Source organism: Triticum aestivum, chromosome 5D (assembly GCF_018294505.1).
Source record: "Triticum aestivum cultivar Chinese Spring chromosome 5D, IWGSC CS RefSeq v2.1, whole genome shotgun sequence".
NCBI classification, from domain to species: Eukaryota; Viridiplantae; Streptophyta; class Magnoliopsida; order Poales; family Poaceae; genus Triticum; species Triticum aestivum.
In genome coordinates, this window is record NC_057808.1 from 269,500,962 (window position 1) to 269,573,050 (window position 72,089).

The window sequence follows — 72,089 nt, forward strand, 5'->3', positions numbered from 1 at the left end:
AACTTCATCCCCGGGGAGAAATCCAATCCCAAGGAGAGCGCAGCGTGAACCGCCATGAGGAAGATGACAACCAGAGGCGAGAGGAAGAGACGCCGGGAAAGATGACCCGATCAGATGGCAAAACCCACGGAGAGATGTGGGGATCGCCGGCGATGTGGGGTGGCTAGGGTTAGGGTGGCGGTGGGGAGGTGGGAGTCGCCATTCACTTGACTAGCTCGTTAATCAAAGATACTCACCTTGCTTCTTTGCATCCTGTGATCTTCCAATTCTTGTGAATCAAACACCCAGATTGGCATAAATCCTGTGTTTTAAAATTCTCTATTTTGCACGTGCATTCCTATCCTATTCATGTCTATTTCCTATCCTTGCATTGTTAGAATCCTCAAATTCAAACAAGCCCTTACACAATTACTTCTATTACAGATATGTGTCAAAGAAAACCGTGTGTGGTTTGTCCTGCTCCTGCTGCGCTGTGTTCCACCCCAGCTCAGCTGCTCCAACGACGGAAGGGTTCACCACAGTAGGGATCCGCTCTCCAGACTGTCTTTCGCCGCCTCAGATCTTCTTCCCCGCCGCCGGCAGCCACGACAACTGCATTACCATCATCAACTGAGAAGATGGCCTTGAGGACTACACGGGTCCACAAGAGAGGTCGCACTCTTTCGTGTCTGCTTACGTTATGCATCGCTTAATATGATGACATGCTACTTTATCGTCGTGTTCACCTATTAGACTCCGAGTCAGGTCCAAACTAATGCTAAAACTTGAGTTTTTAAATGGTTGTGGGGTACATATAGGGGCAGCAATCAGTACTATCTGGTTAATCGAGGTGTCTACTATGAGTTTCATGTTGGGTGCAAACAAACATTAAAGGAGACATTATCTGTATTTTTTAACTAAAGCTATTATCTGCCTGCTATCATTGGTTTTGGGTCTATCCACAGTTTTCTACCATCACTCTGGATTTGTGCATGCACTCCTTACATAATCTCACTATGTTTTATTCCTATGCATGTCAGTTATTGTACACAATGGAACTGAACATGTAGAGCAAAAGAGACGAGCCTTGCGTGGAAATAAAATTTCATGCAGACGTCGCTCCATGGTGGGTGCAAAGGCAGCCCCCCCTCCACCCATTTCGGATCGTAATCAAGAGGAAGATAACTGTTCTGAGGGGGATTCAGAAGGAGAAGACCACTCCTATTTACCCCCTGAGGTCTTCGCTCTAACTTGGCATGCTGATGTTGGTAATATCATGCATATGGTGCCTTGCATTGCTTACTGGATACATCAAATATGTCATCTGCTTAGTTTAGACATGATTTGTGTCAATGCCATCAGTTTAGTTTCTTTATCGTATATGTGAATCATGCAGTGCCATCTTGTTTAGCCAGGCATCATATATGTGAATTTTGCAATGCCACCCTGGTTAGCCAGTCATCTTATATGTGAATTATATCATGCCATCATTTTTTTATTACGTGTTAAATTTGTCAACAATTTTAGTACGTTCAATTACTCTTCCTGTGCATCAGCCATTCGGCACGGTCATGAAAAAATCTGAAGTGGAAACAAGGTCTTCAGAGCAGACAATGCTATCTGACGAAGTGCATGTCTTGTTGGTTACGGATAGCTCCTCAGAGGAGGATTCAGAGACAGATGACCAGTCCTATCCCCCCCCCCCCCCCCCCCCCGAGGTGCATGCTCAAACTTGGCAGGGTTATGTTGCTCATATCGTGCGTATGGTATCTTGCATTGCTATGTCATTTGCTTAGTTTAGACATGCCTTGTGTGAATGCCACTTGTTTAGTGTCTAATTACCATATATGTGAATTATGCGATGCCATCTTGTTGCAAGACATTATATATGTGAATTATGCAATGCTATCTTGTTGCAAGGCATTATATATGTGAATTATGCAATGCCATGCTGTTTAGCGAAGCGTCATATATGTGAATTATATCATGTCGTCCTTTTTTTTGTATTTCTCGTTGCATTTGTTGACAATGTTTGTATATTCAACTGCTCTTCCTGTGCATCAGCCATTTGAATTGGTGATGGAGAAATCTGGAGTGAAAACAAGGTCTTTAGAGCAGACAATGCTACCTGCTGAAGCAGATATCTTGCTGGTTACAGATAGCTCTTCAGAGGAGGATTCAGAGGTAGATGACCAGTCCTATTATCCCCCTGAGGTGGATGCTCAAACTTGGCAGGGTTATATTACTCATATCATGCATATGTTGTATTGCAATGCTTAGTTTTTACATCATATGCACAATATTGGATGCCATCTCCTTAGTTGACACATCATATATGCGATTGCCCTCTGCTCACTTCCTTAGTATATAAATCATATATTTGAATTACATCATGCCAAGATGTTTACATAGACAGCATGTATCTGAATTATGGCATGCCAACCCATTTTCTAAAGACATAATATAGTTTATCATCTCATCATGTTTACATAGTCATCATATTTTGAATTATGTCATTCTATCCTGTTTAGTTAGCCATCATACATTTGAAATTGTGTCATGCTATCCTGTTTAATTAGTCATCATATATGTGAAATTATGTCCTGCTATTCTGTTTGGTTAGACAACATAAATGTGAATTATTTCATGCCCTGTTTTCTTCCCTACTATCCATTGCACCTGTCTATCTTACAGTGTCTGTACATTCAATTACTTTTCTTGTTTATCAGCCATTTCAATTGGAGGGGGTGATGGCAGTATCTGTGGGAGTAAAAACACGGTCTTCAGAAAAGATTGTGCTACCTGTCGATGCAGATAGAACCATGGTTGTACTTGCCCTAGAACTAGCCCCACCACACATAACTCAGACTCACGCAGATTGTACCCCTACCCAGTTGGACAGAGAACCAGCTACACCCCTTCTAACCCCAACCCCAACAAATAGTAACCCAGTTCCAGTTGACACAACACCGTCTCCACCACAGAGCACCCAAAAACGAGCAGTTAGTAAGGCAATTGCAGTGCCTAAAGCATGAGGACCACCACTCCGAACCCCAAGTTAACACTTAAAGCAGAAGAAGAATTGTTTTCAGGTCAGGTTCCGTAGCTAGGTTCATACTACTTTGCTCTTGCATCACTGTATTTACTCATACCAACTAATTTCAAATTGAAGGATGCGATTGAAACTCCAATGGCACAACAGGTATGTTTTAAACCTGTTTCTTTAACGTGTTTGCTGTTGTAACTTGCTCTATGTTGATTTTAGTTTCAATTTAAAAAATAGTTATGTTCTCATGCCATGCACATTACAAGGGTTGTTATTGTTGTGTAGTTTCCCACACTTATATTCTGTCTATGCTGCTTTGTCTTAAATAGATATGATTCAAACTGTATCTATCTTGATTTGGCAACCTAAACTAGAATGATATAGACCATACTACATAGATATATGTTTGTTTCATGTTGTTATCCTGTCCACCTTACTACTGAACTGGTTTACCAAAATGAGTTTCATATGCTACATTGTAAACCTGTGATGTGTTTGTTTGTTTCTGTTTTAGAACGCGGATAAAATATTGGAGAAGAGTACCCCGTTATGCAATGGTAAAGGAAGTAATGCAGATAAGTTTCAAGATAGTGAGACATCCCTGTTGATCTCCAAGAAAGCTGATAAAAAACTATGTTGAAGACACTGAGACAACCCCAAAGTCATGTCTTGATGTAGTGTTCGAGTTACTGGCTACTACTGCTGGCACCAGCTCTTCGAACTCGCTGCCTGAATCAGTTCGGCTTCTTGAGTCTCAACTTCAAGTTGAAAGACATCGATCAGATGTTATGCGACAGGAAGCCGAAGGACTGAGGAAGTCCCTGCAGAATTCAGATGCATACTTTCTGGTGCAACAGCAAGTGCTGGAGGATTTAAGAGCCAAACAAGAGAAAGTTAATAAGCTTGCTAAGCATCTTGCCAGCATTATGGGTACCCAGGATATTGTTTCTTGAGCTCTTCTGAAGTTTCATTTCTCGACTTGTTTTGCTGCGGCGTTTATTTGCACTGGTCGCCAACTTTGACAACCAGTGTATATGGTATGCTGCTTTGTTCCCTATATTTGCACTGGTGGCAAACTTTGATGCCCAGTGGATGTAATATGTGTAATAGCTGTGATAGCCTAGCGTAAGTTGCTTGCTTATTTATTTCCTTGTTGTCTAGTTTATTTGTTTGCTTGTAGTCAGTGCGGTTCTTTTTCCGCGGTTTGCTAGTGGCCGCAATAACCTATTTTTTAAAACTAGGCCACAATAACCATGGGCTACATATTTACTGTAGTTACCGTGGGCCCCCTACAGGCCATAAAAACAATGGGCCTTCTTAGGGCCGTAGCAAGAATGCGCCTTCTACGGGCCGTAGCATCAATGGGCCTTCTATAGGCCGTAGCATCAATGGGCCTTCTACGTGTCGTATGATCGATAGGCCAAACATGGGCCAATAACAGACCGCATTATGGGCCGTAAACAGGATAGATTTGGAATCGTCCGTTCATGGGCCGACAATAACAGGCCGTCGTTAATCGGCCATATTTGATGACGTTATGAAAACGGCCCAACGGAGTAACGGGCCGCAAACGGGCCGATTGTAACCGCGGGCTGAATTTGGCCCACAGGCAGAAAAGGCCAATGACGGGTCGTAAGTAACCGAATGCTGGAAATGAGCCCAAGAATAAATGGGCCCTGAGAAGGCCGAAAGATAACACGGGTTGGAAATGGCCCAATGGAATAATGGGTCGTTTATGGGTATAAAGGGGTACACTGTTCATTGCGGGCCAGATTCACCACGGGCGGTTAATGGGCCAAGAGTTACAAATGGTCTTGTATGGGCCGAAAGACATCATGGGCCATACATGTGCCGGAAGTTACAACGGGATGGAATCATATTGGAAGGCCCAGATGAAGCTACTGGGCTTAATTCGGATAGGCCATAACGGGTCGTGAGTTAGCGGGCCGTAAATGGGCTATATACGAATAGGCCGTTAACAGGCTTTCCGTGGGCCGGCCCGTTACCTTTTGACAAAGTCAAACGGGTCGGCCTTTTCACCGGAATGGGCCTCTGTTGGGCCGTGCGACGTGTCGACGTATCATAGGCGCCTCCTGTCCAATGAATGGATGACATCTGTCCCAACGGTGAGCCAGCACGTGTTTCCTCCGGCCAATGAGAATTTTACACGTGGAAAATCCTCATTGGTCTGGGCTGTTAGCGGGTTGTCGGATCCAAAACCGGACCCGATAGCTTAACGGTGTCCCGTTACGGTGGATGCCACGTGTCGGTTACCCTTGACAAAAGCACTTCCATGACGCGCGATTTATCGTCATGGAAGTGAACACTTCCGTGATGATAATTTTGGTAATATCATGGAACACTTCTACGACAGCACAAGTATAACTATCTTGATTCTGTCATAAATTTGTCATGGATGTACATGCATGACAGAAAATGTGACCTACTGTGACAAACACGTATCATCACGGAAGTGTATTTTTTTTGTAGTGCTACCATGTTCATATAATTGAGTTACAGTGATACCGTGTAAACAGCTGCTCTGCGGATATCTGTCAAAAATAAAATAGCTACTCTACAGATAGAGATGGCGGCGACGGCGGCCTAGGCAGTAGCTACCGGATAAGAGGTCAATCCTCGGTCGATGGGCGGTGGTGGCGTCATAAGAGGTCAATCCTCGGTCTGTGGCGGGAGATAGGAGGAGCTCAACCATCAAGGTCGACGGCGGCGTGATTGGAGCACATCCATCGCGGTCGATGGCGGGATAGTGGAGGTCGAACTTCAGGCGGCGGCCCCACTAAGCTTTGCTCCTCGACCCTGCTGTCTCGGCGTCCCGCCGCATCGCGCTTCTCTGCCTACTGGGTGGAGGTCTCCGCGCAGCTAATTAATTAAGGTATTCTTTTTGTGAGTGGCTTAATTAAGGTATTCAATTCCTAAGGGTAGTGTTGTAGTACTCTGCGTGTAAATTGACTGGTCATTAATTTTAGTCATTGCACGTCTGGATAACAATATGGAGCGCCCTCAATAATTATGAAAATAAACCTTGTGATTTATGCACGCATCTTTGGGCATCAGCTAATTTGTGTATTAATGTTGTTGTTTTTGTTTTAAATTACCATTCGTGTGGTGCAGATGGAACGATCTCAATGGATGAAGAATCGGAGAACCACATATTTTATCAGTGGTGTGACAGAGTTCATGAATTTGGCTGAAAGTACAAAGAGGAGAATTGGTGATGCGGATTACATCCTGTGTCCATGTACTCATTGTACCAATACAGAGTCACGTGAAGTTGGAGATGTCCAGTGGCACTTACTCTCTCGGGGATTCATGGATGGATATACACGTTGGACCAGACACGGTGAAGAGTAGGTCATGGATGAATATACCCAGGGCTGCGAGATGCCAAACCCCGATCAGTTTCACATGGATGTTGAATCTAACATCGGGGCAGAGGCGTCAAGCCACCAATGGAACACCGGAAAGCCGAAACGCCCACTAGAAAACCAAGACGTCGACGCAGATGACGACGATCTTGATATGCCAGATTTTGCTACTATGATTGCAGATTTCAAGGGCCCAAAAAAGGATATGATTGGGTCCAAGGATCTGCCAACCATTATGATTGCAGATTTCAAGGGCCCAAAAAAGGATATGATTGGGTACAAGGATCTGCCAACCATTGATGCGGACTCCAAGAAAGAATTGTATCCAGGTTGCAAAAAGAAATATTCCAAGTTGAGTGCCACCCTGGCGCTTCTAAGATTTAAAGCAGCAAACGGTCTATCAAACAAGGGCTTCATAGAGATGTCAGGTCTTTTGAAAGAAATTCTTCCGGAAGATAATGTGCTCCCCAGAAGCACGAACGAAGCGAAGAAAATTGTTTGCCCATTGGAACTTGAAGTACAGAAGATACACGCTTGTGTGAATGATTGTATATTGTACCGTGGTGAGTACAAAGATTTGCGTGCATGTCCCACATGCAAGCATGCATGATACAAGCGCGGGAGAGCAAAGGACAAGTACAAGTTGGACGACGAGATCAAAACAGGAATCCCATTCAAGGTTGTTTGGTACTTGCCTTTAATTACAAGGTTGAGGCATTTTTTTGCAAACCCTAGAGAGGCAAAGAGGTTGTGGTGGCATCATGATGAGCCACCCAAAAGATGGGGCTCAGTGGGAAATAATCGACAACCAGTTTCAAGACTTTGCCAAGGATCCTAGAAGTATAAGGCTCGGGGAGTGTACTGACGGGATGAATCCTTTTGGCAATATGAGCACCAATCACAGCACATGGTCGGTGCTTCTGTGCATATATAACCTAGCTCCTTGGTTGTGTATGAAGAAAAAATACATTATGATGTCAATGACTATCCAAGGCCCAAAGCAACCTGGAAATGACATCGACATTTAGTTTCAGCTACTGGTAGAAGAACTGCTGAAAGTGTGGATAGATGCGCCTGCTGTAAAATGTTATGATGCTTACAAAAAGGAGATTTTCGATCTACATGCAATGCTGGTGCACAACATTCAAGATATGCCGGCATTAGGCAACACATCGGGGAAGAAAACAAAGGGAGATGTAGGGTGTGTCACATGCATGGATAAGACAGCTAGTAGATTTCTTCCCAACTTGTGCAAAACCGTGTATTTCCGTCATCGTAGGTTCTTATGAAGAAATCACCCATACCGAAAGATGAAAGCTGAATTTGATGGTACGGCAGAGGTAGATGTGGGCCCAAGACCCTATGATGGGGAGGTGGTCCACAACATGGCTAAACAAATTAATGTTGTGCTTGGCAAGAAGCATGCTTTAACGGTGAAACAAACACCTAAGGGTCAAGTGTTTAAGAAGAAATAGGTGTTCTGGAAATTACCTTACTGGGAGATTCTACGTGTACGTCACTACATCGATGACATGCACGTAGAGAAGAACGTATGTGAAAGCATCCTTGGTACTCTGCTCAAGATTAAAGGTAAAACAAAGGACGGTGATGGTGTGCGGCTTGATATGCTTGCTGGTCAATCAAAACGCAAGAGTGAAGCAGAAGATGATGACAAATTCATCAAAGCTCGCCAGAGTTACAATTTCAGTACAAAAGAAGCAACACAGTTCTTCACCTATTTGTTGTCAGTTAAGACACCCTCTTCCTACTCCGCAAACATTAGAAGTCTCGTGGATGTGAGCTCAGGTAAAATGAAGTTGGGACACATGAAGTCACATGATTGCCACGTAATGTTGACACAAATCCTCCCGGTGGCCATCAGGAATCTGATGGACAAAGATATAAGAAACACTCATTGAGCTCTGTGATTTCTTCAACCAACTATGGCAGAAAGTTGTAGATCCTGAAGAGTCGGATCATATGCAAGAGGATATTGCAAGAATATTGTCCAACCTAGAGATGTTTTACCCACCGTCATTCTTTGATGTCATGGTCCATCTCACTATGCACCTTGTCGACGAGATAAAGTATTGTGGTCATGTGTTTCTTCGCAACATGTATCCCTTCGAGTGGTTCATGGGAATACTGAAGCGCTATTGTCGGAACCAAAACCATCCAGAGGCAAGCATCCTACAAGGTAATACCACGGAGGAGGTGGTTGAGTTTTGCACCAAATATGTGAAACAAAGACCTATAGGTTTGCCCCTCTCTCGCCACGAGGGAAGGCTGAAAGGTAAGCCGGTCCTTGCTGGCACACAAATGGCTGCACCCAGAGAATTGGCAAAGGAAGCCCATTTGACGGTACTGCTTAACAGCCCAGTTCTGAGGGCTTATGCCGAAGAACACTTGGCGGAGATACGCCGAAGCTTCTTACCAATTGTGCCTTCATCAGATGTGGAGATGAAGAAGCACACTAAGAACTACGCTGAATGGTTGAAGAATCGTTTGGCACAAGGATCCATCGATGACATTGCTACGTGGTTGGCACAAAAGCCATCACCTACGGTGTTGATGTACCAAGCATATGACATAAATGGATACACGTTCTACACTGAGAAACGTGATGAGAAGACCTCATATCAGAATAGCTCTGTTCCAATAGAATGCACGACTGTAGATGAAGCTGATAAAAGGGTATACCATGGAACCATCAAAGAGATTTGGGAGCTTAACTATGTGAAAGTTAAGGTGGCATTATTCAGGTGCGCATGGATCCCTCTTGCTCATGTAAAGGTTGATGATTACAGGAAGACCTGTGTTAATAGGACAACGATGGCATATCGCGCGGACCGTTCATTCTTGCCAGCGATGCTACCCAGATTTTCTATGTGGAAGACCCCTTGCATAAGAACTGCCATGTAGTGATGCATGGGAAGAGGAGGGTACTGGGTGTCGAGGTTGTTGTCGATGAGGACGAGTACGGTGAATTTGCTGAGTTGCCAGCCAAGGGATCACGCACCCATCTAACAGAGAAGCGTAAAATCATCAGAAAACCCAAGTTCATTCGGGGTCAACGTAATGATCCCAGTTCCCCCATGTACATGGGAATTAAGCTGTAAGACTAGTCTTTATGCCTACCCTGCAACTTAATTCCTTCAATTTAGAACTGTCGTGTGTACTGAATTTGTGAGTTATGCCCGGTTTTCTGTTGATGTAAGAACCGTTAATATGTTGACCTTGATATGTTGTCAGCTCAGGCAATGAATATGAACTGTTTATTATTATTATTATTATTATTATTATATCATAGAGGTAGCACACTCAATTTGTCTCACTCCAGTATGTGTGAACAAAAGATATGCAATCTGGTTTGCGAATAGCACACGTTTCGTTCATGAAAGACGTGTGCCGACCAAACCCCGCGCGCGATCTGAGTCGTGCTTTTTGATTGGCCAGAACCCAAACCCCACGGATCGTACGTCTGCACCGTTGGATGCTCCCAGATCAAACGGCAATCCTCATCCCTTTCGATAGCAAATGCAGTTCCGGTTGTAATTTTATTTTTTATGCACAAAATGCATGTTAAACTCAAAAAATGTCTTAAATATAGCTAACGATACCTGAAATGCGCCAGAAAACCAAACCCGTGGTATAATGGTGATTGCGTACCGTGGAAATTTTTATGAGGCCAAACGATGAAGTCACCGGCCACTAGAGTTTGAATTGACATGTCTCCTTTTGGAAACCATGATCCTTCATGTGAGATGCTCCGATTTGGAAGGAGCGATCATCAAAACTTGTGCCAAACTTTACCAATTTTTTCCACGGGGTCGTGAGAGCACGCCACGGGCACACATCGATTTTGATGATGTCCGGACTCCATCTGAATTTCCTGTAATTAAAATACCAACTAGGCCTATGCCGGTGGCCGCACCTCGTGGCCGAAATGTTTGAAACTTCTCCACGCTTCTCGGACAAACAGATGAAAACTCGCAAAGCGACGCACAAATGATTTGTACACCTTCTTTGCTAAGGCCGGCCATAGTGGGGGTATCATAGCCGGTATCATGCACTCGGGAATAGCAAATATGATGATGTGGCAAGGAATTAAAGAAGGGAGAGTGGGTTAGAGTAACATAGGTAGATACTGTAACATAATAAATGCTATACTACTTTGTGTCATGCATGTCCATAAATACGGTCATCTATGGTACTACTCTATGATACTATGCACTATGAAGGTACGTAGTATCATACACTAGTATCATATGCATGATACTAGTATATGATACTCCCCACTATAAGGCTAGCCATAGTGGTGGTATCATAGCCGGTATCATGCACTAGAAAATAGCAAGTATGCTGATGTGGCAAAGATTTAAAGAAGATAGAGAGGGTTAGAGTAACATATAGGTAGATACCGTATCATGTTAAATGTGATGCTAATTTGTGTCATGCATGGCAATAAATATGATCATCTATGATACTGCTCTATTATACTATATATATATGCACTATAATTAAAGGTAGTGTCATACACTAGTATCGTATGCATGATACTAGTATATGATACTCTCCACTATGAGTAGCCTAAGTATAGCCTAACTAAAACACCCACATGTAGTTGTAGTAGGGTTTTGACTTTATATGCACTAAATGCAAGGTAAGTGCAAAAAATGACTTAAAACATAGCAGACGAGGCCTGAAATGGGCCAGAAAATCAAACCAAGGGTATATCTGTGATTGTTTACCATGATTTTTTTCGAGGCGGAACGATGTACTCACTGATGATTTGGAATCTGAAGTGTCGCGTCTCCTTTTGGAAACTATGATCCTTCTTTTGAGATGCTCAGGTATGGAAGGTGCGAGCACCAAAACTTGTGCCAAACTTTACCTAATTTTTTTCCATGCGATCGTGAGAGCACGCCATAGTGACACAATGATTTTCGTTATTTCTGGACTCTATATGCATTTCCTGTAATTAAAATACCAACAAGGCCTACGCCTCTGGCCGCACCCTGCGGCCGAACTGTTTGAAGTTTCCCATTTCTTGGACAATGAATGAAAACTCGCAAAGCGACACACAAATGATCTTGCTAACACCCACGTGTAGTTGCGACTATATATATATATATATATATATATATATATATATATATATTATGTGTGTGTGTGCAAAAAATGGCTCAAATATAGCAAACGAGATCTCAAATGACTAGAAAATCGAACCATAGGGTACAATCATGATTTCTTACCGTGGAAAAAAATTGGAGGCGAAATGATGAACTAATGTTTTCATTCAAACAAAAATATGTTGTTAGTTCATGTAAATGTTTTCAAATAGCACACGGTTCACTCACAAAAGCCATGTGCCTACTAAACCATGGATGATGCCCCCTGCCACATGCGTGGTCTGAGTCGTGCGTTCTGATTGGCCAGAACCCAAACCCCACGGATCATACGTCTACACCGTTGGATTCTCTTTGATTGAACGGCAATCCTCATCCCTTTCGATAGCACATGCAGTTCCGGTTGTGATTTTATTTATATCCACAAATTGCATGTTAAATTTAAAAAATGTCTTAAATATAGCAAATGATACCTGAAATGCGTTAGAAAATCAAACCCGTGGTATAATGGTGATTGCGTACCGTGGAAACTTTTATGAGGCCAAACGATGAAGTCACCGGCCACTGGAGTTTGAATTGACACGTCTCCTTTTGGAAACCATGGTCCTTCATGTGAGATGCTCCGGTTTGGAAGGAGAGATCATCAAAACTTGAGCCAAACTTTACCAAAAAAATTCCCGGGGTCGTGAGATCACGCCACGGGCACACACCGATTTTGATGATCGTTTGGATTCCATCTGAATCCCCTGTAATTAAAATACCAACTAGGCCTACGCCGGTGGTCGCACCTCGTGGCCGAAATGTTTGAAACTTCTCCCAGTTTCTCAGTCAATGGATGAAAACTCGCAAAGCGACACACAAATTATTTGTACACCTTCTTTGCTAACTAACACCTGATACGTCTCCAACGTATCTATAATTTTTGATTGCTCCATGCTATATTATCTTCTATTTTGGACATTATTGGGCTTTATTATTCACTTTTATATTATTTTTTGGGACTAACCTATTAACCGGAGGCCCAGCCCAGAATTGTTGTTTTTTGCCTATTTTAGAGTTTCGCAGAAAAAGAATATCAAACGGAGTCCAAACGGAATGAAACCTTCGGGAACGTGATTTTTGGAACGAACATGATCCAGGAGACTTGGACCCTAAGTCAAGGAAGCTTCCAGGAAGCCACGAGGTAGGGGGGCGTGCCTACCCCCCCCCCCTCCCAAGCACGCCCTCCACCCTCATGGGCCCCACGTTGCTCCACCGACGTACTCCTTCCTCCTATATATACCTATGTACCCCCAAATGATCAGATACGGAGCCAAAAACCTAATTCCACCGCCGCAACCTTCTGTACCCACGAGATCCCATCTTGGGGCCTGCTCCTGAGCTCCGCCGGAGGGGGCATCGATCACGGAGGGCTTCTACATCAACACCATAGCCTCTCCGATGAAGTGTGAGTAGTTTACCTCAGACCTTCGGGTCCATAGTTATTAGCTAGATGGCTTCCTCTCTCTTTTTGGATCTCAATACAATGTTCTCCCCCTCTCTCGTGGAGATCTATTCGATGTAATCTTCTTTTGCGGTGTGTTTGTTGAGACTGATGAATTGTGGGTTTATGATCAAGTTTATCTATGAACAATATTTGAATCTTCTGAATTCTTTTATGTATGATTGGTTATCTTTGCAAGTCTCTTCGAACTATCAGTTTCGTTTGGCCTACTAGATTGATCTTTCTTGCAATGGGAGAAGTGCTTAGCTTTGGGTTCAATCTTGTGGTGTCCTTTCCCAGTGACAGTAGGGGCAGCAAGGCACGTATTATATTGTTGCCATCGAGGATAACAAGATGGGGTTTTTTTATCATATTGCATGAATTTATCCCTCTACATCATTTCATCTTGCTTAAGGCGTTACTCTATTCTTATGAACTTAATACTCTAGATGCATGCTGGATAGCGGTCGATGTGTGGAGTAATAGTAGTAGATGCAGGCAAGAGTCGGTCTACTTGTCTCAGACGTGATGCCTATATACATGATCATACCTAGATATTCTCATAACTATGCTCAATTCTGTCAATTGCTCAACAGTAATTTGTTCACCCATCGTAAAATACTTATGCTCTTGAGAGAAGCCACTAGTGAAACCTATGGCCCCCGGGTCTATCTTCCATCATATTAATCTTCCAACACTTAGTTATTTCCATTGCTTTTTACTTTGCTTTTATTTTACTTTGCATCTTTATCATAAAAATACCAAAAGTATTATCCTATCAGATCTCACTCTCGTAAGTGACCGTGTAGGGATTGACAACCCCTTATCGCGTTGGTTGCGAGGATTTATTTGTTTGTGTAGGTGTGAGGGACTCGCGCGTAGCCTCCTACTGGATTGATACCTTGGTTCTCAAAAATTGAGGGAAATACTTACGCTACTTTGCTGCATCACCCTTTCCTCTTCAAGGGAAAACCAACGCAGTGCTCAAGAGGTAGCAAGAAGGATTTATGGCGCCGTTGCCGGGGAGGTCTACGCAAAAGTCAACATACCAAGTACCCATCACAAACCCTTATCTCCCGCATGACATTATTTTCCATTTGCCTCTCGTTTTCCTCTCCCCCACTTCACCCTTGCCGTTTTATTCGCCCTCTCTTTTTCGTTCGCCTCTTTTTCGCTTGCTTTTTGTTTGCTCGTGTGTTGCATTGCTTGTTTGTCACGATGGCTCAAGACAATACCAAATTGTGTGACTTTACCAATACCAACAATAATGATTTCCTTAGCACTCCAATTGCTCCTCTTACCGATACTGAATCTTGTGAAATCAATGCTGCTTTGTTGAATCTTGTCATGAAAGATCAATTCGCCGGCCTTCCTAGTGAAGATGCCGCTACTCATCTAAATAGCTTCGTTGATTTGTGTGATATGCAAAAGAAGAAATATGTTGATAATGATATTGTTAAATTGAAGCTATTTGCTTTTTCTCTTAGAGATTGTGCTAAAGCTTGGTTTTCGTCTTTGCCTAAAAATAGTATTGATTCTTGGAATAAGTGCAAAGATGCTTTTATCTCTAAGTATTTTCCTCCCGCTAAGATCATCTCTCTTAGAAACGACATCATGAATTTTAAGCAACTTGATCATGAACATGTTGCACAAGCTTGGGAGAGGATGAAATTAATGATACGTAATTGCCCTACTCATGGTTTGAATTTGTGGATGATTATACAAAAAAATTATGTCGGATTGAATTTTGCTTCTAGAAATATTTTTGATTCGGCCGCGGCAGGCACTTTTATGGAAATCACTTTAGGAGAAGCTACTAAACTCCTAGATAATATTATGTTTAATTATTCTCAATGGCACACTGAAAGATCTACTAATAAAAAAGTGCATGCGATAGAAGAAATTAATGTTTTGAGTGAAAAGATGGATGAACTTATGAAATTATTTGCTAGTAAGAGTGTTTCTTCTGATCCTAATGATATGGCTTTGTCTACTTTGATTGAGAATAATAATGAATCTATGGATGTGAATTTTGTTGGTAGGAATAATTTTGGTAACAACGGTATAGAGGAAACTTTAATCCTAGGCCTTATCCTAGCAATTCCTCTAATAATTATGGTAATTCCTACAACAACTCTTATGGAAATTTTAATAAGATGCCATCTGAATTTGAGACTAGTGTTAAAGAGTTTATGAATTCGCAAAAGAATTTCAATGCTTTGCTTGAAGAGAAATTGCTTAAAGTTGATGAATTGGCTAGGAACGTTGATATAATTTCTCTTGATGTTGATTCTTTAAAACTTAGATCTATTCCTCCTAAGCATGATATCAATGAGTCTCTCAAAGCCATGAGAATTTCCATTGATGAGTGCAAAGAAAGAACTGCTAGGATGCGTGCTAAGAAAGATTGCTTTGTGAAAGTGTGTTCTTCAAATTTCTATGAAAATAAAGATGAAGATCTAAAAGTTATTGATGTGTCCCCTATTAAATCATTGTTTTGCAATATGAATCTTGATAATGACGGGACTGAATATGATCCACCTTTACCTAGAAGGCGTTCCAAAAATTCAGAGTTTTTAGATCTTGATGCTAAAATTGATAAAAGTGGGATTGAAGAGAACAAAACCCTAGATATTAATAAACCCACTATTTTGGATTTCAAGGAATTTAATTATGATAATTGCTCTTTGATAGATTGTATTTCCTTGTTGCAATCCGTGCTAAATTCTCCTCATGCCTATAGTCAAAATAAAGCTTTTACCAAACATATCATTGATGCCTTGATGCAATCTTATGAAGAAAAGCTTGAGTTGGAAGTTTATATCCCTAGAAAACTTTATAATGAGTGGGGACCTACTATTAAAATTAAGATTAAAGATCATGAATGCTATGCTTTGTGTGATTTGGGTGCTAGTGTTTCCACGATTCCAAAAACTTTGTGCGATTTGCTAGGTTTCCGTGATTTTGATGATTACTCTTTAAACTTGCACCTTGCGGATTCCACTATTAAGAAACCTATGGGAAGAATTAATGATGTTCTTATTGTTGCAAATAGGAACTATGTGCCCGTAGATTTTATTGTTCTTCATATAGATTGCAATCCTTCATGTCCTATTATTCTTGGTAGACCTTTCCTTAGAACGATTGGTGCAATTATTGATATGAAGGAAGGGAATATTAGATTCCAATTTCCATTAAAGAAAGGCATGGAACACTTCCCTAGGAAGAAATAAAATTACCATATTAATCTATTATGAGAGCCACTTATGGATTGCCTACCAAAGATGGCAATACCTAGATCTATCCTTGCTTTTATGCCTAGCTAGGGGCGTTAAACGATAGCGCTTGTTGGGAGGCACCCCAGTTTTATTTTTAGTTTTTTTGCTTTTTCCTTCTGTTAGGAATAAATATTTTATCTAGCCTCTGGTTAGATGTGTTTTTATGTTTTAATTAGTGTTTGTGCCAAGTTAAACCTATAGGATCTTCTTGGATGATAGTTATTTGATCTTGCTGTAATTTCCAGAAACTTTCTGTTCACAAAAATAATTGTTAAAAATCACCAGAACGTGATAAAATATTGATTCCAATTTCTGCTGATCAATAAACAAATTTTATAGGTCTGCCTATTTTTGCTGATTTTTTGGAGTTCCAGAAATTTGCGTTAGTTACATATTACTACAGACTGTTCTGTTTTTGACAGATTCTGTTTTTCGTGTGTTGTTTGCTTATTTTGATGAATCTATGGCTAGTAAAAGAGTTTATAAACCATAGATAAGTTGGAATACAGTAGGTTTAACACCAATATAAATAAATAATGAGTTCATTACAGTACCTTGAAGTGGTCTTTTGTTTTCTTTCGCTAAAGGAGCTCACGAGATTTTCTGCTGAGTTTTGTGTTGTGAAGTTTTCAAGTTTTGAGTGAAAGATTTGATGGATTATGGAACAAGGAGTGGAAAGAGCCTAAGATTGGGGATTCCCATGGCACCCCCAAGATAATCTAAGGACACCAAAATGCCAAAGCTTGGGGATGCCCCGGAAGGCATCCCCTCTTTCGTCTACTTCCATCGGTAACTTTACTTGGAGCTATATTTTTATTCACCACATGATATGTGTTTTGCTTGGAGCGTCTTGTATGATTTGTTTTTAGTTTACCACAATCATCCTTGCTGTACATACCTTTTGAGAGAGACGCACATGATTCGGAAATTATTAGAATACTCTATGTGCTTCACTTATATCTTTTGACTTATATAGTTTTGCTCTAGTACTTCACTTATATCTTTTAGAGCACGGTGGTGGATTTGTTTTACAGAAACTATTGATCTCTCATGCTTCACTTAAATTATTTTGAGAGTCTTAAATAGCATGGTAATTTGCTTAAATAATCCTAATATGCTAGGTATTCAAGATTAGTAAAAACTTTCTTATGAGTGTGTTGAATACTAAGAGAAGTTTGATGCTTGATGATTGTTTTGAGACATGGAGGTAGTGATATAAAAGTTGTGCTAGTTGAGTAGTTGTGAATTTGAGAAATACTTGTGTTGAAGTTTGCAAGTCCCGTAGCATGCACGTATGGTAAACGTTATGTAACAAATTTGAAACATGAGGTGTTCTTTGATTGTCCTCCTTATGAGTGGCGGTCGGGGACGAGCGATGGTCTTTTCCTACCAATCTATCCCCCTAGGAGCATGCGCGTAGTGGTTGGTTTTTGATGACTTGTAGATTTTTGCAATAAGTATGTGAGTTCTTTATGACTAATGTTGAGTCCATGGATTATACGCACTCTCACCTTTCCATCATTGCTAGCCTCTTCGGTACCGTGCATTGCCCTTTCTCATATTGAGAGTTGGTGCAAACTTCGCCGGTGCATCCAAACCCCGTGATATGATACGCTCTTTCACACATGAACCTCCTTATATCTTCCTCAAAACAGCCACCATACCTACCTATTATGGCATTTCCATAGCCATTCCGAGATATATTGCCATGCAACTTTCCACCATTCCGTTTATCATGACACGTTCATCATTGTCATATTGCTTTGCATGGTCATGTAGTTGACATAGTATTTGTGGCAAAGCCACCATTCATAATTCTTCCATACATGTCACTCTTGATTCATTGCATATCCCCGTACACCGCCGGAGGCATTCATATAGAGTCATACTTTGTTCTAGTATCGAGTTGTAATCATTGAGTTGTAAATAAATAGAAGTGTGATGATCATCATTCTCTAGAGCATTGTCCCAAGTGAGGAATAAAAAAAAGAGAGAAAGGCCATAAAAAAGAGAAGGCCCAAAAAAATGAGAGAAAAATAGAGAAGGGACAATGTTACTATCCTTTACCACACTTGTGCTTCAAAGTAGCACCATAATCTTCATGATAGAGAGTCTCTTGTTTTGTCGCTTTCATATACTAGTGGGAATTTTTCATTATAGAACTTGGCTTGTATATTCCAACAATGGGCCTCCTCAAGTGCCCTAGGTCTTCGTGAGCAAGCAAGTTGGATGCACACCCACTTAGTTTCTTTTTTTGAGCTTTCATAATTTATAGCTCTAGTGCATCCGTTGCATGGCAATCCCTACTCCTTGCATTAACATCAATCGATGGGCATCTCCATAGCTCATTGATTAGCCTCGTTGATGTGAGACTTTCTCCTTTTTGTCTTCTCCACATAACCCCCATCATCATATTCTATTCCACCCATAGTGCTATATCCATGGCTCACGCTCATGTATTGCGTGAAGGTTGAAAAAGTTTGAGATTACTAAAGTATGAAAGAATTGCTTGGCTTGTCATCGGGGTTGTGCATGATGAGAGCATTCTTGTGTAACGAAAATGGAGCATGACTAAACTATATGATTTTGTAGGGATGAACTTTCTTTGGCCATGTTATTTTGAGACGACATAATTGCTTAGTTAGTATGCTTGAAGTATTATTATTTTTATGTCAATATTGAACTTTTATCTTGAATCTTTCGGATCTGAATATTCATACCACAATTAAGAAGAATTACATTGAAATTATGCCAAGTAGCATTCCACATCAAAAATTCTGTTTTTATCATTTACCTACTCGAGGACGAGCAGGAATTAAGCTTGGGGATGCTTGATACGTCTCCAACGTATCTATAACTTTTGGTTGCTCCATGCTATATTATCTTCTGTTTTGGACATTATTGGGCTTTATTATTCACTTTTATATTATTTTTTGGGACTAACCTATTAACCGGAGGCCCAGCCCAGAATTGCTGTTTTTTGCCTATTGCAGAGTTCCGCAGAAAAAGAATATCAAATGGAGTCCAAACGGAATGAAACCTTCGGGAACGTGATTTTTGGAACGAACATGATCCAGGAGACTTGGACCCTAAGTCAAGGAAGCTTCCAGGAAGCCACGAGGTAGGGGGCGCGCCTACCCCCCTCCCCCCCCAGGCGCGCCCTCCACCCTCGTGGGCCCCATGTTGCTCCGCCGACGTACTCCTTCCTCCTATATATACCTACGTACCCCCAAACGATCAGATACGGAGCCAAAAACCTAATTCCACCGCCACAACCTTCTGTACCCACGAGATCCCATCTTGGGGCCTGTTCCGGAGCTCCGCCGGAGGGGGCCTCGATCACGGAGGGCTTCTACATCAACACCATAGCCTCTCCGATGAAGTGTGAGTAGTTTACCTCAGACCTTCAGGTCCATAGTTATTAGCTAGATGGCTTCCTCTCTCTTTTTGGATCTCAATACAATGTTCTCCCCCTCTCTCGTGGAGATCTATTCGATGTAATCTTCTTTTGCGGTGTGTTTGTTGAGACCGATGAATTGTGGGTTTATGATCAAGTTTATCTATGAACAATATTTGAATCTTCTGAATTCTTTTATGTATGATTGGTTATCTTTGCAAGTCTCTTCGAATTATCAGTTTGGTTTGGCCTACTAGATTGATCTTTCTTGCAATGGGAGAAGTGCTTAGCTTTGGGTTCAATCTTCTGGTGTCCTTTCCTAGTGACAGTAGGGGCAGCAAGGCACGTATTGTATTGTTGCCATCGAGGATAACGAGATGGTTTTTTTTATCATATTGCATGAATTTATGCCTCTACATCATGTCATCTTGCTTAAGGCGTTACTCTCTTCTTATGAACTTAATACTCTAGATGCATGCTGGATAGCGGTCGATGTGTGGATTAATAGTAGTAGATGCAGGCAGGAGTCGGTCTACTTGTCTCGGACATGATGCCTATATACATGATCATACCTAGATATTCTCATAACTATGCTCAATTCTGTCAATTGCTCAACAGTAATTTGTTCACCCACCGTAAAATACTTATGCTCTTGAGAGAAGCCACTAGTGAAACCTATGGCCCCCGGGTCTATCTTCCATCATATTAATCTTCCAACACTTAGTTATTTCCGTTGCTTTTTACTTTGCTTTTATTTTACTTTGCATCTTTATCATAAAAATACCAAAAATATTATCCTATGATATCTATCAGATCTCACTCTCATAAGTGACCGTGTAGGGATTGACAACCCCTTATCACATTGGTTGCGAGGATTTATTTGTTTGTGTAGGTGCGAGGGACTCGCGCGTAGCCTCCTACTGGATTGATACCTTGGTTCTCAAAAACTGAGGGAAATACTTACGCTACTTTGCTGCATCACCCTTTCCTCTTCAAGGGAAAACCAACGTAGTGCTCAAGAGGTAACAACACCTAGATGTAGTTGTAGAACGGTTTTGAATTTATATGCACTAAATGCAAGGTAAGTGCAAACAATGACTTAAATATAGTAAACGAGACCTGAAATGGGCCAGAAAATCAAACCTAGGGTATATACGTGATTGTTTACCGTGAAAAAAATTCGAGGCGGAACGATGTAGTCACTGACAATTGGAGTCCGAAGTGCCGCGTCTCCTTTTGGAAACTATGATCCTTCTTGTGAGATGCTCCGATTTGGAAGGTGTGAGCACCAAAACTTGTGCCAAACTTTACCAAAAAAATTCCATGGGATCCTGAGAGCACGCCACGGTGACACACCGATTTTTGTTATTTTCGGACTCTATATGCATTTCCTGTATTTAGAATACCAACAAGGCCTACGCCTCTGGCCGCACCCTGTGACCGAGCTGTTTGAATTTTTTTTCCCGTTTCTCGAACAATGAATGAAAACTCCCAAAGCGACACGCAAATGATCATGCTAGCTAGCACCCACGTGTAGTTGCGACTATAGCAAACGACTCAGATATAGCAAATGATACCTCAAATGCACCAGAAAATCGAACCATAGGGTACAATGGTGATTTCTTACCATGGAAAACAATTTGGAGGCGAAACAATGAACTCTTGTTTTCATTCAAACGAAAATATGTTGTTAGTTCATGTAAATGTTTTCAAATGGCACACGGTTCACTCACGAAAGCCGTGTGCCTACCAAACCGTGGCCGATGCCCCCCCTTGCTGCGCGCGCGATCTGAGTCGTGCGTTCTGATTGGCCAGAACCCAAACCCCACGGATTGTACGTCTGCACCATTGGATGCTCCCAGATCGAACGGCAAACCTCATCCCTTTCGATAGCAAATGCAGTCTGGCTAGGATTTGATTTATATGCCAAAATGCACGGTAAATGCCAAAAAAATGTCTTAAATATAGTATACGAGACCTGAAATGCGCCAGCAAATCAAACCCGTGGTATAATGGTGATTGCTTAACGTGGGAAAAAATTAGAGGAGAAACAATGAACTCACGTCTTCAATTCAAAATTAGTACGTCTTCATTTCAAACGAAATAATTCTCATTGTGCACATGAGCGCTTAGAGGCAACCGTTTGCATAGGCCTTTCCGCGCAGCAACCAGGGATATTTTTTCACCCTTTTCACCTAGGCCGCCAACACCCCCCCCCACCCACCGCCCGCCCGCGTTTCACTCAACTAGTCCACCCAATCTCCATCGCCAGCTCCCCCCTCCCCAGATCCACAGCAGAACCCTCTCTGGCGCCGGCGTGCTCACCCCGGCCGTGTGCCCACTCTTCGGCGTCAACCCTACCTCCACTGTCGTTCCCAACACGCGGCTGCCTGCGCCTCGCCGTCTTCGTTTGCTCGCCAGCCACCCTCGAGCATATCGATCATGTACCCCACGCCTCTCCTGTGGTCCTGTCGGGTTTGCATTAAGAAACCTGTTAGTTACTGCTCTCCATCGCGGTGAGGCATATTTCCTCGCAATCCCTCTTCCTATTTCGTTCCGTATGTTTCCAAATTGGCTATAAAATAATGGAGAGCGTATATATGTTCATTATCTACCTTCCTAACTAGTACATATAAGATGTATTTGTTCCAATAAGTTACTTCCGATTTACAGATCGCGGGCGCCCGAGTCACACTAACTTAACAAATAAGCCGTACATTTTTGATACGTCTCCAATGTATCTATAATTTATGAAGTATTCCTGCTATTATATTATCCATTTTGGATGTTTAATGGGCTTTACTATGCACTTTTATATTATTTTTGGGACTAACTTATTAACCCAGAGCCCAGTGCCAGTTTCTGTTTTTTCCCTTGTTTCAGTGTTTCGCGGAAAAGGAATATCAAACGGAGTCCAAATGGAATGAAACCTTTGGGGTTATTTTTGGAACGGAAGCAATCCAGGGGACTTGGAGTGCACGTAAGGGAAGCAACGAGGAAGGCACGAGGCAGGGGGGGCGCGCCCACCCCCCGGGCACGCCCTCCACCCTCGTGGGCCCCTCGTGGCTCCCCTGACGTATTTCTTCCTCCTATATATACCAATATACCCTAAAACCTTCGGGGAACAGAATAGATCGGGAGTTCCGCCGCCGTAAGCCTCTGTAGCCACCAAAAACCAATCGGGACCCTGTTCTGGCACCCTGCCGGAGGGGGGATCCCTCACCGGTGGCCATCTTCATCATCCCGGCGCTCTCCATGACGAGGAGGGAGTAGTTCACCCTCGGGGCTGAGGGTATGTACCAGTAGCTATGTATTTGATCTCTCTCTCTCTCTCGTGTTCTTGAGGTGATACGATCTTGATCTGCAGGCATTTCTTTTACAACCGAGTCAAGTTCCTTATGTGTGAATGGAGCCGTGAGTTGATCAAGATTATCGTCAGAGTTGATGAGCGAAGGGAGGTCAAACTGCATAGCCGGTGGGTTTGATTTTCCCAGTCTATCTTTGAAAGATTCAAAAATAATGGATTCTTTTCCAACGTGGTCATTAACAATATCGCCCTCATCAGAATGGAGGTTGGCAATGCAATTTTTCCTGTAGCGTTAAGTTGCAGTAGCTTGGAAAAAATTAGAGTTTTCATCTCCAAATTTGATCCAACGAATCGTACATCTTTTTTTCCAGTATTCTTTTTGGTATTTCAACAGACACAGGAGGTGTTTCTTGAGAATTATCCTGAAGTTGGCTTCCTGTAAAGTCAATGTTCTCAATTCCTCAAGTGTGTCCACCTGAAGAATCGCTTTGTTTGTGTTTTCAATTGCAGTTGACAAGCGAGAGATTTTCTTACTCCATTGAGTGAGAGCTTGACGGACTGACTTAAGCTTCTGACATAAACCTGATGCTGCATTGTAGGTTTGCCAAATCTAATTGGTTCGTTCCAGGCTGCAGAGACCACATCCATGAATCCCGGGTGAGCAATCCAATATGTTTCAAACCTAAATAATTTGCTTTTGGGGATTTTGGTCTGAATGGTGATATTACATGGGACATGATCCGAGATAGGTCGTCCTAGTGGTTTTACCATTCTGTTAGGGAACGACAAGGTCCGGTTGAGTGACGTGAAAAAATAGTCTATTTGTTCGAGCAGAGGGTCGTGTTGCATCTTACTCCAAGTGTAGGAGCGCCACTTGATGGGTAATTCAATCAGTTCTTGCTCACAGATGAACTCATTAAACATAAACATGTCATGGACATCACCGCCCGGCTTGTTACAGTTGTCAAGTGCCCTCAGGTAGTTGAAATCGCCTAAGATGAGCCAGTCTTTAGAAGAAGGTATGTCAAGATCAAACAACCATTTGGTGAAAATTCCCTATGATCACCCTGACATGGGCCGTAGACATTGATTAATTTCCAGGTGTTACAGGATTGCTTTGAGGTGAAACTGATGCCCAAAGCAAAGGATTTAGAAATTATAACATCACCAGAAAATAATGCACTATTCCAAATCGTGACTAATCCTTCAGATGCTTCTCTTGATGGAATATATGTGAATTTATCAAAACGCTTAGGACAAAGAGATTTTAAAGTCACAACATCAAAGGTGGTCATTTTGGTTTCTTGAAGGCAAATGATAGCACAGCCGCTGGACGTAATCGCATTAGATAGCGTTGAATGTTTTGCAGGAGAATTAAGGCCACGTACATTCCAACATAGAACATTCCAAGTTTGCAAAAGTGCCATAATAAAAAGCAGGAAAGATAATTAGGCAGAAGAGGAGGGGGGCCTTCCACTTCCTTGTTGAGAGCCTCAACAGTGAGCTCCTCTTTTGGAATTGTGCAGAGCTGAGTTCCAACTGCTTGCATTGTTGGCATGGTGGTCGGTGGAGGAATCTCTGTCTCTAGCCCTGTGCAATATTGAGCCTTTTGGGCCGATGATGCAATCGAAGCAGAAGGGAGGATGCGGGGCTTCACCTTTGATTTATGCGGGCAACTATCTATTGGCTGATGAACACGAAAACCATCATATTTATTTGCCCTTTCGCTACGACGCAGAGTTGAGGAGTCAACTGGTGCTGGTGCTTTCCCTTTGCGCTATCTAGGACCCATCTGAGCAGGCCTGATAATTAGTTGTTCAGTAGTTGCAGAGGGATTCCTAGTTGGTTCGCTCTAGGACTGGAAAGAAGAGTCGGCAGCAAGCACAGGGTGTGATTCAGTCAACATGAAACCAGGAGGCGTGTCAGTTGTATCAGTAGTATCAGATTCAGAAAGTTCTTCAAGAACCACATTGGAGTGATTGGGCATCCTGAGTTCTTCCTGTGGTTGTGAAATCTCAGTGAAGAGAAGCCCAGCTGAGGTCTGGGCAATCTGAACCTCCGCTCTGTAATTGTCATACTACAGCCCATACCTAGCATTCCAGGGCCCATAAGTAGCCAACAGAGGGCGAATAGCAGTTGCTAGGATAGTGTTAAGTTGTCGCGCTGGAACAGTATCAGTCAGTATGAGAGAGGCAACGTGATCACCCTGAGTAGAAAGATTGAATTGTAGGCCAGAGTTGTGAACTGCGACAAAGATGGTGACCATATCATCCTGATGGTTATCTTCCACATATATGGGTTGAATCTGATGAGCGGGAAAAGTAGCAAGAGTAAGATCAGCATTGCCCGAGCATGAGTTGTCAGCAACAGTAATCGAGTCATTCCACGCCTGGGCAGCACTATCTGATGTGTTATCGTCAGGAAGAATCCAATCTTGCACCTGGAGACCCTCTGCTGCTAACCAGGCTTGGAAGTTGATCAAATGAGGAGGTAGAACAGGTGCTCGTGGCTGAGGCCACGGTTCCCAAACTGCAGCAAACTGAATTTCCTCCATCTGGTCATGAGGAGCAGCAAAATTACATGGAGGTGCGGCAAAAACGGGAGCTCCGTTCTACACAAACCAGTTGTGTACCCGTTGCTGATTGAGTTGTTCCGCGATGAGTTCAGGTCCAAACATTGGATTTGGGTTACGATCGGGGGGTGGTGGGTCTTCCCCCGCGCGGCAGGACCTCTGGGAGGAAAGCATTCTAGTTGTTAGGCCTCAAGACAGCAATTTGCATTGTCCAATTCTCTCTAGCTCCTCCCAGTTGACGGACAACCAGACTCTTGGGAATAAGGCGCATGTGAATGTCATGGGCCCTGATCAAAACAAAACGGCGATCTTGACGCAGGTTATACCAGGATATCAAGCTGCCAAAACTCGCAAGCGATTTGTTGATGTAAGCACGACGCGATGCACTACAGAAGATATGGCTTACTAGACATGATCTCCAACGCCTAGTTCAACTCCTTCTAGGCGCTAGCCCAGCGCACCTTGGCCTCATTCAAGTCATGGGCTTGCTTTTGCAAGTCCTCGACCAAGGTGTAACACTTAGACTTGAGTTGACCGTAGTACTCAACGTGCTTGTTGACATCTTGTTGGAGAAGGAGGGAAGCTTCTCGGATAGCCTTGCTGGCCTCTTGCTCTTCCTTGAGCAACGTGGTGGTCTTCTCGACTGTCTTTCAGGCGAGTCGAGCTTCCTACCCCTCTGAATGCGCCTGCTGCTAGGTAGTCCAGAGCTGGATCTCCAGCTCAGCAACACGTCGCTCGACCGCTTCACAAATGCTGGCAAAACATGTAAGCCATTACTAAATTCCATTAAGGATGTGAGCACACAAGCATAACAACTGAGGTGTCATACCAGTGGCGGTTTCGGTGCTTTACCCAAGGTGTTACAACTTGAGCTCGGACTAACTGAGTTGCTCCTTCATCGTCACTGGATCCTTGGTGAGCTGCTGGATTTCCAGTGCAACCTTCTACACAAGACAAAACATAAAAGGAATAGTGTTAAAGAACATGATATGATTCGATCCTAAGGCCACCTCTTGGAGAAGGCCTCACTCTCGGGGGCTACTACACCCGCGTTTTAAAGAAAATATAACTAATGCTAGTGTTTCTGAGGAAGATTCAATCCTCAAGTCGGCCGCACAACCTGAGTCTCGGAGCTAATGCATATATGTTTACCTCTAAGTTAGTTCCCTAGTCTGGATTTGATCCTCGGACCGGTTGTGGCAAATTTACCTAAGTCTAGGGGGCTACTGGCTCAGCGGTTTATTACTTCAAATTTTCAAAGTGCTACCGAGAAGGAGTTCGATCCTCAGGTCACCCGCTTGCGCCCGATCTTAGTCTCGGGGGCTATTGCACACTGTATTTTTTTTCTAGATGTGGTGATCACCAACCTACAGCCCGACATCTTTCCTACTGAGTTGCACCCTGGTGAAGGGCAGGGTATGAAAAATTGCCGAGCAAAGTTTTTTTAGACTCGAGATGCATACCGGATTTTGAGCCGGTACATACCTTGAGTGCTACTGGCTATACTATCATGCATAAAATAAATTGCACAATGAACACTTACCTACATGTCAGCTGCGAAGACATCCATCATGCCCTTCACGACCTTGTTCATGGCGTCCGCCTGATCCCGCACAAGCTTCATGCTGCCCCGCTACGCTGAGGTCGGTGCCCGGTTCGAGCATGAGTTCTTCTCCTCCGGCGTTGAAGTGTTAGCGCCAGCTCGAAAGGCGTCACTAACATCTGATCATATGTTTCCTACGCCAGCGCCACTTCGGGTGTGGGGGAAGGATCCGGGGCGGAGAAGGAACTATGACACTAAGGATCAACGTCGTCGACGGCTCGGCCACACTCCCTCACCTTACGGTCTAACCATGGGCCATGTGGGGCCCATAGAGCCCCCCTCTGTTGGCTTCTGGTTCACTGGCTCCTTCCGGATGAGAAACTTTTAGAAATACTTAAATATACTTTTTTGTCGTCAACACGATGTTTTTCTAGAAGTTCAAAAACATGCAAAAAAAACATCAATCAACATTGGATTAATAGGTTAGTCCAACATGATTAATATAAAATTATGTCCAAAATATGCAATAATTATAACAATTAGTATAAACGTAAGGAAAATATCAAAAATATGCAATTAATGATATAAAAGTAGCATAAATGCAAGAAAATGATATCCCAAAATGTAAGATATTTTTTGACAATATTATAGTGTAAAAAGAATCTTACATTTTAGGACGAAGGGGATAGATACTTATAAAACACCTATAAGGGCAATGACCAATGATATGCTTCAAACATGCTGCCCCACTATCCAATTAGGCTAGGATACCAAATGGAGCTCGAGTAGTAGCCTTGTGGTGTGTTAGAGTGGCGTGCAGAGGAGGCCGCTGCTCCCTGGAAGAAAGAAGAAAAGGAGAAGAGAAAGAGGGAAAAGGAGGCCAGAGATGACGCTGGGTGTTCAGATTTTTTTTTGAGAAAAGCCTCGCCACTTTATTACTCAAGGATGTTCATAGGCACACGTGCAGGGTCATGGGGATTACCCAGCCATACGTGCCTACCTACATTCAGGTTACAAGCAAACTTGGCGAGGTTATGAGCCTCGAAGTTGTGGTTTCTAGCCTCATGAACAAAAGAACAGAAAGCAAAACTATTACAATGACTTTTTATTTCATGAACAATGGCGGCATGGGCTCCTCTCGTGCCCTTGTTAATATCATTCACCACTCCCAGGCAGTCTGACACCACTTTTAGCCTCCGCTCGAGAAGATCATCCGCCAGAGCCAAAGCTTCCCTACATGCATAAGTTTCCAGGATTGTTGGATCTCTGATCCCACTGAATACCACTTCGGAGGATCCAAGGTACGTCCCAGTGTGATCATGACACACCGCAGCGACTGCACCTTCTCTCCTATTGCACGCCAATGCACCATCAACATTGATTTTAACTACTCCCTCCGTCGACGGCAACCATCGCCGGGGTGCATTCTGTCGGCCCCCCTCAACAGGGTTTTGCCTAGCAACTTGAGAGGGGACCTGATCAAGTTCAACTATGTAGCGCTCGACGAAAGATGACATTTGCCCTGGCGATTGGAATATTCCTTCGTGAATAGCTTGTCTCCGTGCAAACCAAATCGACCAAAGAGCTACCACCATCCATACGAACATGTTCCGATCAAGATCCTCATTCAGCTGGAAGAGACAGTTCTTGGCTTGGGGCTCCTCATTTTCCGCCATCTTTGACACCATTACGGGATCAGCCAAAGCCCAAGTGCACCGCGCGTGGGTACATGCTAACAGTGCATGACACCAAGAATCTACCACTCCGCACAATGGGCATGCATCCCTTGTTGAAATATTTCATCTGTTAATCACATCCTTCGTCGGGAGCGAGTGGCGAGCCAAACGCCAGAGGAACACATGCAACTTCGATGGAACTTTCATGTTCCAAAGACTCGTCCAGTCATTTTCTTTCTTCTCACAAGTAGAGGAGCCACTTCTCCCTTCAAGCCAATTTTCTCTTGTGATCTTAGTTTTTACCATGAACTTGTATGCGGAGGATGCCATGCCCAAAAGTCATCTATGTTCCTGGTACATACCGGAATCTTCATTATTGCCTCGGCGTCAGTAGGCAGGAAAACTGATGTGATCAACGCCGAGTTCCATGATGCCGTTGCGGGCACAGGCAGCTCTGAGACCAACTCCGGCGGGTTTTGGACCCGTGAAACAATTGGGCGCAGGGATGATTCCTTGGGGATCCAATTATGCTCCCAAATCTTCGTGCTCTGGCCATTGCCAATCCTCCGAATTAATCCATGTTTGAGGATGTCTCTCCCTTCAAGCAAAGCTCTCCAAATTTATGACGGCCGTGAACCCAGCTCGGCTCTGAGAAAGAAGGTGTCAGGAAAATAAGAGGCCTTAAGGATTCTTGCACTCAAGGAAGTAGGGTCATTAAGCACCCTCCACGCCTGACGTGCTAGAAGTGTCAAGTTAAAAAGTTCCAAGTCCCTAAAACCCATTCCACCTAGGTATTTAGGTCTTGTCATCACATCCCAAGAGACCCATGCCGGTTTCCTTCCTCCCTGTTTGCATCCCCACCAGAACTTGTGGATGATAGAATTGATGTGGTTGCAAAGTCCTCTAGGCAATTTGAAGCATGACATTGAATAGACGGGAATTGCTTGTGCTGCTGATTTTATTAGGACCTCTTTACCTCCTGCTGACAAGCACTTACCCATCCAGCCTTTGACTTTATTCCAGACCCGATCGCTCAAGTGTTCGAACGTACCCATCTTTGAGTGACCGATGTCAGTTGGCATTCCAAGGTATCTATCACTCAATGATTCATTTGGCACTTGTAGACAACCTTTGACTGCATCTCTGACAATTTGCGGGCACCCCTTGCTGAAGAAAATTGATGATTTGTCACTATTAATTCTCTGACCCGAGGCCCTGCAATATGTATCCAAAAGGTTTGACACCTCTTCTGCTCCATCAACACTCGCCTTGAAAAACAGCAGGCTATCATCCGCGAATAAAAGGTGGTTCACCGACGAAGCCGATGGTGCCACATTGATGCCGCTGAGCTGGGATGATTCATTCTGAGACTTTAACAGGCACGAAAGGCCCTCTGCTGCCAACAAGAAAGGGTATGGAGAGATAGGATCTCCCTGTCGAATACCTCGAGAAGGGTTGAAACCCTCCAAAATGCTGCCGTTAAATAGAATAAAAATGAAACTGTTTTGACCATGTTCATGACGACCGTGATCCATGGTTCCGCAAAACCCAACTTCCTCATGATTGCTTCCAGATAATTCCACTCGACCCTGTCATAAGCTTTCATCATGTCCGGTTTGAGTGCACGGTGACTATTGCCCTTTGATTTGTTCCTCTTCATGAAATGTAAGCATTCATAAGCAGAAATTATATTGTCAGTAATCAGCCTTTCTGGGACAAATGCAGATTGCTCCTCTGAAATAATCTTTGGCAATATAACCTTCAACCGATTTGACAGAACCTTCGATGCTATCTTGTAGAAAACATTGCATAAACTGATAGGACGAAACTGTGATAACAAGGTAGGGTTTGATACCTTTTGTATTAATACCAGTAGTGTGTCGTTGACACATTCCAGACTCTCCTCCCCCCGCACAATGCCGAGTACTGCTCTCATGACAGCAGTGCCACAAGTGTCCCAATGATGTTGGAAGAAGTGTGCAGGAAAACCATCCGGCCCCGGGGCCTTGGTGGGAAACATTTGGAAGAGAGCGTTCCTGACCTCCACTTCCGTGTAAGGGGCGAGAAGTTGGTCATTCATAGCCATTGTCACTTTAACTGGGACGTGCTGGAGTACCTCCATATCTTGTACCCCCTCGGAGCAATACAAGTTTTTATAGTACTCCAATGCTAGAGCCTGCATCTCCATGAGGTCCTCCGTAACCTGCCCATCTTGTTTTTGCAAAGATTTAGTTAAGTTTTTCTGCCTCCTCATAGACGCTCTCAGGTGAAAAAAATGTGTGTTGTTGTCGCCTTCAGACAACCATTGAACACGGGATCTCTGACGCCACATGAGTTCTTCATGCAAATAGAGTTCAATCGATCTATCATTAATCTTAATCTCTGCATGACTCGGTCCAGCCTTGAGAGGATCATTTCTGAGCTTTTCCATCTCTTTCTTAAGCCGTCTGATTTCTCTTTTAACACTACCAAAGGACGTCTTGCTCCATTCGCCAAGATTATTAGATAGCACTGCCAAATTAGCTCGCACCTCCGAGCCATCAGATTGGGGCCGTTCGCCTCCCATGCATTCTGGACGGTGGGGATCAACCCAGGGTGGGTATCCCACATGCACTCGTATTTAAACCTCGTCTCAGCTCTCCTTCTAGCCGGTGGACTAAGGTGCAGCAGGATCGGCGAGTGATCGGATGTTGCCGCAGTGAGATGCTCCACGGCGGCCAGGGGGAATTGTGCGCACCACTCGGTCGAGCCAAAGGCTCTATCCAGCCTAACTCTAGTAAAAGATCCACCTGCCACTTTCTTTTCAAAGGTCCATTTGCGTCCCTGAAAACCTAGATCAATTAAGCCACACACGTCCACCGCATCCCTGAATCCTTGCATATGTGTTTGGTTCCTCGTGCCTATGCTATCATGCTCGTCGCGGCGCATCACCTCGTTAAAATCTCCTATACAGGCCCATGGCAGGTTATGGAGCGTTGCCAGATTCTTCATTGTGTCCCAATTTCTCTGTCGGATATGTGTTTGCGCTTCGCCATAAAAACATGACAGCCTCCACGGGTCACCACCAAGCTCTGAGATTTTCATATCTATGTGATACTGCGAGTAACCCAAATTCTCCATCTTTATTTCATTATTCCAATACATCGCTAAACCTCCGCTCCTACCAGAGGAGTCAACATAAAAAGAGTTATCAAAACCTAGAGTGCTTTTTAAGTTTTCAGCTATAACCCCACTAATCTGGGTTTCCACTAAGCAAAGTACTCCAGGGGCAAACTTTATCGCGAGTTCACGTAGCTCTTGAACTGTCGGGGCGTTGCCTATCCCGCGACAGTTCCAGCATATCAGATTCATTGTGCTCAGCGGTCCTCCCCGAAGGAGGCCGCCGATTTTGCTTCATTGATCTTCCCCGCTGCTGTGGTTTTGTTCAGAGCTACGATGGCTTGTTTCTCAGTCTGCTGGGTGGTCTTGGTTCTCTTGGGGTCTTGCTTTGGCGGGGGGCTCATTGGGGCTGCACCATCGCTAGACTTAGCTACCAAAACCAGTTCCATCCCCGTAGATCCCGTCTGGCTGGTGGGTTCTACAACCTGCTGCGATGAACGCTTTCGGTTGGAATCAGAGAGCTCCATATCAATAGCATGCTGCTCCTCCAGGTCCTTTGTCCCCTCCTCTAAGCTTGCGCCGGGCTGACCCCCTTGGGCCTTTGGTTTCTGGCTCCTGTTGCGTCGGCGGGTGCCCCAAGCAGTGGTCGCCGGTGCTCTCAAGTTTTTGAAGATTAGCGCTGAGGGGGGGTGGACTCCGTCCCTGTGCTCCTTGAACTCGTGACCCATCATGCCGCAGACCTGGCACCAGTCAGGTAGACGCTCATACTTTACCGCGAAGATCACCCTCTCTCCTCCACGGATCAGCGAGATTGCTTTCTTGAGAGGGTTTCTCACATCAAGGCGAACCCTAACTTTGTAGAAGTTTGCTTCAAAGTCAAAAGAAGATGGCTCTGGATCCACAAACTCGCCAATCTTGGCAGCAAGAGCCTTTACTTTCCCATGGAAGCCGATAGGAAGATCGATGATGCGGACCCAGATCTCAAATTTGTAGAGCTCTATCTCTGTTGGCTTTGTGAATCCATCATATGGGGCAATGATGGCCGGGTCTCCTCGGAAGTGCCACGGCCCCCCTTGGGTAACTCTCTCCCAATCACCCAGGCAGTTGAATTGCATTTGGAAGAGGTTATCCTCTAGGGTTTTGATTTTCACCGGCCTAGCGAGGTCCCAGGCTGCCCTCATGTTGCGGAAGAACCAGTAGGTACTACACCCTTTGTCCATGTGAACTCTAGCCAAGATCATCCAGCGGAGGTCCTCCTCCGCCGGGGCGTCATCTTCCTCAAAAACGATGTCATCGAGGTCGTCTTCCTTCAGGGCCAGCTCTTTCGTCAGCTCCTCTAGCTTGCCCTTTCCTTTTGATCCCGAAGCCACTGGATCGCCATGGTTCGCCATGGGTTGTCGAAGCAGATAGATCGATCTCCAGGGTCGGATACCGTCCGGGAGATTAAAAACCCTCACGCCCCTGCGAGTAGAGACAGAAAGCCAGGCCGGGGGCAGACGAGGCTACCCCGAGATTGGCCGGAGAACGGATCCCCGATCCAGCAGAGGAGGAGGAAAACAGGTCTCAACAATCGCCGCCGGCGTCGAGAGGAAAGAAACCCTAACGAGAGGGAAAACATGACACAGATGAGGCCATTGTAATGATAGCCTCAATTTAGGGCATTGGGTGAGAAAAAATCAAACCAATGCCTCATTATTTTTCTACCTAACTGGGCTGCTCTAAGATTGTGCCAAAAATATTTCCGTTCCCCATCCCACGGCGCACGCGCGGTCGCTCCTCCTGATCTTCTTTAAGTTGAAGAGAAGAGAAACACGCTGCAAAGCAGCCACCACCCCTGTCCTCCTAATCGTACGGCCCAGCGGCGACATGTCGTCGTCGTTCAAGCCCAACCCCCTCTCGCTGAGCGTACCGGACCCCGCTCTCGACCGCTGGCTCCGCGACTCCGGCTACCTCGACCTCCTCGACTCCTCCGCCCCCGCACCCGCCGCCGCCGCCCCAACACGCGCCAGCCCCGCATCCACCTCCTCGGGGGCCGGCGCCGCCGCCGACCTCCTCGCCTTCGCGCGCACCCTAGCCTCTCTCCTCGCGCTCAACCCCTTTGCGTGCCTCTCCGCCGCCGACCTCGCCGCGCCCACCCCCTCCTGGTCCCTCGCCTTCATCGGCGCCCCCGGCGTCGCCTCCTACTCCTGGCCCCCGACCCCCACCCAGGCCCGACTCCGCGTCCAGGAGAACGTCCGCCGCTACGCCCGCAACTATGCCGCGCTATCCATCCTCGTCTTCGCCTGCTGCCTGTATATGCCACTGCTATCTGCCCTCGTTCCTTCATCCTGCCTTCGTTTCGTTATCTTTAGTGTCTTTGCATGTCCGTGCGTGCGGATGGAGTATTAAAGCAGCTGCTGCTGCTGCTGTCTGTGGCGGCATGTGTGCAGGTACCGGATGCCTATGTCGCTGCTGGGGTTGCTGGCAAGCCTCGCCGTGTGGGAGGCTGTGCGGTACTGCCGGAACCGGTGGGAGCTCGCCACACGAGCGCCCGGAATTGGGCAGGCTCTTCTGCACTGTGCCCAGATTGGTGAGTGTTGGGTTTCGAATGCAGTTTCTGCGCAAACATTGCTAGTGCAATGATGAAACGAGCTAGGTGGAATTCATTTGCAGCAGCATTACTGACAGTGTAGAGGCATAGGTCCTTTGTTTTCTAGTATAAATAGATAAGATTGGTAGTGAATATATATGGAATTCATTTCTTAATATTCTTGTGGGATAGAAAGGATATCTTGAACAGAGCAACGTACAGGTTGGAAGACTTATTTTTTCTTTATGATGATTCTGACGTGTTTGCTTCGTTAATTTTTCAGCAACTTTGTAAATGCTTCGAGCAAGAAAAATGCCACAAAGTTCTATTTTCTTCAAGAAATTATAGATAATATGACAAAACACATAACTTGTTAAAGTTGTTCAACTTAGTCATAATATATACTCCCTCCGTCCCAAAATAAGTGACTCAACTTTGTACTAACTTTGTACTAAAGCTAGTACAAAGTTGAGTCACTTATTTTGGGACGGAGGGAGTATTTATTATGTAATTTACTGATTATCCCATGCAGCATGTTTCTTATTCGCTATTTATATCATGAGGAGCTGTCACACAGTACACATTAAGAATAATTCCTCATTTATTTTTTCAATTATTCATTTCTTGATCAATTGGAAAATATTTGTACAAACTGTGGAGTTTAATCCATGTGCCCAGTACATACATGGATGGGAGTTGCTCGTTGCTCATTGCATAACTTGAAATCTCAGATGCAATGGCGCTAGTGCAGCAACCTGGTTTTTGATGCGTAAAACACAAACCTTAAGGCCTACTCCCTCCGTAAAGAAATATAAGAGTGTTTAGATCATTCAAGTAGTGATCCAAACACTCTTATATTTCTTTACAGAGGGAGTACATTCTTAGGACAGTGCCAGGTTACCAATTTTCTTTCACACCTTGATCCCACCTGCACAGATGATTTTAAGACACATGGGTCATGTTGATCGTTCTTTTCGTTTTGAATACCATACCTGTGGTTTGGTGCTATCCTGTTTAAGCTTTCTTTTATTTTGAATGGTGTTACCTGTACTCTGATGCTCTCGTCTCTAACTATCCGTCGGTTTTGCTCCTGAACAGCCACTGCTGTACTACTATATGTATGCAACCTGCAGTTTGCTCTTGTGTATGCCATTGGGTTGAGTTATGCAGGTGAATGAACCCTTTTACCTCTCTCCTTCCTTTCCGTTTCTTCTGATTATTCTTGTATAACTCAGTGTGCTATGTTTTGCAGTCATGATGCTGCATGCTTCTCTTCGGAAGTTGACTCCCTCAAGCCTATCTGTTCCAGCAAATAAGAATAGGAGGGCACAACCAAGACGAAGCTAGTTGCCATTGGAGGTAGGCTGCAGATGGCAGGTACATTGCCACGTCGTAGTACGGTGGAGCCACTGCCCTGAAAGCGATTCTACACCTAAGATCGTGTGCTCCGACTATATACGCCATTCAATCCTTCCACAGGGTTATGTCAAAAGATATTGGCTGCATGAGTTCGGAGACGGGGAAGACGATTGCAAGAGTGAAACTGTAAGCACAGCGGAATGTGGGAACAATGTGTGCTTACAATCCTAGGACTGTAAAATCCAGTTTTGGCATTAAAGAATTTTTGGAAGAAATTTCGGAGTTCTTAATACAGTGTTGCTAAAGCACATCTAGATGTGCCATAAGTATTGCACTTATGTCCTTGATCTTGCACGGAAGTTTGTGTGGGTAATATCTTTTTTCTTTTTCTTTTTCTTTTCTTAATAAGGCTGTTGGAAGCCAATTGGGCCTCTGGGGTTTCCTCTCTACAGCCCTCTGCTTTGGGTTTTTCTCCTTCACGCTCCCTTGTCTTAGAAATAATGCTCCCTTGTCTTGGAAATAATCTAAAGTGAATCGATATTTTTCTTTTCTTATCCTACTGGAAACCACATGTCCTGCATTAACTTAATTAAAGCTTACCAATATTGTTAAACTTAATTAAATATTGCCGATATTATGTCCTGCATTGAAATCAAATCAAATTTTACCAAAACCTCAATTAAATTAAAATGTTTCTTGCCTTCTTCTACCTATACTCCAATATGATGGGTGTAAGGTAATATGCTTGACTCGATTGGTGTTTAACACTGAAATATATATGCCTCATTCCAACACACGGACAATTTTTTTTAACACAATAGACGCAAACGCTAATACATACACATATACCCATCCCTATGAACGCAATGCCCTATCTCTATAAACACCCTTGAAAGACTGAGCTGGCATATAATTTTGAAATTGACGAAGTTGCCAAAAACATCTTCGCAGGCGACGGAACATATCCCACTGAACGCACATCGTTCAAAGGCTAAAATAAATCAAGGAACATGCGACCATCAATGCCAAGTCACAAGCAATGTTTAATGTTGAAGCAATGAGGCGCCTCTTCCTTTCTGAATAGTTACTCCCTCGGTTCCAAAATATAAAAATGGTATTACATTTTAGGACGTTGGGAGTACATCTCAATTACTCGGACAATAATTTCATAACTGAACCTGCACGATTGATGCTCTTGTGTTGCCATGATACATGTTCTATAGTGGGAAGTAACATACATGTGGTCTCATGCAACACTTCATTTATTAAGTCATAAACTCATCTTGTTTTAATATGTGTGATGCTACTCATATGGTGAATAACTAGCTATATTACTCAATTTGTCTCTCTCATTAATTAGCTGCCACATCATCTTTTTTCTTAGGTGTCAACTATGTTACTCCCACTGTACTACAGGTAGTCTCATGTGTGCTAGTCGTGATGCATGTTAACATCGTTGATTTGTGTTAATTCATGATATATGTGCCATCAGCCCATCATTTGGTATTACCGCCACCTAGGGGTGTGCTTTTTTAGGCAAATGTTACACAAGACAAGACCTTGAAAAGCGACTTCAAACACCAAAAACAAGCAGCAGCCAACAAATCAGTAACAGCATGTCCGTTACGACAGGCACGTTAGCAAAAGAAAATAAACACGAAGCCAGGCACATGGTTTACAACTGATAACAATTAGCATTAGAAAGTCTTTCAGTCACCACTTAACATCATGACTTCTTAAACATCAAATGGGCTGTGCCTATGGCAGGGCACACTGGAAACAGTGAATGGCCGAATTACATGTAAACTCTGAATATTTTTGAATTTTGATGCCCTACATGATCATCAATTTCAGTTATGGTAGGCAATCATGCATGTTGGATTGCCCAACCTACTTCTGAGTATCTATACACTACACTGGCATTCCATCTAAAACAATGTGAGAATGAATCGTTAGCATTCCTAGAATCATAAAGCCGGTCAATTTGAGAATATCACAGCAAGCACTGGCAGCACCACAGTTCTCAGGCAGCACCGCAGTTCCTCAATTCGGTAAATCCAAGCCTTGGGCATTTCCAGATACTCACTCTGCGAAAATTGAAGTGTCAGAATGGCTGCAATCACGTAATCACAATAACAATTTTGTTAAAATATATTTGCTAGACGCCTCGATTGGTAGGGCTACACATAGCATTGACTCCAGTGGAATACCAATACTTCAGATAATATCCGGCTGAGCATCTCCAAGGGCAAGTAGCAAATTTTAGCCCCATATGTCTGCGGACAGCAGGGATCGGGCTCCTCCATTTTCCGCCCCTACAACAGCGGGGTCCATTTCACCCCTCCCCATTTGTTGGCCCCATTTTCTTGCCCTTCTCATTTTTTTTCAAACAAACTTGTTGAATACTAGAAAGGTTTAGATTGAACATAGAAATAAACAGTTCAAATTTAAAAATACATAATTCAAACATAAATATTATCCAGAGTACATAGTTCAAATTTAAAGATAATGATTTGGTCTGTTTGGGGTGGGGCCGGCTTGTCGGGTCTGACATGGCGGACATGTCCAGACAGCCCATATCTGACCAACATTTGAGCTGGGTTTAGGACGGTCCGAACTGTACGGACAATGGGGCCGGTTTGGGGAGGACCGTAGGACCGGTATTTTTTGTTTGGACTGCCCGGGTGTGGTGTTTAAATGGGCAAGGGTCAGGCTCACCCCTTGGTGAGTCGTATGTTGATATGGATACAGTGATAAGTGGGCAAGGATAAGGTCATCGCATCCTTAGTGGCACGCTACATCGATGCCCAGGTGTAATGAAATATGAGCAAGGGTCTTCGCATTTGACTTGACAAATGCGAAGGGTAAGGAAGCTAGCCAAGCCAAGTAGGATCCGCTTAGGTAGCTCGAACGGAGGGTCCCTGGCGGGTAAGTTACGGGAGTTAGTTGATACAACGGTGAGGAAGGTGCTGATATCCTATGCATCCAAGAAACCAAATGGAAGGGATGGAAGGCGAAGGAAGTGGAGTGTGCCACCGTCAAGCTGGTTGTTAAGCTGCAAGAGGACCAAATTATCCTGGTCAAGCTGGTCGTTGGGGACTTGATTCTCGATGTCATCAGCGTGTATGCCCCTCAAGTAGGCCATGATGTGAGCACCAAGAGGGAGTTCTAGGTAGGCTTGGAAGACATGGTTAGGAGTGTACCTATTGGCCAGAAGCCCTTCATAGGAGGAGACCTCAATGGCCACGTGGGTACATCAAACACAGGTTCATAGGAGGAGACCTCAATGGCCACGTGGGTACACCAAACGCAGGTTTCAAAGGGGTGCATGGGGCTTTGGTTATGGCAGCAGGAATCAAGAAGGATAGGATGTCTTAAGCTTCACTTTAGCCTATGACATGATCATAGCTAACACCCTCTTTAGAAAGAGAGAATCCCATCTAGTGACTTGTAGTGGTGGTCAACGCTCTAGCCAGATTGATTTCACTCCTCTCGAGAAGAGAAGACAGACGTGTTTTTGCCTAGATTGTAAGGTGATACCTAAAGAGAGTGTTGTCCCACGACATAAGCTTGTGCTGGCTGACTTCCGCTTTCGGATATCTGTCTGGCGGAATAAGTGCACCAAAGTCGCTAGAACGAAGTGGTGGAAGCTCAAGGGTTCAAGGAGGGGGTTATTAAGGAGGGCTCTTGGGAGGAAGGAGGTCATGCAAACAATAGGTGGATGAAGATGGCAACTTGAGTTGGAAAGGTGGCTTCAGAGGAGTTTGAGGTGAAGAGGGGGAGTAGAAGCAAAACAAAGGTTACCTAGTGGTGGAACAATGATGTCCAGAAGGCTATTAAGGAGAAGAAAGAATGTTCGCCTACACCTGGATAGGAGTGCAGACAACATATAGAAGTACAAGGTGACAAAGAGACCACAAAGCGAGCCGTGAGTGAAGCAATGGGTCGGGCCTCTTTCAGCGTTTAAACATGAGGGAAGCGAAAGGGACAACTACAAGGAAGATGGGGAATGTCAACCTAGTCAAATGCATCAAGGATGGAAAAATCAACTTCTGGTTAAGGACAAGGAGATCAAGAACAGATGGCAAGAGTACTTCAACAAACTGTTCAAAGGAGAGAATGAGAGCTCAGCCATTGAGCTGGACGACTCCTTTGATGATACCAACAACATTTTGTGCAACCAATCCGTCTGAGATCAAGGAGACTTTAAAAAGGAAGAAAGCAAGCAAGGTGATGAGCCCTGATTGTATCCCAATTGAAGTGTGGAGATGCCTTGGAGTGTGGCTAACTAAGTTGTTCAATCTCATTTTTAGGAACAAGATGCCCAAAGAATGTACCAACTTCAAGAATAAGGGGGATATTCAAAGTTGTACTAATTACCGTGGATTAAGTTGATCAGCCATAAAATGAAGTATGGGAGAGTCACTGAGCACCGCGTACGAAGAATGACAAGCGTGATCAAAAATCAGTTTGGTTTCATGCTTGGGAGGTCGACCATGAAAGTTATTTTCTTGGTACGACAACTTATGGAAAGATAAGGGGCACAAAAAAAGACCTGCATATGGTGTTCATTGACTTGGAGAAGGCCTACAATAAGAGACCACAGAATGTCATATGGTGGGCCTTGGACAAACACAAAGTCCCAACAAAGTACATTACCCTCATCAAGACATGTGCGATAATGTTGTGACAAGTGTTCAAACAAGTGATGATGACACCAATGACTTTTCAATTTTAAAATAGGACTGCACCAAGGGTCAGCTTTGAGCTCTTAGGGCAACTCCAACGCGGATCAGCAAAACGGACATCATCAAATGTCCGTAGGCACATCCGGACGTGTCCACGAACAGCGATGGGGGCGGAGGCCATCCAATCGTAGTCACCAAATGTCCGCCCCATTTCAAACGGATTTTTCAAAAAAGGTTGATATTTGTTAAATTTTGATATACTACAACCAAAAAGGACAAAATTTAACAAAGTTCCAACTAAATTGAACAAAATTTTAACTAAGCCTAAACTAAACTAAGTGAGGTGCCGGACGATGACCTGGTAGGCATGGCCTCCAAGGCCGTCGACAACTTGTCGTCGTCACCATCGCCGTCCTTCCAGTGACGGAAGGCCCGCCAATGGTCGCGGCAGCCCTCATCGGCCGCCGTAGCACGCTCGTGATGCAGCTGCTCCACTGCCTCCATCTAGCACCGCCTGCCATTGCCTTTGAACCGGGCCAAGCGCTCGGACTCCTCCAGCCCCTCTTTGTGGAGCTGGTCGTTGATCCGGCAGTGACGAGTGGAGGTCTCCATGGTGGTCCTGGACCGATCAATGGCCCAAGCCTCCGGAGGCACTTGTCCGCTGGGACCCAAGGCGCCGTGACCTCCGACAGCAGAACGACGCTCCCGGCACCCCGCCTCGGAAGCCACCCGGGAAGCCGACATTACTGTGCAGGACAAGTCGTCGTCACCACCACAGAGGTATTAGGCAAGGCGGTCGCACGCTTTGGAGATCGCCGGATAGGGAGGCTCCTCCTTCACGGCGACCGGGTGCCAGACTGTCGCCAAGGCGGGGAAGATAGCTCCTTCACGGCGACAACCAGGCGCCACTGGCTCTCGGACTGCCAACAGCCAGGGACGGCGGCACCACCTCCTTGCTGCGCAGGGGACTACGGCCCCTTCATGCGGCGTTTGATTTGGATACCGTTGTTGAGCGAGAGCGGCAAGGAAGACGGCACCGGACCACAGTCGTACCGCAACTCCTCGTCCGTCGCGGCAGCCTCAGCAAAGAGGGGCGGTTGTTGCTACTCCACGACGTTCGAGGAGATGGGCTCCGGCTTCACCTACAACGAAGCGGTTGATGCTGACGGGCCCAGAGAACGTGATCGTCGACACCAGGAGCTCCCGCCAGGGCCGGGGAGGGGGGGGTCGCGGAGAACCACTTCGAGCCGTCCGACTTGCCCATCACGGTGGCCGGAGCTGGAGTTCCACGGATTTGGGGGAGGAGAGGCAGGGGTGTAAGGTTTGCGTTTGCGGTCAGCCAGCTTAAATACCGGGGCAAACGAACCGGCTATGCTTCAACACGGGCAGCAAACCAAGTAGGCTTCTCGGACAACGTGCTGATGTGAATGCCAGACGGCTGGCAGGTCAACACACATAAATGCATGTAGCGAAATGTCTCGTCATCTCATCCGATTACGTCCTCTTTGACTGGTATGAATGCGGCGCGAAAAACAGAGTGAGAATTCTAGGCGGAGCGGAACGAGGGTTGTTGACATGGGCTCGCGTTGTCGGAGGCCTACATGGCAGATCTCCGGATGCCTCCCCTACGTCTGGTTCCGATTTGTGAGATTTCGAATGCCCAGACAAATTTGGTGATCAATGTTAGATGGCAAAAAATGTATGGGATGTCTGGTCCAGACATTTAGGGGTTATTTGGTGATCCGCGTTGGAATTGCCCTTATCTTTTTGCTTTGGTGATGGATGAGGTCGCAAGGGATATACATATTCCATGGCATATGCTCTTTGCAGATGATGTGGTGCTAGTCGGACAGGGGTTAATAGAAAGTTAGTTGTGGAGACAGACTTCGGAATCGAAAGGTTTTAGGCTTAGTAGGATTAAAACCAAGTACAAGAGGTGTGGTTTCATCATTACTATTAGGCATGAGGAGGTTAGCCTCGATGAGCAGGCGGTACCTTAGAAGGACACCTTTTGATGTTTGGGGTACATGTTGCAGAAAGATGTTGATATTGATGCAGATGTGATCCATCGAACCAAAGCAAATGGATGGCGTGGCACCAAGCTTTTGGGGTCCTCTGTGACAAGAGTGCCACAAAACCTAAGAGTCAGGTTCTATAGGACGGCGATTCGACATACAGAGACCTAAAGGATTGGAATATCATCAAAGAACTAGCCATGGATAGGGGGATGTGGAAGTTAGCTATCCACGACAGAACCATGACTAGGTTACAAGATCTTATGGGTTTCAACTCTAGCCTGCCCTAATTTGTTTGAGACTAAAAGCTTTGTTGTTGTTGTGTCCGGACTGTCTGTCCGAACAATTGGGGCCGCTATGGGGAGTCCCCTTGGATATGCGCTGAAGCTGATCAAATTTTCCATGACCAGTATAGCCGGCTCCTAACAGCAAGCTGATAACCACCTCATTCCTGATAACGATTCACTATTCTATAGGTCTAACCCATGCTAAGTCAAAGCGACCGACTCATGCTTACATAATGATATACCAATCCAGATGTCAAGCAGCAAACTGCTCGATTTTGCACCAGTCTTCACAATTATTGAGACATGGTACATGTCCAGGGACATCCATTATTTTCTGCCCGATCAAGTCTTTGCAGCAGTAACCAGAGGGGATAGTATTAGCGCTGAGATGCACTAACTTTATGGATGCTTTTAGCCAATCCTAACTGATTCAATCTAGAGAACCAACACAAGCCAAGAGTGTGTTATGAAAATTTTAACCAACTCACTAATAAAAACCATTCAACATTATATATTCATACGCTAAACTAAACCATGTTCAGAAATAATTAACATCAATCCTTGTTCATACAACCCTGGTGGTGGGGGACGCAACTCCTGTGCATCGATCATGAGACCTATGACAAATACGGAGTAATTGCTAACCCCCTTTAACATTGCAATACAGGCCTTAATTAGTGTTGAAGAGTTGTAATTGTCATACACATAACATGTAAATTCCATAATTTTTGGAGGACTTCCTCCACATCATGTGTATCTATTAGAGCTTGCACCCAAAGAAACGTCGATAGGGCATCAGACACCATAAGCAATGTGCCGCCATTTATTATTGAATTGGAGAAATAGATAAAATGATAAATATTGTCGGTAGTTCGACTTCCCACTAACACTTGCATAGGAAGGACTGACCATTAGTCTTTCTGCTGAAATAATTCACTCCTGGTGACTCTTATTTTGGTTGATTGGACCTCTGCTTCAACATCATTAACAACTCCCCGGCATTTTGGAAATCCACAATAACAAGGAAGCCGTTGTTCATTCGAAACAAACCTGAATAAAGCATATAAATTATTGGTAAAACTACAACGTGAGACCAAAAGCAATATGATATTCAGATCTGACCTATAATCATAGGTCAACTCTTCCCATGGGTCTATGTCCCGCTTTGCAAAAATGATGATATGCTCATCCCCAAGAACACTTATCACACGCGAATAACAATTAGGCTGCAATGATGAAGAGATGTCATGAAAATTGCCTACCAAAATACCATAAAAGCAAATATAAGATCAAAAACTAAAAATGGTAAAGATTAGACTATAGAGTATGCCGGCAGCAGCTATATGACGAAACCATTCCCATCAACCGGATCACTCATGTATGCACTATGCAGTAACACAATACATCAGTATGTCATCATTAATAGTAGTGCCTCTGAATTGTTAGAACAAATAATTTGATCTTTAATAAGCTGACACAACATAAGGCCAACATACAAAGTATATTGGTAAAGCTGATTATTCCCTTATCTTCAAACAAGTATAAATTTTTCATAACTCGTTGTGAAAAATTATTTGCTTCAAAAGAGACATCCTCATGCCAATTGTACTATATTCCTTTTTCATGCTGATTTCTTATTTTGGTAAAAAAAAATATGGCCAGAATAGGCACAGGTAATGTTCAACATGAATTTCCTCAAAATATACCCCGTTGTCCAACTACCCATATGTACAGTAGGTAGTGGCCCAGAATTCGAAGAAATACCATGCCAAGGTTATACAACAATTAATGAGGATATAATCCATACTCCTCGGCACATAAAAGATATGAAGGGATCTGAGCTGCTAACAAAGTGGAAAGCACATGCATAGTAGACCAAGATTTTTCTTACCTCGCATGAGTGATTGATCAAATGGGCTATGCTTCCTGCTCGTGTAGCGTCAATAACACGCTCATCATCTATCCTGAACATGTATGTCCCAGCACCCTGCATAGAGTTACTTTGAGTAGTTAACAGATTGTAATTAATATCCAGGTAGAGCATAGTTAGATAACAGGTGTTTTCTACCAGTATCATGGAGGCATGTATACTGAGCTAACGTTTTGAGACAGTGGGTACCAAGCTGGACCATGTGTACCAAATATAAAGTTAATTCTAACATACATTGATTAGTGTAATAGTGACAAGCATGCGAGCAGAAGCTATTAGATACAAGAGATGTCCATTTATGACTGGCAGTGAGAAAATATATGTATGGTCTATAATCTTCTAATTTATGTACAGTACTGTCGGAATTTTTAGTCCTCTAATGGCCCTTCATTCAATCCCTTTCATTTTCTTTGTTTAACAAAATCAGGTACATGGTTCTCTCCTGACATTTGCGTCCCTCAAATTCTTTTCACAATACTTCGATTTAAAAGCTACTCCATCTGTCGCTATTTACATGGCGCACACGTTATTCGAGGTTCAACTTTGACCAAAAAATGTGGGTTGTGTCACAACACGTGCACCATTTAATTTGTACGTATTAAAATGCAGTTTGTACATTTTGATTACATATAATTAATATATTGTCGGTGAAATTAATGGTTGGAATTTTATCACAAACAACGAGGGCGACATGTAAATAGGGACGGAGGGAGTGTCAATTGTGAGTTTGGAGGGGGTTGAATTTCATATATTTGTTAAAATCGACAGTTGGTTTTATCAGTTGAAGGTCTGTTAATTCCAGATGTCATGAATATATGAGAATGGACAGTTGGTACCAGTTGAAAACTGGAAGTGCTCCACTTAAATGCTTACTTTTGTGGGGTTGAAAGTTACTATTCAACAACCTAAAGGTAGGAATGGGTTCTGTGTTCATTCTTGTCTCCACTGCCGCTGGCCAGCAACAAAACCATCGCTAGACGAAGGAGAGGCAGAGCGGGAAGCAGCAAGAGGGAAAGGGGCATGACATGGATGCTAGTGGCGTCATGGATAATGGTCAGAGCACACAGGGTCAGAGGACGTGTGGGAAGGTCTCCACACCCATGCTCATGTAATAATAGCTGACACCCATTCAATATAAGATCATTGTACAAGCTACCATATTAAAAGCTGCAAAATTTTGTTGTGCATATTGACGTATCAACAATTCTGAACACCCAAAAGATGTAAATTCCAAACAGAACTTACCACCAAAGAATTGTATATACGCCGCTCTCTAAGGTCTGATATCGGTGGCCTAACAAGCTCCCCTATGTATTCGATCATCTGAACAAGTAGATACAAAATAGAGAATTTCAGAACATTAGCACAAATAGCATCACAGTCATCTTCAAATAACCGACATATTTTACTGTTTGCAGTGCTATCAGGCAGTTACAAAATCTTCCCTAAAAGAAACCCATCTCCTTTCCAGAAGCGACCACAATCTATAAGGGGAAGTTACAGAAACATACCATGTCTCCTGCCTTGTGTGCAACCTTTGCAAAAACACCAAACCCATGAATTCTTGATTTTCCTGCCAAGAAAAATCATAACATAAAACACAATTCATAGAAAGCATAAATCAGAATACCAAACTAATACTAAGCTTCAGTTATAATCCACCCACTGGCATGTCTCTTTATAGAGCTCATGCTAATATATGCACATGTTTTCACTGGACAGATTTATACCAAGATCGTATACACTTCCTATAGATTTGACTATTATTGCAGAAAATGATTCATCTAGCATCCACAAAAGAGTTAACAGAACAGCATAAATGATGAAGCATCAGTTGATAAATACTTATATGATACAGTATGTGTATTCAAGTTAAAGCAAAAAAAATGCTTTGCAAATAAATAAGACCACAAAACAATACTGTCTTAAATTTTCAAAACACACTTTTTTTCTTCAACAAGATAATAAAAAAGAAACTAATCATCTTCAGAAATCATGCTATGGAGATGCCATTGGTTCGAAGATTAGTAAAACTCACCAAAAGCTAGTCTCTTCCTGAATGTGGCCTTCATGCTTTTATATTTTTCAGCCATAGAAGACACATTGACAGAAGCTTCTTGTGATGCAGCATCCAACAAGGCGACTGATTGAATTGGTTCACAGCTAGTATCACAGCCTACTTTATTTTGGCAGTAGCCACTAACAATATAAGGCATGTTCTCCACATACAAACGCTTTACAGAAGCAGTAGCTGTAACTTGAGGTTGTTGTTGGCCTCTTCTCCGGTGAAAATTATAGGGCTCTGAACAAAGGAATGAGTAAACAGAGATGTCACCAAGGAGCGAGAACAGAATAGATAGGTAATCATAAGGATAGGAGATCGTCTACTAATAAACAAATATAGCCTTTTCAAGAACTAGGCAGCCCCCATAAGACTTCAAGATTCACTTTCAAACCAAAACAATAATAATAATATCTGAGCGACAAGCCGACAAATCTATATAAAAAAAGCTGAACAGGAGAGCAAAATTCAACAGGGCATATTGTTTAAGGTGTTTCTTTTGTGAGGATGGTTAAAAGTGACTATCTTAATACACAACCAAAATGAATATGTGCAGAACTTTTGGAAAGATGCTAGTCAAATAAACATTGCTATTACCAGTCCTTGCACAACCAGATGATGAAGCCGCGTCTGTCTGAACTAACTGAGCAGGGTTACCAAGATTACTTTCAAGAGATGGACGTTCAGTAGATGGTTGTCTGTGCTTCTTGCAATACGAGAGTAGACGAATACATGGGCCCTCATCCTCCTCAAGTAACATGAGATGGATTTTATCATCATCTTCAAGCTAAAATTAACATAATACTAATTAAGGTATAAAATTAGTCCCCAAGAAAGTAGGGTCACTTACATAGAAGTAATTTACCTCAACACATAGATCAGCAGCACGTGCACAGAGCGGGTGATATGCAACTCGACAAGTAGGATGTGAGCACTACATTGATGCATGGAGAAGGGTCATAATATATTATAGGTGTCACAACATAAGCTTAAACAGTTCCTGAAGTACCTGTATGCAAGCTCCATAAGCAACTGTACAGATGCTGCATAGAAGTTTCCAGCGGTCCTGGAGATAACTTAAAACTGAAAATGTTTCTACAAAAATGCTCCAAAAACAGTCACCGAAATCAAGAGAGAAAGGGGTGAAAACCTTGTTGATTTTGCTCAATCCATCAATGGGTTCCATTCTCTTTACATCTTTTAAGCAAGTTTCTGCAACCAATTTAAGATTAAGAAAACTAAAGTATGTCATGATATGATACCACTAAGAAAAAATATAGTGGTTAAGTTATTATACCAGGAATCCATATTGCACATGCTAGATGAGCCCAACGGCCATCTGTTGTAGGTTTCATTGCACCCCCTACAAACAGAGATTGCATCTTATAAGTACATAGCCTCGCTTTGCAATAAGTACAACACAATTGTATACCTGTGACAGGACATAGGCAGCATCGTGGGGACACGCGAGGTGCCCCAGGTCGGCACAGGTTGCACAACCAAAGTACTCCATTCAATGGTTCTAGTTCGCCATAGCACCGAGCATGAACCTGAATCACGTTAAGGCTGTCAGGATTTGTTAATACTTATATTTGACAATATTCATGGAGTTGAATGATCCTGTAAGTGCATACCATCATACGGCACTTGTCACATTGCAAGAACAAATTGTCTTCATACTCCTGGAAGGCAAAAGAGAATTTAAGTAACTTTTCAGTTTGATTACTTGCATTTTGAATAAGCATGAGAACAGGATTTGGATCATTTACCTCATCCATATCACATACACTGCAAAAGTCTAGATCTTTCCAATTAACATGAACAGCTCTGTAACCACGGAGGGTATCCCCACCATTTTCAAAATACTTCAAACACGACCTTGCATTTGGCAACTCCTAACAAATACACAAGTAACTTTGAAGTTAACAAAGATAAAGAATGGTATGCATTATCTAAAGCATACTAATATGAAGTCAATACAAAGAAGAAGGCAAAAGCCCTGACAGAGAAGGACATCACTACATGGCAACAATGATTTCCATTTTTCAATGAAACTTGTAAACACGCATCTACAATATGTGCATCAATGTTTTCACCAAAGACAACTCTTTTTTTGTGGAAAATGAAAGGAAATGCTGGTAAGGCGAGCACGGTAGTATCAAAGCATAAAAGTAGATTCACCAACATAAATGATTTATTCAATCCCAACCTCGGGGTGAACAAGATAAACAAAAAATATATTCTCCTTTTTGTCCATGAGGAAGAACTCAGACATTAAAGAACGCATTGGCTCTTTCCTGATCATAATGTAATACTAGTATGAATGAACAAAATATGAATTTGCAATAAATGGTAATGTCTCCTCATCCAACAAAAGGGCTATCTGAAGCAATGGAAAGCATCGCCAAACTAAGTAAAATAGAGTGTTGACTAACTTGAAATACTAGGTTGACGGCTGAAGTGTATGGCATCAGCCAATCACATATTCACAGAGACAACAAAACTTTCAATCCACAAAAGTCCAGTACCAGATACATGGGTGGGTATAAATCAAATAACCAATAATACTGAGCTGAAATACAAATAACAAAAGGCCATAGACAAAACTTAGACTTACAGAAATGATTATCAAAACAAATGTGCATTTATAAAAGAAACAAAAGACCTTTCTTAAAGATGAATTAATTGTCTAGCACCAATGCATTGCCTAACAAAAGTAATACTGATAAAATGAAGCGTGAAAACCATGAAAGCTATTTGTTTAAAAACCTGAATAAGCTGCCTAATTTGTGGGTTTGAAAAGCCAAACATGTCTGAACCAGATCTCTGACAAACATTTCCTTCCAGTTCCGAGGCAACATTGCACTGTTTTTGTTTTATCCTGCAGTATATCTCCTTCCAGCATGCATTAGGCGTAGAGCCATCAATCTGGTCAACAAAAGGCATCATGTTAGTAAATGTACAGATTTCGAACTGCTGAATTTGTCAAAATGCTGCTATCCAAGGTATATCAAGAGGGTTTCGCTGATAATCCTAAAATACGCTCTTTTTAATGAACTGTGCAGTGATCATTCAGAGCAGTAAATAAATTGGCTGATTTGAGAAGAGACTCAGTTTGTGGTTACTGCATTGTGTTGCACTTAACTTATTTTATAATCTGCTGCAGAAACTTAGCCACGGAAGTAGGAAATACCGAAATAATCTAATGAGAAGGTGATGCAACACAGCCAGGAATATATGAAGGCAGCTATTCACTGCAGTTCAAGGTACATTTAGTCACAATGCCACCTAAGCGAGCTTGATAGACGTATTATTAGAGCATCATCTACAAGTATAGTAAAGCAAACATTCCATCACAGCATCATGCAACATGCACAATGAGACGAGGACACTAGCTTATATATGTGAATTTCTTCATAATAGTAAACTAAATTTTAGCAAGTGACGCAGACAGCAATATTCATTGTTGATATTGCTAAGAAACTATCATCTGCATTGGTCCTTAGGATATCCCTTCCATACATGGCAATGCAACACAACATCATGATATGCTTTACGCTTATGCTTAACACTAAAGATTCAGCAAAATGGAGTACCAACATTAACAGGATCGGTACTAGTACAAAAATTTCAATCTGCTTACCTGCAATCCATCTTCAGAGATCACCCTAAACAACGGTCGTGCTTTTATATCTGAATTCCTCAGTACTTCCATTTTGTAAGATGTTACTAGGTGTGGATCTGTGAAAGTATTACAATGTACTCATAAAACATACTCTCATGAGAGTAAACTGTTCCAAAATGGAACACCAAATTTCATGCAAGCTTGATGACAGTCTGGAGCTGAACAAATACCTTTTACTGATGCGAACTTCCTGAAAGCAGTATACCCTTCAGGCCATATGTGCATTTTGTTATGGAAATGGTCTGAATCAGATACTATCCTGCCTGGAAATAAACTCAAACAATCAGGTTTGTTATATACTCAGAAGAACGAACAAAGGAGGAAATGCAGACGCATATAAACATAAACATGCAGAGCTCAGTCAGCACCAAGAAAAGGGGTCAGCAGAAGATATACAACAGCATAAACAGAAGATGTATATGACAAATAAGAGCTCCATATATGCTCGAAGGCAATAGAGTGTCATCTTAAGTAATGTTCAGAATGATTTCTCTGATGGAAACCTTCTATGCCTACATTAAACACAATCAAAATGGAGTTTCAATGGTATAACTTTTATGGCACATAAAGTTAAATGACAAAATATGAAGACACAACATAAATTGGGATGGAGGGAGTAAATGGAAATCAATTATTTCTTTTGAAGGGTTATGGGTAGGAAGAACAAACTAAAACAGATCAGTGTTTTGGATTATTGGTGCTAGTGCAATCTGAACTGCATCATCCTTGAACATATAACATATGTCCATATCTCTGGAACAGATATAATTCCACTATCCAGCAAGGTTTTTGAGTCGACGAGTCGTTCTGGGGTAGCAACTCTTGACTAGTCGTGACTAGTCAAGACTCATGGTCGATGAGTCGACGTGCGACAGTCGACATGAGTTAGGCAATAGGTACAATAAAATTACCATAGTATATGTATACCTGGACATCAATAAAATTACCATAGTATATATATATACTTATTAATAGTCTAATAAAAAATGAGTCGTTCGACTCAAAAACCACGACTAGTCGATCGACTCATCCAACTAGTCGAGTCGACATGTTGAGCCGACCTGCCAGTTGCGACTCGTCAATTAGTCGGCGACTAGTCGCTCGACTCAAAAACAGTGCTATCCAGAAGTGCCAAGTCTGCTTGTGTCTCCCACCAAGGAAAACTTGCATAAAGCGGCAGCATCGTAGCTCAAAAAGGCAGTCCAAGATTCAAGTGAGAAACAGGGCATCCTTGAAATGGGTAGGATGGACATGCTTCCAGAGCATTTTTTGCATCTTCAAACTTATATTTAGGGGGGGGGGGGGGGGCTACTGTACTATTTACTCGAACATACCTAGGTTGCTCACACGAAGATTCCCTAGTTCTATTTGAGTCATTTCAGCATCCTCTCCATTTTCTTCTGCTCTTTCTTCTGATAAATTATCACAAGAGCCTATCGCGTCATCTTGGCCATTAACATCAGAACCATCATTTTCAATGGATTTCCGAAGTTGCAACATATTTTCTGGAAGCTGTTGGGTGAGGAGAAACCTACACAATCGATATTTTTCAGTATCATACCAATAGGGCATCATGAAAGATAACAGAAAATCTTTCAAGTCTATGATGTGTATTCAGGAAAAAAAAAACAATTATTGCTTAAAAATATATAAGAGGTTCTGGACTCATACTCCTTGGCTTCTTCTAAGCCTCGGGAGAAGCGTGCTTGCTTGCATTTGAGATGCAAGGAAGAAAGAAGGCCATTCAGAAAGGGCACCGCCTGCTTCAACTTAATCCTGAGGTAGAAACACAACTTTAGTGTACTGCTTTGAAAGAAAAAGAAAAAATATGCTATAATCTTTTCACAGAACCAAACCTTGCAAAATCATGGGTGCCAAAGAATTGAACAAGTATTGATTGATCTAACCGAATTGGCTTGAGGGCCCGGCTAGCATGAACATTTGACTCGTCCACTATAACAGCTGGCCACATTGCATGACCTGTTGAGGCACACTAGGCTCATTACATGAGAACAAATTTCAAGTCACTGAGAAAAGTGAGAGCCTACACGTAAAAGGGAGCACTGAAAGATGGCAAATCAACCACATAACTGAATGAAACAATTGAACAGAAAGGGAAATCCATGTCACTTGTTTACTTTAGGAATGTAGGAATGCGGAGGAAAATAGCACTCAATTATCAAATAACAAGTATGACAGGTAATTGAGGAGATGAATAATGAAAATGTTAAATAATAAATCAATACTGGGCTTAACACTAGAAAGCATTTTCTGCAAAAGAGACAGTTAACCATCTAACACATGTGATGTGCACGAGAAATCAAATAAAGTTGTAAGTTGATGCAAAACTATAATAAACACTAGAATAAATAAAGTATCACATGGTAAAAGTTCAAAGTAATCTGGATAATGACTACAAACAATGGAATAAAACTTGTGATGACTGACAGAATAAACAGAAAGGACCGTTGGCATCTAATCGCAGTTAACAGCTGGAAGCATCGGCACTCATAAGAAAAAGACATAGGAGTACCTGTTATTTTAGCCCACACTAGATCATCTGGATCAAGACCTTGGTAGTCATGAAAGCTGACAGCAAGTGCAAGCAGCTCATCGTATCCCTTCTTATCCAGGTTAGATGTTCCAAATTTCAGGTTCAGGCTCTTCATTTCCTCGGATGAAATGGAAAACTGTATCCTTTCATTAGCTAGGGTAAGGTCTTCTGCTTCACCATCATCATACTTCACCTGCAATTCGTTTAGCTTTAGATATCAACTACACAACATTTCACATGGCACTCTTCATAGTGCAGACATTACATGGAAAACAGAGTGGTACATAACGAGCCTTTTAGTAAGGAAAATGCAGAAAAGATTATCAAATTCAACTGTGGATAATCCACTGAGGCACAGCAAATTTTCATGAATAAGAAAAATAAGAACCAGGGATGTAGAAAGCATACAGAATGCTTCTTGGTTAGTTCCGTGTAGGCCGTGATGGAACCCTTGTACCAATCATCATCTAGGGGCCAGAAAACCTGCATTCACCATCAAAATTCAGGCCCCAGTTTGGCTGCATTCCATATAGTGATGAAACAACCACATGCTCACAACAGACGTCGTCAAGAACTTACCTTGCACACTAAACCGACAAACGCCTGCGGATCGGCACCCTGAATTTCCAACCTGCGACAAAGCCAGCGTCAAAATTACACAGAGAACAAGTATTCTAGTTGGCCGTTCCTTGTTGCTGAAGCCGTGAGGAGAGTTTCATTGCGAAGCAAGCACAGATCCAACTTACTCTACCCATCTCTTCTCAGATGGAGAGGCGGCCTCCAGCTGGCTGCTGCGGCGCCGTCGCCTCCGGGGCGCCGAAGTGCTCTCCTTCTGCACTCCCCCTCTGCGCCTCGGCTGCCGTCGCCCCAGCAGCTCCTCCCCGTCTCTATCCGCGCCCAATGCAGGCGGGGCGGACCCCAGGCTGAGCAGCTCGTGCTTGAGCGGGCGCTTCCGCCGCGAGCCCCTGCCCAGCGCCTCCTCCTCCTCCTCCTCCTCCTCCTCCTCCGGCTGCCGCGGCGCAGTGGCGGGCGAGGACGGCCGTGGCTCCTCGAGCCGCGGCTTCTTGCGGCGACGGCGGTAGTAGACGATCACGGGCGGCTTGCCGCCCGCGGCGGCGGAGGCGGAGCTGCGGGGCTTCTTGGGGGGCGGGCAGGGGGCGGTGGAGGAGTAGACGCGGCCGAGGGGGAGGTAGCGCATGGGGTGGTCCCCGTCCTCCCCCTCGTCCTGGTGCACGAAGCTCCCCTCCACGGCGATCACCATGGCCGGCGGGTAGGGTTTCGGGTGCCGCTCCTCCAGCGCTGCACGCCCTAGGGCTTTCGGGGATTTGGGGATTGCAGGGGGGTTCAGTGAGGGGGGGAGGTTCCCGTTTGGGGTGGGCGACGCGTCGCCAAATCTTTTGGGGGGGCTCAGCGCGGGAGCTAGCATCGCCTCCGCGCCTCTCTCTATCTCTCTCACCGCGGAGCTGGATGGGGATTTCCCGATTTCTTTTCTCCGCGGCAACCCTCCTCCGCTCTGCTGGCTGCTGCGCCTGCGCTGCTGTCTCCCGTTGTTGCCAGTGCCAGTGTGCATTGCCCGTTTGCTGGTCTTCTAGCCATCATACCACGGGGTCTCTGCGGTCTTCTTTTCTTCTCCGTCAGTGTTCCAATTAGGCTTCGAGTTAGATGTAAGAAGAATATGAATCCCGATACAATAATAGTATTTCTAGACAGATTTTATACTTGCATTGGGGTCTATCAAAGTGCATGGTATCCGGCTTAAACATTCAAATATGGAAAAAAACGCAAACCAGTCGATTTGAAACGGACGGCTTGGGGCCATTGAATCTAAAACGAGCGGCGAGATCATCGTCTTCTTCCTCCGACCGTTTTTCTTCCCGCGCTCTTCATATTCATCCTCTCCTCTCTCACGGGACAAAGATTTCTCCCCCTCCCCAGCCCACCCTTCGCCTCGTCTCCGGAGAGTTCCCGTCCAAGCCGGCTCAGGCTCCATACAATCCGAGCGGTGATCGAAGCTAAAAGGCCCCCATATGCACATGTCTAACCTCTAGCTCGCCTCTGTTTGCAATCCGTGGCGGCGGCGGCTCACTCCTAAGGAGGCCCCGACGAGGATGCCTTGACCGTTGCGCCATCCCCGGGTTGGCCTCATGTGTTGCCGCTCCTTCCCGCAAGAACAGACTAATGCGATTAGGGTTTTCACGCAAACCAGGGAATAGCAAACCGTCAATTCTTTAGTGTTTAGCATCTGAACTGAGAAATAAATATGTTGAATTGGCAATAGTACTTGATGTCAAGTCGAGAAAAACAGTAGTCCCTTTCTTTGCTTGCATCAAAGGTCAACGGATAGAGAAATCCATCTTCATCGTCGATTGAATCAAAGCGCATGTCCATCGCTCCTTTGACAGTTCGTTGTATTAGCTTCCATCTAGATTTGTTCTTACGTCCAAGATGAAGATAGAATCACACACGCTAATTACTCACCTCTGTCACCGGGGATTGAAGCTTTGCAGGGTCGTTGCTCGGTCAAGAACATTGTCGATCCTTATTGTTGCCTCCAAGAGAAGAGAATGGTGTGGCGGTGTCGAAAGCACGCTGTGGAAAACATACAATTCTAGATTTGTTGGCAAAAAAGGAAACAATGTGAGAAAGACGAACAAGTGTGTGCACGGGAATGAAAGCGGCAAAGTGGGAGGTATTTTGGGAATGCATGGTTACCATGAGATAAAACCTTCTATTTCAAGTTAACAAAGGCCTTGCAAGACATACCTTCGTGCATAAATGGATTATATCATACATGCCAATATCAAGTTAACCTTCTAGTTTAGTAATGCTCGGGCAATTGGAAATTAATATAGGGTGAATGTGTACATCATATCTCTAAACGTGTTACTCATGAAAACATAGGGCCCTATAGCCAACTTAGTCATCCGACTTGCTCAATCCTGTTGAAAATTAATGGATAGTGTTGTGCTTATCATGTTTATAATTTTGTTATGTGTGATCAATTACGACTATAAACTCATCCACCCCACAAAGGTGTCTGGACTAGTGAAACTGCATTGTCTCCCAAAATTTAGTTTGGTGTTGATGATAATAGGGTTAGTGAGGACTAATGTCGTTTATCAAGTTTACCTCGGGACATTGGTCTCTCGGTGATTGTTTACATACAAGATTGACCTCATATTTCAAAATGGAAAAGGACATTGGTTTTTCGAAGACTCTAAGGTTTTTCAATTCCATTTGAGTCATAGGACAACATGATTATTAAGAGGGGTCAAGGTGTTTAAGGAAGTTGGGGAACATACCTACTATACATACATTCTTCCCGCTACGCCAAATCATTCAAAGGGTAAAACCCTAAGCAAATCTAAGATGTGATGGGACCCCCTAGGTCCCCCGGGTCTAGGGGATGGGTCCCTAGAGTCCTTGTCATTCTACCTTTGGACACCACGGGTCCCCAAACTCGCGGACCTCCAGGTTCCCGGAGCCCCCAACCCATTAGAAACAAGTCCCTCTATATGGCTTAGGTCTCCGGGGACATGTACCTCCATGAAAGTGCATTCATCTCTAAATGGCATTGTGTGATGGAAATGTGGTTAATGGAGCTAGTGACGATTGTTGAGATTATTCTCAGGTCACTGGTGTCGGGGTTACGATCCTGACAATGAGTACTAGGGGTACGAATAAGGGGCAAAACCTAGCTACGGCGCAGGTGTAACACTCGGTGTTTAGCGAGTTCAGGCCCCTCTCGACGGAGGTAAAAGCCCTACGTCTTGCTTTGATTTTATGGGTGTGGTTACAAAGATTGCTCGTGTCTGGCTATGGAGGGGGGTGCGACTTATATAGAGTGCGCAGCAGCCCCATGTCTCCCACGCCGCCGAGGCAGTTAATGACATTGAATGGGTCAGTTACCAGTATAATGAGCCTATATTACAACAGTTACAGGTAACGGTAGGTATAACTCTATTTAGTGGATGACTTAGGATTCCTCGACCGTTGCGGCTCCCACTACGCCCTCCCGCCTTCTATGTCCGACTGGTGGTACATCAGCCGAGTGACGTGTGGTTGTCCGAGTGTCGTCAAGTTGTCCGAGTGAACTTCCCGATGTATGCATCTGAATGTTGGCATGGTCCAGGGACCTACCTATGATGGTGATGGGTCCCATGTGGGTCCCAAGTGATGGGTCCTTGACCCTACACTACAAAAAAATGCACTTCCGTGATAATACGTGTTTGTCACAGTAGGTCACTTTTTTGTCATGCATGTACATCCATGACGATTTTATGACAGAATCAAGATAGTCATACTTGTGCTGTTGTAGAAGTGTTCCATGACAATACCAAAATTATCATCACGGAAGTGTCCACTTCCATGACGATAAATAGCGCGTCATGGAAGTGCTTTCGTCAAGGGTAACCGACACGTGGCATCCACCGTAACCGGTCGCCTTTAAGCTATCGGGTTCCGGTTTGGATCCGATAACCCGTTAACCGCCCGGACCAATGGGGATTTTCCACATGTAAAATTCTGATTCGCCTTAGTATCCACGTGGCAGCTCCTGGTTGGGACAGGTGTCATCAAGTGAGTGGACGGGACGAGCATATGGTACGTCGACACGTGGCTTAGCCCAACAGTGGCCCGTTTAGGTTAAAAGGCGGGTCCTGTCAAAATAAGCGGGCTGGCCCATTAGCGGCCTACTTGAGTCAGGGCCATTCACAAGCACGACCCATACAAGTTACACAAAATCGGCCCATCAAGGCCCATTCTAGATTTGACAATTTTCAGCCCATCGTCAGTTCCAGCCCGTTAAGAGTCCGCTACATCTTTGGGCCCAATTACGACCTGACCTTCTTTTGGCCTGTTAGCAGCCCATCGTCAATTCCATCCCGTTAACGGCCCGGTACGTCTTTCGGCCTTTTCTCGGCCCATTCTACAGTTGGGCCAACTTCTAGCCCGTTGTGACTTTCAGACTTTCCTCGGCCCATTAGGTAAATGGGCCAATTCCTAGCTCATTCTGTCTTTCGGCCTGTTAACGGCCCGCACAACAGTTGGTCCTTTGACGGTGTAACCTGAATTTGGGTCCATTAGCGGCCCACGTTCCGCAGGGCACAGTTTCAGCCCGACGCGACTTTCGGCCTGTTAAAAGCCTAGTTTGCAAATTGGGCCTCTTCTGGCCCAAAACACTTCCGGCCTCTTACTGGCCCGTCGAGTAAAAGGGCCGAGACAAAATTGACATTTATTTCGGCATGCTAGTGCCCGCGGGCCATTTCCATTTATACGGCCCTATCGAGCTTTCGGCCTGTTAACGGCCTGCTAAGAGCCATTGTTACGGTGGGCCACATAATTTGGGATCCGCTAAATATTAAGTTGACCAACCCAATTAAGGCCCGCTTTGACTACACATGTTTGTTCGTTCGGATGGCGTCCAGGTAATGTTTGGGCGTGTTGGCCCCGTTTCAATGATATACCATATACAAGGAATTATCCTACTTTATACTATCGCCTCTAAAAAACCTACACTATACAATAAAGAGATTAAGACATAGAAACGAATAATAATCCTACACTATACAATAAAGAAATTACAACGGATTATACCCACCAGTGATAATAAAGCGTACACAAACAGCAAATTACATACACTGGGCAAATAAAGCTCATACATCATCACGGGCGGAGACAGGAGCGAGCAGGGGCTAGACCCCCCCCCCATCGATAGGCCCCCCTCAATGAATCGATCAGCCTAATACTACTGTATAGCAGCGTATTATCTGCTGATGGCCAATGTCCGTAGTTAATTACTCCTGTAAAAAAAGTACATTAAGGCCCAAAAACGTTGATAGCCTGTATCACATGTACGTACCGAAGCCCACAACAGAGCCCATATTTATCTTTGGAGTATTATTAGGCGATGGTCAATTGTGACCTAGCGCAAGCTATTCAGATCGATCACCGATTCTACTTGTACGCCGCTCACTGCTATGCTTGTCACCAGCCGTCGCGGCGCCATCTATCCAAGCCCGTTGGCATTGCCTTTGCCTGAGTAGATCCTGCCGTGATGAGGAGACGCCGACGTCCATGCCATCGGGCATGAGCCCGTCGATGAGCTTATTTATTCCTCAAGCAATCAGGTACCACATCCAGGGTAGTTATTTTCTAATGGATTTCACAGTTGTTGTCTAATTAACTACTAGTAGTGTTTCTTGATTCTGTCTTAACTAGTTTACCACACGGCGCAAACTAATCAATATTGCTTCACTTGGATTTGTACGTCACTTTATTAATCTACATATTAGATGCGTTTTTTGGTTCATACGAGATGACTTACTTGGACATTATCGCTATACTCGAAAATAAATAGCAACAAAATGTCATCGGGATGAGATTATCTCATTGTTCAATGAGCATATAGTTATAATCCAATCATATGAACCTTTTTCATATTTACCAACATATTTTTGCTATTTCTTTTATCTCAGTGGTATTGTTTAGATATATTGTGTTAGATGTATTGTGCTTTATCATCCAAATGAAATTCTAATACAAAACGACACACAGTTACTTGTGTGTTTGGAAAAGAAAAATCTTTTGCGTGACCTTCCCCCCTCATGTGCAAATCCTGGCTCCGCCCCTCTACATCATGGGCACGCATCAACAGAACTTACCATTTGAACTATAATCTCTTCAAAAAATAGGATTGGCCGTTTCAGATAGCACAAATTTCAGTCTACAAAATCTCCAATTCCTTTGTGGTTACCTCAGTGTCTTGTTTCATTTTTTTGACTCCTACATCTAATACCTGCAAGTCCAGTCTCAACATGTTGATTGCATGTTGAGAATCATGTACACGTTGTCTTGCCACCTCTAGTTGATGCTCGAGAACATCGGCATATTCCAATTCCAATCCATAATCATTTGGTAACGGCCATGCCGCACTGCTCTCAGATCATTGTGTTGATGTCACTTCATCTTGAAATGTTTATGTAAGTACACATGACTAGGGCAAAAATATAGTTACAACAGTGAAGCAAGCAAGACAGACTATTTTGTACATGGCAAAACAGGACTAACAATAATGTTACATGTCATGAAGCATAAGCAGGTGATATTTTAAAAATTATAAAAATGATAGTTTGTGCAGCCCGCATACAGAAATCTCTCTTAGCTCACTAGAGGAGAATGATGTTGGGGCCAAATCCAAAACACAGACATGTTACAAATTTAGACCACACGGAGCTACTGAACATTATATATATATACTAGCAAGATGCCCGCGTGTTGCACGGAACATCAAGATGCATTTGTATGAGTAGTTTATCTTGTGAGAGAAAATGATGAACGAGGGAAGGCCTTATTTGCAAATGTGGAGAGGGGTGTGATAACCCACAAGTATAGGGGATCGTTTGTAGTATTTTTCGATAAATAAGAGTGTCGAACCCAATGAGGAGCTAAAGATAGAACAAATATTCCCTCAAGTTCTATCGACCACCGATACAACTCTAAGCACACTTGACGTTTGCTTGCTTTACCTAGAACAAGTATGAAACTATTTTGCAAGAATAAAACTACGAGTACTTTGCGAGAATAAAACTACGAATAAATTGCAGGGCAATAAAAGTGGATAGCTTTTGTCAACAAGAAAGTCAATTGTCCCAAGGCAATCGATAACAAGTACCGGTAATCATTCTTGCAATTTTATATAAGGGAGAGGCATGAGCTAACATACTTTCTCTACTTGGATCATACGCACTTATCATTGGATCCCTAGCAAGCATCCGCAACTACCAAAGATCATTAAGGTCGTGAAACCCAACCATAGCATTAAGTATCAAGTCCTCTTTATCCCATATGCAACAATCCACTTACTCGGGTTTAAGCTTCTGTCACTCTCGCAATCCACCATAAGCGAATCATGAACGCATTGCAACACCCTACAGCGAGGACCCCTCATGTTTGCGTGAGATGAAGGGCACCGTAGGACATCACCATAAATAAAATATACAATCATACTGCTACCTCTTGAGCACTGCGTTGGTTTTTCCCTTAAAGAGGAAAGGGTGATGCAGTAAAGTAGCGTAAGTATTTCTCTTAGTTTTTGAGAACCAAGGTATCAATCCAGTCGGAGACCACGCTCAAGTCCCTCGCACCTACACAAACAAATAAGAAGCTCGCAACCAACACGATAAAGGGGTTGTCAATCCCTTCACGGTCACTTACGATAGTGAGATCTGATAGATATGATAAGATAATATTTTTGGTATTTTTATGATAAAGATGCAAAGTAAAATAAAAGGCAATAAAAATAGCTAAGTGTTGGAAGATTAATATGATGGAAAATAGACCCGGGGGCCATAGGTTTCGCTAGTGGCTTCTCTCAAGAGCATAAGTATTACGGTGGGTGAACAAATTACTGTCGAGCAATTGATAGAATTAAGCATAGTTATGAGAATATCTAGGTATGATCATGTATATAGGCATCACGTCCGTGACAAGTAGACCGACTCCTGCCTGCATCTACTACTATTACTCCACACATCAACCGCTATCCAGCATGCATCTAGAGTATTAAGTTCATAAGAACAGAGTAACGCTTTAAGCAAGATGACATGATGTAGAGGGATAAACTCATGCAATATGATATAAACCCCATCTTGTTATCCTCGATGGCAACAATACAATACGTGTCGTTTCCCTTTCTGTCACTGGGATCGAGCACCGCAAGATTGAACCCAAAGCTAAGCACTTCTCCCATTGTAAGAAAGATCAATCTAGTAGGCCAAACCAAACTGATAATTCGAAGAGACTTGCAAAGATAACCAATCATACATAAAAGAATTTAGAGGAGATTCAAATGTTGTTCATAGATAAACTTGATCATAAACCCACAATTCATCGGTCCCGACAAACACACCGCAAAAGAAGATTACATCGAATAGATCTCCACGAGAATCGTGGAGAACTTTGTATTGAGATCCAAAGAGAGAGAAGAAGCCATCTAGCTAATAACTATGGACCCGAAGGTCTGAGGTAAACTACTCACACATCATGAGAGGCTATGGTGTTGATGTAGAAGCCCTCCGTGATCAGTGCCCCCTCCGGTAGGACGCCGGAAAAGGCCCCAAGATGGGATCTCACTGGTACAGAAGGTTGCGGCGGTGGAATTAGGTTTTCATGGATGCCTCTGTTGGTTTGGGGGTACGTAGGTATATATAGGAGGAAGAAGTACGTCGGTGGAGCAACGTGGGCCCCACGAGGGTGGAGGGCGCACCTGGGGGGTAGGCGCGCCCCCCTACCTCGTGCTCTCCTTGTTGCTTTCTTGGCGTAGACTCCAAGTCCTCTGGATCACGTTTGTTCCGAAAATCACGTTCCCAAAGGTTTCATTCCGTTTGGACTCCGTTTGATATTCTTTTTCTGCGAAACACTGAAATAGGCAAAAAACAGCAATTTGGGCTGGGCCTCCGGTTAATAGGTTAGTCCCAAAAATAATATAAAAGTGTATAAATAAGCCCATTAAACATCCAAAACAGAATATAATATAGCATGGAACAATAAAAAATTATAGATACGTTGGAGACGTATCAAGCATCCCCATGCTTAATTCCTGCTCGTCCTCGAGTAGGTAAATGATAATACTTCAAGCATACTAACTAAGCAATTATGTCTTCTCAAAATAACATGGCCAAAGAAAGTTATCCCTGCAAAATCATATAGTCTGGCTATGCTCTATCTTCATCACACAAAATATTTAAATCATGCACAACCCCGATGACAAGCCAAGCAATTGTTTCATACTTTTGGTGTTCTCAAACTTTTTCAATCTTCACGCAATACATGAGCGTGAGCCATGGACATAGCACTATATGTGGAATAGAATGGTGGTTGTGGAGAAGACAAAAAAGGAAGAAGATGGTCTCACATCAACTAGGCGTATTAACGGGCTATGGAGATGCCCATCAATAGATATCAATGTGAGTGAGTAGGGATTGCCATGCAACGGATGCACCAGAGCTATAAGTATATGAAAGCTCAACAAAAGAAAATAAGTGGGTGTGCATCCAACTTGCTTGCTCAAGAAGACCTAGGGCATTTTGAGGAAGCCCACCATTGGAATATACAAGCCAGGTTCTATAATGAAAATTACCCACTAGTATATGAAAGTGACAACATAAGAGACTCTCTATCATGAAGATCATGGTGCTACTTTGAAGCACAAGTGTGGTAAAAAGGATAGTAGCATTGTCCCTTCTCTCTTTTTTCTCTCATTTTTTATATATGGCCTTTCTCTTTTTTATGGCCTTTCTCTTTTTTTTTTCTTTTTTTTTAGTACGGAGTCTCATCCCGACTTATGGGGGAATCATAGTCTCCATCATCCTTTCCTCACTTGGGACAATGCTCTAATAATGATGATCATCACACTTTTATTTTCTTACAACTCAAGAATTACAACTCAATACTTAGAACAACAATATGACTCTATGTGAATGCCTCCGGCGGAATACCGAGATATGCAATGAATCAAGAGTGACATGTATGAAAGAATTATGAACAGTGGCTTTGCCACAAATACAATGTCAACTACATGATCATGCAAAGCAATATGACAATGATGGAGCGTGTCATAATAAACGGAACGGTGGTAAGTTGCATGGCAATATATCTCGAAATGGCTATGGAAATGCCATGATAGGTAGGTATGGTGGCTGTTTTGAGGAAGGTATATGGTGGGTGTATGATACCGGCGAAAAGTGTGCGGTATTAGAGAGGCTAGCAATGGTGGAAGGATGAGAGTGCGTATAATCCATGGACTCAGCATTAGTCATAAAGAACTCATATACTTGTTGCAAAAATCTATTAGTTATCGAAACAAAGTATTACGCGCATGCTCCTAGGGGGGTAGATTGGTAGGAAAAGACCATCGCTCGTCCCCGACCGCCACTCATAAGGAAGATAATCAATAAATAAATCATGCTTCGACTTCATCACATAACGGTTCACCATACATGCATGCTACGGGAATCACAAACTTTAACACAAGTATTTCTCAAATTCAAAACTACTCAACTAGCATGACTCGAATATTACCATCTTCATATCTCAAAACAATTATCAAGCATCAAACTTCTCATAGTATTCAACACACTCATAAGATTTTTTTTACTAATCTTGAATGCCTATCATAATTAAAGCAAATTACCACGTTGTTTTGTAGGACTCTCAAAATAATATAAGTGAAGCATGAGAGAACAATAGTTTCTATAAAATAAATCCACCGCCGTGCTCTAAAAGATATAAGTGAAGCACTCGAGCAAAAACTATATAGCTCAAAAGATATAAGTGAAGCACATAGAGTATTCTAACAATTTCCGAATCAAGTGTGTCTCTCTCAAAAGGTGTGTACAGCAAGGATGATTGTGGCAAACTAACAAATAAATACTCAAACAATACAAGACGCTCCAAGCAAAACACATATCATGTGGTGAATAAAAATATAGTTCCAAGTAAATTTACCGATGGATGAGGACGAAAGAGGGGATGCCTTCCGGGGCATCCCCAAGCTTTGGCTTTTAGGTGTCCTTAGATTATCTTGGGGTGCCATGGGCATCCCCAAGCTTAGGCTCTTGCCACTCCTTGTTCCATACTCCATCAAATCTTTACCCAAAACTTGAAAACTTCACAACACAAAACTTAACAGAAAATCTCGTGAGCTCCGTTAGCGAAAGAAAATAAAACACCAGTTCAAGGTACTGTAATGAACTCATTCTTTATTTATATTGGTGTTAAACCTACTGTATTCCAACTTCCCTATGGTTTATAAACTATTTTACTAGCCATAGATTCATCAAAATAAGCAAACAACACCCGAAAAACAGAATCTGTCAAAAACAGAACAGTCTGTAGTAATCTATAACTAACGCAAACTTCTGGAACTCAAAAAAATCTACCAAAATAGGACGACATAGAAAATTTGTTTATTGTTCTGCTGCAATTGGAATCAATATTTTATCACGTTCTGGTGATTTTCAACAATTGTTTTTGTGAACAGAAAGTTTCTGGAATTTTCAGCAAGATCAAATAACTATCATCCAAGAAGATCCTATAGGTTTAACTTGGCACAAACACTAATTAAAACATAAAAACAAATCTAACCAGAGGCTAGATCAAATATTTATTCCTAAACAGGAGCAAAAGCAAAACTAAAACTAAAATAAAATTGGGTTGCCTCCCAACAAGCGCTTTTCTTTAAAGCCTTTTAGCTAGGCATAGACGCGAGGATGCTCACATGAAAGACAAGAATTGAAGTGCAAAGAGAGCATCATAAAACACGTGACAAACACATCTAAGTCTAACATACTTCCTATGCATAGGCATCTTATAGGCAAACAAATTATCATAGCAAGCAAAAACTAGCATATGCAAGGAAGCGGAAAGAAACGATAGCAATCTCAACATAACGAGAGGTAATTTATTATCATGAAAATTTCTACAACCATATTTTCCCCTCTCATAATACTTGCATGTGGGATCATAAGCAAATTCAACAAAATAGCTATCACATAAAATATTTTCAACACGATCCACATGCATGCAAAGTTGGCACTCTTCCAAAATAGTGGGATTGACATTAACTAAAGTCATGACCTCTCCAAACCCACTTTTATCAAAAAATTCATCAGATTGAACATTATCCAAATATGTGGGATCTAAAGTTGACATTCTTCCAAACCCAATTTCAATATTATTGCAAACATTATTATCAATCTCATATTCATCACGGGGCTTAAATAAATTTTCAAGATCATAAGAAGAATCCCCCCAATCATGATCGTTGCAACAAGTAGTAGACATAGCAAAACTAGCATCCCCAAGCTTAGGGTTTTGCATATTATTAGCACAACTGACATCAATAGAATTTATAATAAAATCATTGCAATCATGCTTTTTATTCAAATATCTATCGTGAATCGCTTCATAAAGTACTTCATCACAATTTTCAGATTCATGAATTTCAAGCAAAACCTCGTAAAGATAATCTAGTGCACTCAACTCACTAGCAATAGGTTCATCATAATTGGATCTCTTAAAGAGATTAGCAAGTGGATGAAGATCCATAAACTTTTAGCAAGCGAAGATGCAAGCAAAAAGAAGGTACATGGTAACACAAGCAAACAAAAGATCGAACGGAAGAAGGCCGAATAAAACGGCAAAGGTGAAGTGGGGGAGAGGAAAACGAGTGGCAAAAGGCAAATAATGTAATGCGAGGGATAAGAGTTTGTGATGGGTACTTGGTATGTCTTGACTTGACTTGACTTGGCGCGAATCTCCCCGGCAACGGCGCCAGAAATCCTTCTTGCTACCTCTTGAGCACTGCGTTGGTTTTTCCCTTGAAGAGGAAAGGGTGATGTAGTAAAGTAGCGTAAGTATTTCCCTCAGTTTTTGAGAACCAAGGTATCAATCCAGTAGGAGACCACGCTCAAGTCCCTCACACCTACACAAACAAATAAGAACCTCGCAACCAACGCGATAAAGGGGTTGTCAATCCCTTCACGGTCACTTACGATAGTGAGATCTGATAGATATGATAAGATAATATTTTTGGTATTTTTATGATAAAGATGCAAAGTAAAATAAAAGGCAATAAAAATAGCTAAGTGTTGGAAGATTACTATGATGGAAAATAGACCCCGGGGCCATAGGTTTCACTAGTGGCTTCTCTCAAGAGCATAAGTATTACGGTGGGTGAACAAATTACTGTCGAGCAATTGATAGAATTGAGCATAGTTATGAGAATATCTAGGTATGATCATGTATATAGGCATCACGTCCGTGACAAGTAGACCGACTCCTGCCTGCATCTACTACTATTACTCCACACATCGACCGCTATCCAGCATGTATCTAGAGTATTAAGTTCATAAGAACAGAGTAACGCTTTAAGCAAGATGACATGATGTAGAGGGATAAACTCATGCAATATGATATAAACCCCATCTTGTTATCCTCGATGGCAACAATACAATACGTGTCATTTCCCTTTCTGTCACTGGGATCGAGCACCGCAAGATTGAACCCAAAGCTAAGCACTTCTCCCATTGCAAGAAAGATCAATCTAGTAGGCCAAACCAAACTGATAATTCAAAGAGACTTGCAAAGATAACCAATCATACATAAAAGAATTCAGAGAAGATTCAAATATTGTTCATAGATAAACTTGATCATAAACCCACAATTCATCGGTCCCGACAAACACACCGCAAAAGAAGATTACATCGAATAGATCTCCACGAGAATCATGGAGAACTTTGTATTGAGATCTAAAGAGAGAGAAGAAGCCATCTAGCTAATAACTATGGACCCGAAGGTCTGAGGTAAACTACTCACACATCATCGGAGAGGCTATGGTGTTGATGTAGAAGTCCTCCGTGATCAATGCCCCCTCCGGCAGGACGCCGGAAAAGGCCCCAAGATGGGATATCATGGGTACAGAAGGTTGCGGCGGTGGAATTAGGTTTTCGTGGATGCCTTTGTTGGTTTGGGGGTACGTAGGTATATATAGGAGGAAGAAGTACGTCAGTGGAGCAACGTGGGCCCCACGAGGGTGGAGGGCGCGCCTGGGGGGGTAGGCGCGCCCCCTGCCTCGTGCTCTCCTTGTTGATTTCTTGGCGTAGACTCCAAGTCCTCCGGATCACGTTTGTTCCGAAAATCACGTTCCCGAAGGTTTCATTCCGTTTGGACTCCGTTTGATATTCTTTTTCTGCGAAACACTGAAATAGGCAAAAAAAACAGCAATTTGGGCTGGGCCTCCGGTTAATAGGTTAGTCCCAATAATATAAAAGTGTATAAATAAGCCCATTAAACATCCAAAACAGAATATAATATAGCATGGAACAATAAAAAATTATAGATACGTTGGAGACGTATCACATACCAACCAAGATCACGATTAACCCACAGAACAAAACGGATCTACTCAAACATCATAGGATAAGCATAGATTATGGGGAAATAATATATGGAGTTGAGCACCATGTTTAAGTAGAGATTACAGCGGGGAGAAGGGGTGTTACACCACTGCATAGAGGGGGAGAGAGTTGGTGCTGACGGTAGCAAGATTGCTAATGTAGATCGCCGTCACGGTCCTAGCCCCGGCGGCACTCCGGCGCCACCGGGAGAGAGCCCCCTCCTTCTTCTTCTTCCTTGGCCTCCCCCTAGACGGGAGGGGAGTTCCCCCTCTGGTCCATGGCCTCCATGGTAGTGGAGGGGCGGGAGCCCCTCCGAGATTGGATCTCCCTCCCAGTTCTCTTCTGTTTCGCGTTCCCAAAATCGGGCCGAGAACCGTTTCTTATATTCCCGGAGATCCGTAACTCCAATTGCGCTGAGATTTTAACACGAGTTTTTTTTCCGGATATAAGCTTCCTTGCGCGCGAAGTAGAGCCCCAACCGACGTACGAGGTGAGCACAACCCACCACCATGCGTCTGGCCCCTGGGGCGCACCTGGTGTCTTGTGGGCACTATGGGCCCCCGTTTGCGTTGATTCCAAGTAATATATTCCAAAATAATTCTTCGTAAAATTTTATCGCGTTTGGACTTTGTTTGATATGGATTTTCTACGAAACAAAAAAACATGCAACAAACAGGAACTGGCACTAGGCACTAGATCAATATGTTAGTCCAAATAAAACATATAAAATGTTGCCAAAATATGTGAAAGTTATATAATATTGGCATGAAATAATCAAAAATTATAGATACGACGGAGGCGTATCAGGGTGTGGGTATCCTTTTGCGAAATTGCCATAGTTTCCTTCCTATCCGTCAGATATAAATCGGACGACCTATATTGCAGGATGGCAGACACACCATCATCACCAACTCTATTTTTTATAAGAGTAGAGATAGAGACAGAGATAGAGATAGAGAGTAGATATATTATTATATATCTTGCGTATAAGTAAGCAAGCAGTTGGCCATTCTGTAGCTTAATTAAAGTCTTAGGGAGCATAATGAACAGCAGAGGGATTCATACAAACCTACTACAGCAAGCAAAACTATGCAATCATTAGCCTCGTATAAACTAGATTGTGGGCCTCATGCAGTAATAGTTGGTTAATAGACTTCGAAGCTTCAGGCACACTTCACCAGAGTAATTAAATGGTAAGGACTTTAATTATGTCAACTAATAGTTATACAAGTACCTGATGCGGCTTGAACTACGTCGGTATTTCCTTAAAGAGGAAGGGATGATGCAGCACAACTACGATAGGTATTTCCCTCAGTGATGAGACCAAGGTTATCGAACCAATAGGAGAACCACGTAACACCACGTAAACACCTCCTGCACACAAAGAACAAATATTTGCAACCCGACGTAAGAGAGGGGTTGCCAATCCCTCACAGGTAAAAAGATAGGTAAAATTATAGTAGACTGGATAAATAGATCTCGCGGGAACACGAGATAAAATAAATAACAATAAATTGCAGCAAGGTATTTTTGTATTTTTGGATTAACAGATCTGAAAATAAAATCAAATAAAAATAGATCGCGAAGGCAAATATAATTAAGAAGAGACCCGGGGGCCGTAGATTTTACTAGTGGCTTCTCTCGAGAAAAATAGCATAAGGTGGGTAAACAGATTACTATGGGGCGATTGATAGAACTTCAAATAATCATGACGATATCTAGGCAATGATCATTATACAGGCACCACGTCCAAGATTAGTAGACTGACTCCTGCCCGCATCTACTACTATTACTCCACACATCGACCACTATCGAGCATGCATCTAGTGTATTAAGTTCATGGAGAAACAGAGTAATGCAATAAGAATGATGACATGATGTAGACAAGATATATTTATGTAGAAATAGACCCCATCTTGTTATCCTTAATAGCAACGATACATACGTGTCGGTTCCCCTTCTGTCACTGGGATCAAGCACCGTAAGATCGAACCCATCACAAAGCACCTCTTCCCATGGCAAGAAAAATTGATCTAGTTGGCCTAACTAAACCGAAGATTCGAAGAAGAAATACGAGGCTATAAGTAATCATGCATATAAGAGATCAAAAAACTCAAATAACTTTCATGGATAAAAACGTAGATCAGATCTGATCATAAACTCAAAGTTCTTCGGATCCCAACAAACACATTGCAAAAAGAGTTACATCAAATAGATCTCCAAGAGACCATTGTATTGAGAATCAAAAGAGAGACAGGAAGCCATCTAGCTACTAACTACGGACCCGTAGGTCTACAATGAACTACTCACGCATCATCAGAGAGGCACCAATGAGGATGATGAACCCCTCCGTGATTGTGTCTAGATTGGATCTGGTGGTTCTGGAACTTGCGGCGGCTGGAATTGATTTTCGTCGACTCCCCTAAGGTTTCTGGAATATTGGGGTATTTATAGAGCAAAGAGGCGGCGCGGGAGGCCACCGAGGTGGGCACAACCCACCTAGGCGTGCGTGGGTCCCCAGGCGCGCCCTGGTGGGTTGTGCTCCCCTCATCGCACCCCTCAGGTACTTTCTTGGCCCATCTGGTGTCTTCTGGTCTAGAAAGAACCCACAAAAAGTTTCGCTGCATTTGGACTCCGTTTGATATTGATTTCCTGCGATGTAAAAAACAGCAACTAGCACCGGGCACTATATATGTCAATAGCTTAGTCCCAAAAAATGATACAAAGTTGCTATAAAATGATTGTAAAACATCCAAGAATGATAATATAACAGCATGGAACAATCAAAAATTATAGATATATTAGAGACGTATCAGTAACCAACATCAGGCATCATTGTTTGGGCATCTCATTAACTGAGGACAAATAAAGCAATTGAAAAGAGCAATTTAACTATGCCTGAAACAAACAAGCAATTGAACTGTTGAGTTGGCAGCATGCATACATGCACGCCTCAATAACATCCATGGCCTAGCTACATTTACTATATAAAGGAACAAGCAATGTAATATTGTTTGCCCCCTATGAAGTATCTCGACTAGTATGTAATCAAGATCCTAGTAATGATAGGGAGGCTAATGATGTGAATATGCATCTGGTTATGACATATATGACATCGACAACTCTACCATAGCAGGAAGCAGCTTCACACTGTTCACTACTATAAGATGTTTTAGATATTCGACTACATCCGTAATAGTGAACAGACACATTAAAATGTGTTTACATACATCTGATTTACAAAAAAGTTAGAATATCATATAATAGTGAGCGAAGGGGTTTTAATCAATGGCCAAATGACTGGGTTACAAGTGAAGAACCCTACGCAAGCACAATGTCAGACAAATAGGATGTCCTGGTAATTGTAATACAGTGACTTACCATAACTGGTTGAACAGGCTCAGCGTTGCTCCTCCTTCTCTTGCCAAGCTCCTTCCTAACATCTTGTACTTGGAAATCCTCAATCTTATCTTCATTGCACCCCCTCTGCAAGGTGACACAAACTAGTTACTGGTCTCCTTGGAAGATAAATATGCATACTTTCCAGTCCGTGAACAACACAAAAGGATGAGTTTATAACAAAACAACACCACATAACATGCCACGTCTCTTGCACACAATGAAATGAGCATTTACTATGTGTTCACTATGTAAAAACTAGGCATACCTTCGAACTGGATCTCCAGGTACTCTTGGAGAGCCTACTTTAGTGTACAGCAAAACCTTTATGTCACCTATGAGTTATACAAGCCCCCACTGCAGCAGCCCTTAGTGTTTAAATCGTTGACAAGCTCTGTTAGGTCAAGAACAACAAGTAATCAAAGCAAACAGTCCTGGTATGGCTGGCTGATACAAACAAGCAATTGCACAGATGTGTGAGCAAATCTTGCACGACATTGAATTATATAGCAAGAAAAGAAGCATAGAAGGAGGCTTAAAGACCATCACTTGACTGACCAGATTTAAGGGGCATTTAAACATCATGTGCAACATATGAACTAACATAAACATTGCATATTTCAGATTCTACAATGAAATGCACATGTATTAGGTTATGCCATGTATGATGCCTAAATGTACACTATAGC

General features: G+C 43.1%; 2 protein-coding genes across 12 annotated transcripts; one reads left to right on the plus strand and one right to left on the minus strand.

Moving 5' to 3' along the window:
- The first annotated feature begins 33,697 nt into the window (after window positions 1-33,697).
- On the plus strand, window positions 33,698-36,161 carry LOC123120784 (PRA1 family protein H). The gene is made up of 4 exons (XM_044540771.1): window positions 33,698-34,186; window positions 34,325-34,464; window positions 35,563-35,634; window positions 35,717-36,161. Exons 1-4 carry the CDS (start codon window positions 33,762-33,764, stop codon window positions 35,809-35,811), a joined length of 732 nt encoding a protein of 243 aa, XP_044396706.1. The 5' UTR covers window positions 33,698-33,761; the 3' UTR covers window positions 35,812-36,161.
- A 1,333-nt stretch (window positions 36,162-37,494) lies between these two features.
- On the minus strand, window positions 37,495-54,644 carry LOC123120785 (histone-lysine N-methyltransferase TRX1). 11 transcript variants are annotated; one of them, XM_044540783.1, is made up of 25 exons: window positions 53,791-54,644; window positions 53,624-53,675; window positions 53,453-53,527; window positions 53,024-53,237; window positions 52,347-52,470; window positions 52,162-52,266; window positions 51,825-52,021; window positions 50,661-50,753; window positions 50,449-50,546; window positions 49,575-49,733; window positions 48,575-48,700; window positions 48,440-48,487; window positions 48,238-48,355; window positions 48,103-48,168; window positions 47,956-48,017; window positions 47,815-47,871; window positions 47,671-47,739; window positions 47,403-47,550; window positions 46,782-47,045; window positions 46,255-46,316; window positions 45,989-46,066; window positions 44,705-44,800; window positions 43,936-44,039; window positions 43,723-43,863; window positions 37,495-37,910 (listed from the first exon to the last, which is right to left on the minus strand). In XM_044540783.1, the coding sequence occupies exons 1-24, from the start codon at window positions 54,612-54,614 to the stop codon at window positions 43,725-43,727; spliced, it is 3,378 nt and encodes a 1,125-aa protein (XP_044396718.1). In that variant the 5' UTR covers window positions 54,615-54,644; the 3' UTR covers window positions 37,495-37,910; window positions 43,723-43,724. The 11 variants fall into 11 exon arrangements, with proteins under 11 accessions (XP_044396718.1, XP_044396717.1, XP_044396714.1 ...); XM_044540782.1 differs by having other exon boundaries at window positions 47,403-47,553; XM_044540779.1 differs by having other exon boundaries at window positions 47,403-47,592.
- Between the last annotated feature and the right edge of the window lie 17,445 nt (window positions 54,645-72,089).

Coding starts and splice junctions, on each gene's coding strand:
- LOC123120785 (XM_044540772.1), bottom strand. CDS start 54,614: ATGCACACTGGCACTGGCAACAACGGGAGACAGCAGCGCAGGCGCAGC. Junction 47,046..47,402: donor ATCTGGTTGTGCAAGGACTG/GTAATAGCAATG, acceptor TCCTTTGTTCAG/AGCCCTATAATTTTCACCGG. Junction 46,317..46,781: donor CAGGAAGAGACTAGCTTTTG/GTGAGTTTTACT, acceptor TTTTCTTGGCAG/GAAAATCAAGAATTCATGGG.
- LOC123120784 (XM_044540771.1), top strand. CDS start 33,762: ATGTCGTCGTCGTTCAAGCCCAACCCCCTCTCGCTGAGCGTACCGGAC. Junction 34,465..35,562: donor TCTGCACTGTGCCCAGATTG/GTGAGTGTTGGG, acceptor GCTCCTGAACAG/CCACTGCTGTACTACTATAT. Junction 35,635..35,716: donor CATTGGGTTGAGTTATGCAG/GTGAATGAACCC, acceptor TATGTTTTGCAG/TCATGATGCTGCATGCTTCT.